The sequence below is a fragment of the Impatiens glandulifera genome, chromosome 7 (assembly GCF_907164915.1).
Source record: "Impatiens glandulifera chromosome 7, dImpGla2.1, whole genome shotgun sequence".
Classification (NCBI taxonomy): Eukaryota; Viridiplantae; Streptophyta; class Magnoliopsida; order Ericales; family Balsaminaceae; genus Impatiens; species Impatiens glandulifera.
Window position 1 is genome coordinate 25,576,492 of NC_061868.1, and position 70,946 is coordinate 25,647,437.

At 33.7% G+C, this 70,946-nt stretch overlaps 8 protein-coding genes across 11 annotated transcripts; 4 read left to right on the forward strand and 4 right to left on the reverse strand.

Moving 5' to 3' along the window:
- The first annotated feature begins 3,276 nt into the window (after positions 1-3,276).
- Positions 3,277-4,637, forward strand: LOC124945335. Its single transcript, XM_047485753.1, has 5 exons — positions 3,277-3,606; positions 3,683-3,760; positions 3,838-3,937; positions 4,143-4,285; positions 4,359-4,637. Exons 1-5 carry the CDS (start codon positions 3,334-3,336, stop codon positions 4,569-4,571), a joined length of 807 nt encoding a protein of 268 aa, XP_047341709.1. The 5' UTR covers positions 3,277-3,333; the 3' UTR covers positions 4,572-4,637.
- A 4,466-nt stretch (positions 4,638-9,103) lies between these two features.
- Positions 9,104-16,655, forward strand: LOC124945333 (DEAD-box ATP-dependent RNA helicase 8-like). 3 transcript variants are annotated; one of them, XR_007099979.1, is made up of 10 exons: positions 9,104-9,764; positions 10,260-10,320; positions 11,020-11,254; positions 11,858-12,096; positions 15,326-15,577; positions 15,669-15,849; positions 15,923-16,011; positions 16,096-16,169; positions 16,250-16,379; positions 16,461-16,655. XR_007099979.1 is itself a non-coding variant. In XM_047485751.1 (9 exons), the coding sequence occupies exons 1-9, from the start codon at positions 9,409-9,411 to the stop codon at positions 16,326-16,328; spliced, it is 1,566 nt and encodes a 521-aa protein (XP_047341707.1). In that variant the 5' UTR covers positions 9,104-9,408; the 3' UTR covers positions 16,329-16,655. The 3 variants fall into 3 exon arrangements, 1 of the variants encoding a protein (XP_047341707.1); XR_007099978.1 differs by having other exon boundaries at positions 16,466-16,655; XM_047485751.1 differs by having other exon boundaries at positions 16,250-16,655.
- Positions 16,656-19,213: 2,558 nt separating this feature from the next.
- Positions 19,214-22,479, forward strand: LOC124945097 (O-glucosyltransferase rumi homolog). The gene is made up of 4 exons (XM_047485469.1): positions 19,214-19,399; positions 20,662-21,470; positions 21,579-21,789; positions 21,933-22,479. Exons 1-4 carry the CDS (start codon positions 19,214-19,216, stop codon positions 22,287-22,289), a joined length of 1,563 nt encoding a protein of 520 aa, XP_047341425.1. The 3' UTR covers positions 22,290-22,479.
- Positions 22,480-22,523: 44 nt separating this feature from the next.
- On the forward strand, positions 22,524-23,139 carry LOC124945098 (putative ripening-related protein 1). Its single transcript, XM_047485470.1, has one exon. The coding sequence runs from the start codon at positions 22,547-22,549 to the stop codon at positions 23,108-23,110; it is 564 nt and encodes a 187-aa protein (XP_047341426.1). The 5' UTR covers positions 22,524-22,546; the 3' UTR covers positions 23,111-23,139.
- Positions 23,140-23,439: 300 nt separating this feature from the next.
- Positions 23,440-31,923, reverse strand: LOC124944669 (beta-amylase 7-like). Its single transcript, XM_047484984.1, has 11 exons — positions 31,534-31,923; positions 30,852-31,291; positions 30,376-30,660; positions 29,598-29,675; positions 28,855-29,058; positions 28,059-28,253; positions 27,628-27,792; positions 26,658-26,918; positions 26,128-26,346; positions 24,914-25,133; positions 23,440-24,016 (listed from the first exon to the last, which is right to left on the reverse strand). Exons 2-11 carry the CDS (start codon positions 31,278-31,280, stop codon positions 23,991-23,993), a joined length of 2,082 nt encoding a protein of 693 aa, XP_047340940.1. The 5' UTR covers positions 31,281-31,291; positions 31,534-31,923; the 3' UTR covers positions 23,440-23,990.
- Positions 31,924-33,291: 1,368 nt separating this feature from the next.
- On the reverse strand, positions 33,292-39,824 carry LOC124945986 (beta-amylase 2, chloroplastic). Of its 2 annotated transcripts, XM_047486530.1 has the most exons (9): positions 39,420-39,824; positions 38,786-38,863; positions 38,403-38,606; positions 37,428-37,622; positions 36,929-37,093; positions 35,347-35,607; positions 35,028-35,246; positions 34,130-34,349; positions 33,292-33,597 (listed from the first exon to the last, which is right to left on the reverse strand). In XM_047486530.1, the coding sequence occupies exons 1-9, from the start codon at positions 39,615-39,617 to the stop codon at positions 33,557-33,559; spliced, it is 1,581 nt and encodes a 526-aa protein (XP_047342486.1). In that variant the 5' UTR covers positions 39,618-39,824; the 3' UTR covers positions 33,292-33,556. The 2 variants fall into 2 exon arrangements, with proteins under 2 accessions (XP_047342486.1, XP_047342487.1); XM_047486531.1 differs by lacking the exon at positions 39,420-39,824 and having other exon boundaries at positions 38,403-38,610; positions 38,786-38,859.
- Positions 39,825-40,532: 708 nt separating this feature from the next.
- Positions 40,533-42,500, reverse strand: LOC124945395 (tRNA (adenine(58)-N(1))-methyltransferase catalytic subunit TRMT61A). The gene is made up of 4 exons (XM_047485823.1): positions 42,190-42,500; positions 41,604-42,072; positions 41,129-41,373; positions 40,533-41,039 (listed from the first exon to the last, which is right to left on the reverse strand). Exons 2-4 carry the CDS (start codon positions 42,050-42,052, stop codon positions 40,792-40,794), a joined length of 942 nt encoding a protein of 313 aa, XP_047341779.1. The 5' UTR covers positions 42,053-42,072; positions 42,190-42,500; the 3' UTR covers positions 40,533-40,791.
- A 15,764-nt stretch (positions 42,501-58,264) lies between these two features.
- On the reverse strand, positions 58,265-59,239 carry LOC124909645 (8-hydroxygeraniol dehydrogenase-like). The gene is made up of 3 exons (XM_047450305.1): positions 59,174-59,239; positions 58,533-58,929; positions 58,265-58,473 (listed from the first exon to the last, which is right to left on the reverse strand). Exons 1-3 carry the CDS (start codon positions 59,237-59,239, stop codon positions 58,265-58,267), a joined length of 672 nt encoding a protein of 223 aa, XP_047306261.1.
- Positions 59,240-70,946: the final 11,707 nt, after the last annotated feature.

The following is a 70,946-nucleotide window of genomic DNA, read 5'->3' on the forward strand; positions in this document are numbered from 1 at the left end:
TCTTAGTAGTAGAAGTGTAGATAAAAGTCTCAATTAATTCTTTTGAAGTATTCATGACTGCACCATACAATCAGCATTTTCCCTTTCTTGAATCAGTACTAGATTGTCAATAGGTTCATGTTACAACTAAAATCTGTAACGGGGTTAAGAGTTCTTGATTTCAAGGATCGAGTGGGAAATCTATGAGTAAAGTGCAGCGGAAGAATTAAGAGAAGAAGATTTTAAGATTATAAGAGCAGAAGAAACAAAGATGAGAAAAAAGTATTTCTAGTATATACCAAACCGTCCAAGACAAAGAGCCAAATCAAAAAATATAATTGGTATTAAGAACTTTCACAAAGTTTTTCATTCATGCCCCATTGGGAAAGTGAGTTCAGCATATATAACTGTTGAATTCCCCTAAAATATCCAGTTACAACTGCTCAAAGTGGGAAAAAGGATTTAACAAGAAGTGGTTTGCAAATAATAGAAATTAAAACAAACATATAACCAACATTAATTGTCCAGTATTGTAGCATTATCCCCTTCTTCAAATATTCGTCGTCCTCGACGAAGAGACCTTGGTATGGTCAGCCTCTAATGCCCATACTTCAATCTCTAAAGAGATCTTTTTTCTCTTGGTGTCTCGTTGCAAATGATGAAATAGGGGTCCATTACAACACCTTATCTTTTTTTACCTTATCCCAAAGTATCTTAGCAGTAGGAGTGTAGATAAAAGTCTCAATTAATTCTTTTAAAAGAGAGTTTAGTATTCATGACTGCACCATACAATCAGCATTTTCCCTTTCTTAAATCAGTACTAGATTTTCAATAGGTTCGTGTTACAACTTAAATCTGTAACTGGGGTTAGGAATTATTGATCTCAAGGACCGAGTGGGAAATCTATGATTAAAGTGCAGCGGAAGAATTAAGAGAAGAAGATTTTAAGATTATAGGAGAAGAAGAAACAAAGATGAGAAAAAAATATTTCTAGTATATACCTAACAGTCCAAGACAAATAGCCAAATCAGAAAATATAATTAGGATTAAGAACTTTCACAAAAATTTTCATTCATACCCCATTGGGGAATTGAGTTCAGCATATATAACAGTTGAATTACCCTAGAATATTCAGTTACAACTGCTCAAAGTGGGAAAAGGAATTTAATAAGAAGTGGTTTGCAAATAACAAAAATTGAAACAAACATATAACCAACACTAATTGTCCAAGATTGTAGCATTATCCCCTTTCCAAATATTCGTCGTTCTCGACCAAGAGACATTGGTATGGTCAGCCTCCAATGTCCATCCTTCAATCTCTAAAGAGATGTTTTTTCTCTTGTTGTCTCGTTGCAAATGATGCAATAGGGGTCTATTACAACCCCTTATCTTTCTTTTACATTATCCCAAAGTATCTTAGAAGTAGGAGTATTGATAAAAGTCTTAATTAATTCTTTTGAAAGAGAGTTTAGTATTCATGACTGCACCATACAATCAGCATTTTCTCTTTCTTGAATCAGTACTAGATTGTCAACAGGTTTGTGTTGCAACTTAAATCTGTAACAGGGGTTAAGAGTTCTTGATCTCAAAGACCGAGTGGGAAATCTATGATTAAAGTGCAACGGAAGTATTAAGAGAATAAGATTTCAAGATTATAGGAGAAGAAGAAACAAAGATGAGAAAAATATATTTCTAGTATATACCTAACAGTCCAAGACAAATAGCCAAATCAAAAAATATAATTGGGATTAAGAATTTTCACAAAATTTTTCATTTATGCCCCCATTGAGAAAGTAAGTTCAGCATATATAACAGTTGAATTCCCCTAGAATATTTAGTTACAACTGCTCAAAGTGGGAAAAGGAATTTAACAAAAAGTGGTTTGCAAATAACAGAAACTGAAACAAACATATAACCAACACTAACTATCCAAAATTGTAGCATTATCCCTCTCATCAAATATTAGTCGTCCTCGACGAAGAGACCTTGTTATGGTCAGCCTCCAATGCCCATACTTCAATCTCTAAAGAGATCTCTTTTCTCTTGTTGTTCTACAACTCTTTAATACGATTCTGAGATATTTTCAGCAGGGCCATAAAGGGACGGACTATGGAATCGTAGCCTTTGACAAACCTTTGATAACATCTTTTTAATTATTTTACTGGTTGCGGAATTCGTCATTTCCTCATTATCTTTAGTTTTTCCATTTGTTTGCACCCTAAGCTAAATTTTCTTTTGTTGATTGTCAGGATTTGGTGTAGATTAAAAAAAAATACTTCCAGCTTCGACTATACACTAGAGTGTCATCAAAAATTCATGACAATTTTTTCTTTTAGATCAGCACTACTGGGGCAACAAAAGAGTCATGGCTTCTAATTACTCCTTGTCCAGCAAATCATTGACTAATTGCTCAACTTTTCTTTCGCCAAGCAGGATACCAGTATGAGCAAATGCACACAAATTATGTGTCTTCTTTTAAAGAGTTTCGATGATGTTGTTCCCTGACTAGTGGTAGCCTGGTAGACCTTCGAGTTATTAGAATAGAGTGTTGAAGTATTCGAGCAGTCATTGGAGATTCTCAAAAATCCCTTCTAATATCGTTGTAGTAAGTGAAACAAATTGGCCTTCCTGCTTAGTTCTTATTTGCAACTGGTATTTATATACATCACATGGGACTAATATTATATTTAAATAAAGGAATCTAACATAGAAAAATTTAGAAAGGAATATGTACGGCTAGTGACTATGTGTAATTAAAGATGGCAATTTAAAACCGCCCCGCAAAAACCGAATTGAATTACTCCGTTTGGGATGGTTTTTCCCCGAAACCGAACGAGAATGAGGCGGGGATGATAATTGTGTCCCCCGACCCGTCCGATTTCACCCCGATTTTGCCCCAAATACCATAAACATAATTAAATATATTAAATCACCAATATATTTATTTATTTATTATATTTTATAAGAGTATTAAAATTATTTCTTTATAATAATATAAAATTTTAATATATTACCATATATATTATATTTAAAAAATTAGTTTATATAATTTTATTGTATAATATTTATTTATTTATTTAAATAAAAATTATTTACGGTGCCCCGCGGGATTCCCCGAAACCAAAAAAACCGAACGGGACGGGGATGGTATTAAAACGGGACAGTGATGATAATTGCATTCCCCGCTCCGAACCGTCCCATTACCGTGCCTATGTTTAATGTACTTATGAATACGACTAGCTCTTCCGAGTCAAAACGACAACGTTCATTATAACAAGTAGCCACAATTATTGATGTGATGATCATTCAAAATATCTCATCATCATCTCTATCATCCATCCACCTCGTTTACGAATGACAATGGTTCTCTTCGCTCCACTTTCAGCATCTCCTCTTTCGCTCTCCGTCTCAATCTCTCGCCCTTCTCACTCTCGACGCCGCCCATTGCTACTGCTTTCATCTCTGCCTTCCGAATCCTCATCGTCTTCCACAACAGGAAGCGTTTTGTCATCGGATCATTCAACCAAACCGCTTATTGAATCAAGCACCTTGAAATACTCTCTTCCCAACCCTAGTAGCAACGCAGTTGCACGTTTTGTCCAATCCGCCGAATCTTCAGTCGAAAGGGTAAATTAACATTTTCTATTCTTCAATTCAATCCCTTTGCATAACTTTTCAAATCTCTATTTTGTGTCACATACAGGTAATCTTTGATTTCCGGTTTTTTGCACTTCTGGCTGTAGGCGGTTCTTTAGCCGGCTCCTTACTCTGTTTTCTAAATGTAAGTTTTCATTCCTCAATTGGTTGTATAATCTATGAACAAGATCTTTGATCATAGTTTTTTTTTCGATTTGTCAGGGCTGCGTTTACATTGCGGATGCATACAAAGTATATTGGACAAGCTGTTCAAGAGGAATTCACACAGGACAAATGGTTCTGCGCTTGGTTGAAGCAATTGGTGAGTGATTTTGAGATACCTATGAATGCCATATTCTTGCAAGTTTTAATTAATGGGTAATTCATAGTTTTATGGAACTCTGACTATTTCAGATGTATATCTTGCTGGGACTGTGATGTTAAGATTTTGAGATAACTATGAATGCTAAATGCACTGCAAATTATAATGGGTAATTGATAGTTTTATGGATCTGTCACTATTTCAGATGTATATCTTGCTGGGACTGTGATGTTAATATTTGGGATGGGATTATATGGACTATTCATTAGTAATGTGCCTAACAATGCTCCTCCAAGTGCTGATCGTGCTGTTACGGGTTCTTCGTTGTTTGGGATGTTTGCTTTGAAGGTATGAAAAAACTTGGCAGATTGTTGGTGTGAAGGAGCAATGATTTGATTTTGTGTTTGGTGATGAAATGCAGGAGAGGCCGAAATGGATGAAGATTTGTTCACTTGATGAGCTTAAGACTAAAGTGGGTCATGTTATTGTTATGATCCTTCTTGTAAAGATGTTTGAGAGAAGCAAGATGGTGAACATTACAACTGGTGTGGATCTACTTTGTTACTCCATTTGTATTTTCTTGTCTTCTGCATCTTTGTACATTCTTCACAATTTGCACAAGGGAGAAGACTAGATAGATGTACACTAGAACCCTCTCTTCATTACTACTCTTAATAAACATCTTGTTTATTGCTTCTTATTGTTATAAAGTCTTACACAGTATTATATCAACGTAAACTCACTTAAATAAAATTGTTCTTAATTAGAATCGAGAATGAGACCAAAGTTTGTTAGAGCATCTCCAACCGATCCTCAAACCACATTTTTCTTTCAACCGACACCCAAATCACATTTTTCTTCCAACCGACACCCAAACCACATTTTTCCTCTAACTGACACTCAAACCACATTTTTTTCCCTCTAATCGACACTCAAAATGGATTTTTTACCATTTTCTCTCTTGGAAACTCACACGCACTGTTCATCAAACTCAAAAGTTCTTTTATTATAATTCAACCCTAAACTTAATTTAGGTTTATTTTATATACTAAACTTATTTATATAATTTAATTATTTAGTTTTATTCATTATATAATAATTTTTATATAACATAAATTTATAATAATGTTCAAAAAAATTATAATAATGTTTAAAAAAATTATAATAATGTTAAAAAAATATTTTTTAGTTTGTGTATTGTAATTTTTGAATATTAATAAAAAAATTTAATTAATTTATAAAAAAAATTAAAATAATAGGGTGATATTAAAATATTCTAGTATAATTTATAACATTGTAAAATATATGGGGTGACATTAAAAAGTTATAAAATTTATATAAAAAAAATATCATAAGAATATATTTTTGGGATTTAAAAATGAGTTTTTTCAGTTGGAGAAGAATTACTATTTGATGAGACATTTATACCAAAAATGAGTTTGAAAATGAGTTTTTCAATTAGAAATTGTCTTACATCAATCATTATTAAATTCATTATTAAATTCAGAGTAATAGTCATACACCTATATCTCTTGGTGTGGCAGAATCTCATATCATTAAAGGATTTTGTTTGTAAACATGAGAAATGGTTCTAAAAATTAATTGGGACTTCAGAATTCTTGGTTTATCCAACATTTAAGAGAAAATGAAAGTTCATGAAATCACAAGTCACAACACATTCATCTATAACATGGAACGAAGATATTATTAGACAACTTTTTAATAAGGACATCTCATTAGAAATTTTATTTTATAAAGTCGTTAATTTTGCCATACACAGAGGATGATAATTTCAGTATCAAATCAACTACCCGAAAAACTTTAAAAAAATTAATATTGATGTAGCATTTGATCAAACAATCGGACAAACAGTAATTGTAATGATCCGTATAAACAATCATGGTCTATTTTTGTTTTAAAATGAAAGTATTGGGAGATTTGTGGAAAAATCCAATTATGAACAATGTTATTATTTAAAATTTTAAATAGACTATGAGAAGAACTTTCTATATTTGCTCAATTTTTGAAATGAATGTAAGGATGTAGGGTCATGTTAAGATCGTTCAAAAAATTACTTGCTCATTTATTAATCTTAAGTTGTATTACAACATTTAATTAATGAATTAAGTCAATTTAATCATCTACTTTGCCCAATTTATAAGGATTAAATTGTCGATTTGGGTCCTTATTGGGCCAATTGGAATTTTACTCTTTTATCAAACCTCACAATTTGAAACTCTGTTTTAACGGTTTTAAATATCGTTAACTTATTATCTACGTGATATTTTTAAATAAACAAAAAATTAATGTCACTAATTTAATTGTCAACGAATTGATAATTTTGACTACCGAATTTTAGAGAATCGGTAGTCAAAACTCTCAATTCGTTGAAATTCGGTAATTATATTAGTGAAATAAATCTTTTATATATTTATTTATAAATGTCACGGATATAATAAGTTAATTGTGTTTGAAACCATTAAGGGTGTGTTTGATGAGTGAGAATTGAAATTGAAATTAGCATTAAAATTTTAATTCCAATTCCATGAAAATTGGCATTAAATTACAATTCAATTTCAATTCCTATGTTTGAGAAAATGATAGAATTGTAATTCAATTCCAATTTCTATGTTTGTAAAATAAAATATCGGTTTAAAATGTTAACTTCTTAAATATGTTTTCACGTTTTTGACATGTTTAACACAATTAATAAGTTTTTGAAATGTTTAACACATTTTTAACACATTTTGGCACGTTTAACACGTTTTTGACACGTTTAAACACGTTTTTGACATGTTTAACACGTTTTCACACGTTTAACATGTTTTTCACGTTTTTGGTGTGTTTAACACATTTTTGACATTTTTAATACGTTTAACATGTTTTTCACACGTTTTGACAAGTTTAACACGTTTTTCACGTTTTTGGCACGTTTTTGACATGTTTAACACGTTTTTCACACGTTTAACATGTTTTCACATTTTTAGCACGTTAAACACGTTTTTTGGCAAGCATGGAGCTGATCAGTTTTCCGAGCGAATGGAATGAAATCAAAGAAACAACACTACTCAAAGCCAAGTGAAATAGATTTGTAACAAGCGTGTTCAAGTGCGGTTTTGAAGCAATGATGTATAACATTTGGCAAGAACGGAATGCAAGGGTATATGGTAGAACCCGTAAGACCGTTGAAGAGTTATGGAAAGATATTGTATCGGATTGCAGCGCCCTCGCAGGAATGTGGAGAAGAATTCCAAGTACGGAGCAAAACTGGAATATTTGTAAGAACTAGAATTTATTGTTTTTTAAACTCACTAGAATTAAAAGCATTGTAATTAGATAATTCATTTACGTTTTTAGCTTTTTAGTTTTTATTCACAATGTTACGACTTCAAAATCATTCTAGGCCTGTCTAAAATAATCTCTTAAACTCGTGTTTTTTTTTCCCAATTTTGAGAATTTTTAATAAAATGACGCTAGGTCGTTTCCCCCCCCAAAAAAAACACGTTTTGACATGTTTAACACGTTTTCACACATTTTTGACACGTTTAACACGTTTTGACACGTTTAATACATTTTTCACACGTTTAACACGTTTTTCATATTTTTGGCACAGTTAACACGTTTTTGACATTTTTAATACGTTTAACATATTTTTCACATGTTTTGATAAGTTTAACACATTTTTCACATTTTTGGCCCGTTTAACACGTTTTTGACATGTTTAACACATTTAACATGTTTTTCACATGTTTGACACGTTTAACACGTTTTACACATTTTGGCACGTTTAACATGTTTTTAACATGTTTAACACGTTTTTGGTACGTTTAACACATTTTGACAAGTTTAACACATTTTTGACACATTTAACATATTTTTCACATTTTTGGCATGTTTAACATATTTTTGACATATTTAACACATTTTAATAATGTCATAAGTGTGTTAAACGGACCAAAATGTATTAAAGATGTCAAATATGGTAAATGTGCCAAAATTTATCAAATGTGTTAAACGTGCCAAAAATATGTTCAACATACCAAAACGTGTTAAACGTGCCAAAAATATGAAAAACGTGTTTAACGTGCCAAAAACATGATAAACGTGTTTAATGTGTTAAAAACGTAAAAACATGTTAAAAATGTAAAAACGTGTTAAATGTATCAAAATTGTGTTAAACGTGCTAAATAAGTGAAAAACGTGTGAAACGTGTCAAAACGTGAAAACGTGTTAAATGTGTTCAAAACGTGTGAAACATGTCAAAAACGTGTTAAATGTGTTAAAATGTGTCAAACGTGTAAAAAACATAAAAAAAAACATGTGAAACGTGTCAACAACGTGTTAAACGTGTTTAATGTGTTAAGAACGTTTTAAACGTGTTAAAAATATGAAAACGTGTTAAACGTGCCAAATATGTGAAAAACTTATTAAACGTGCTAAAACATGAAAAACGTGTTAAACATGTCAAAAATGTGGTAAACGTGTTAAAAACGTAAAAAAATGTGTTAAACATGTTAAACGTGCCAAAAACATGATAAACATGTTTAATGTGTTAAATATGTAAAAAAAACGTGTTAAATGTGTCAAAAACGTGTTAAACGTGTCAAAAACGTGTCAAAAACGTGTTAAACGTGCCAAAAACATGAAACGTGTAAGCGTATTTAGTATGTGAAAACGTGTTAAAAATGTCAAAAACGTGAAAAATGTGTTAATTTGGAATTACAATTACGACCTAAAAGATTGGAATTGAGAACTATCAAATTACACTATATTGAATTTTAATTCCAATTTCAATTCTTAATATTAAAGTGTCTAATAAACTTAAGAATTGAAATTGATTCTTCAATTTTAATTTCAATTTCAATTTCAATTTCAATTTTAATACCAATTCCAGGGTTACCAAACACACCCTAAGAGAAAACATTGTTTTTAATAATAAAATTGTAAGATTTGAAATAAAAGATAGGAAAACTCAATTGACTCAACAAGGAACACAATTTAATTTGACAATAATTGGTAAAGATGAACAATTTGACAAAGTTTAATGATGAAAATAAGATAGAAGGGCAGAAAAGATGGAGTATGAAAAGTTGAAGGATAAGTTGGGGTTAATTCCTTAAAAAGAATTTGATAACAAGTTAGAAACGGACGCCCTAAGTTTTTGTTGTTGTTCTAACCTCCCTCCCCTCCCGACAAAAATCGACAAGTCATATATTGGTTTCCCATTTGATCCCCGACTCCCTTCCCTCTCTCGCTTGAATATAGCCTGAAAGCTCGTTGTTTGAATAGCAATCTCTTTTCAATTCAATTACATCATCATTGTCGATACAAAATTGCTCTACTTCTCTTGCATCATTACGATTCATCATCCCCAATTCCATACCGCCACTTTTCAAGGTCCTGTAAATTCCTCCTCCATTTCTCTTTCTTAATCCAACTAACATTTTTAGGGTTTTAGTTCGCACGTTCTCATGAATAACAATAATAATAATAATACTCGAGGACGCTATCCACCTGGGATCGGCGCTGGGACTGGTCGTGGGGGTTCGAATGCAAACCCTAATCTCCAACCGAGACATTATCATCAGCAGCAGCAACACCACCACCAACAACACCAACAACAACACCAACAGCAGCAGTATGCACAGAGGGGTCCAATGCAGAACCATCAACATTATCAGAGTCAACAACAGCAGCACCAGCAGCACCAGCAGCAGAATCAGAATCAGAATCAGAATCATCAGTGGATGAGGAGGAACCAACTAGGGACAGATTCTGGCGCCGTTGAAGTTGAAAAGACCGTGCAATCAGAGGCTGTCAATTCGAGGTATGTTATCCCTATGTCCTTTTCATTTCGGCTTTGATAAATTTTTGGAGGGATTGGGTGATGGGCCACACAACATTTCCATCCAACATAATTTGTTGAAGAATTGTTATTGGTAGTCTTGTTTCCACTTTTTTATTTGGTAATGGTTTTTGTTGACTTCTGGGATTCTTTAATTTTGTAAAGAAATTTGCATTTACTTAGAAAAGAACTGTAGTAAACTACCCATTTCAGAAAACCATCTTACATAAATAAAGAAATAGAAATGTAGTAGGAAATTTGGTGTTGGGTACTTTGGGGCTTAGAAGTTTACTGTGCATTTTTCAGCAATATATTTTTTGAGTCTCTGCAGTGTGTGATTTCTTAAATTTGGTACCATTTATGTTGTTATGTGGTTTACTCTATGTAGAATGTTACTAGTAGAGCATTATTAAGGCGTATATCATTGATTCTTGAATCTTGATCCCATTAAGGATACCATTTTACTGTCCTTTTCAGTTCTCAAGATTGGAAGACATCACTAAAGATTCCTCCTGCTGATACTAGGTTTAAGACAGAGGTACACACTATTCTCTGCACATATTGAGTTGACATGGTTTAATCTAACTAAATATTGCTGTAATTGGCTGCAATTCCACATTTGACATTGAGCTTTATTTAAACATTGTTATCTGGTTTGCAGATTCTTGTATGTTGGAATATGGAACCAATTACACATTAGACACAAATTTTTATTCTGAATGATTGTTTGGTCACCTTACTCAAGTAAACCTTGTAAAGATGAGTTAAAGGTCCTTTAATAAGAAGTATATTAATTCTTATAGCATTGTGGCTATGAGTTTGGACACCTATGAATGTCTTTTCTTGCCAATAAAACTTGTGTCTTCATTTGCGACTTCTAAGTTTCATTCACTCTGGAGATAGAATAACTACTTTGTCTTTCAAGAAGAGTGAAAGGAGACACACCAGTGCATCTCCCAAATTTACTTGGTATGGAAGTTAGAAGTGTCATTTTCTGGAGTGTAAAGTTTATGCCTGCATATTCACTTTACTATATTTACATGGTTTAGTGGCATATGCAAGTTGCAAACCAGGTTACCCTTTTCGAGAGTCAGCTATACCTGATACAACCTAAGTCAATGAATTTAAGTTCTTAATTCGTATTTAGGAGCCCCTTTTTCTGACAGTGTGGCCCTTTGTTTCTTTGCTAGTCTTAGTTGAACTTAGTGTTGTGTAACCTGTTCTTTTTTCTTTCCAGGATGTCACTGCTACGAAAGGAAATGAATTTGAAGACTACTTTCTGAAGCGTGAGCTACTGATGGGTATATATGAGAAGGGTTTTGAAAGGCCATCGCCTATTCAGGAGGAAAGCATTCCCATTGCACTAACTGGAATTGATATCCTTGCTAGAGCTAAAAATGGAACTGGAAAAACTGCTGCCTTTTGCATTCCTGCCTTGGAGAGGATTGATCAAGAGACCAACGCCATACAAGGTTCTAATTACTGAGATTTTGGTAGTAAAGACTGATGTAGCATGTAATGACCTATGATTTACCTTTGAGGGTTTCATCAGGATATGTCTTGATCGTTCATTTATGTCTTTCTTATTATCTTTACCAACTTGCCTTGATTTTATTAGGCGGCCAAGTCTCTAATCCTAAAAATTTACTGATAGGATATCTGATATTTGATTTGGAGTAAGTTGAGGCCATGTTATGACTTTTCTTCTTAGATTTGGTTGGCGACTTGGTACGTGATGCTTCCTTCATGATTAGACTAGATGAAAAACTTGTAAATGTTTAATTTGAATAAAGTTGATATTAAAGTTAGGTCATTAATGGTAAGAGGCAGAATATCACATGCTGCAGTGCAGTAGCAGGAGCTGTTCAATAAGTATTAGTAAACAGAGAAAACCATCAGTAATAGGTTTCTTGATTGCCTTTTAATTTAATGATTTTGTAAGCCATTCTGAGTTCATATTTTAATTTTATACTGCCTGTTGTCCTTCCATTCTTGGCATGCTTGGGTTTTTCTCTATGCTCTGTTCTATAATCTTGTTTTCTTGGCTATTGTCTAATGTTTATCTTGTTGTGCAGCTGTTATACTTGTTCCAACAAGAGAATTGGCCTTGCAGACATCTCAAGTATGTAAGGAGCTTGGAAAACACTTGGAAATTCAAGTCATGGTTAGCACTGGTGGAACCAGTCTAAGGGATGATATTATGCGCTTGTATCAACCAGTTCATTTGCTTGTTGGGACTCCTGGAAGGATTCTGGATCTCTCAAAAAGGGGCATCTGTGTTTTGAAAGATTGCTCAATGCTCATCATGGATGAGGTACATGTTACTTCCCTTTACCGTTTCATTTAAAACTTTATATGCTGTTATTGAAAACATTATCTAGTACTATTCACACATTTAAGATAATTACAAGCTCAAACTACAGAACAATATGATTATCTCTCTGTACTTTGGTATGCACGTTTTGGATAATGGATGGCGACATTCTGATATGAAGAATTTCGAAAATAACCTAGATTTTAAATGAATTTGTAAGAACCAGAAGTATACGAGAATGTAGTGGAAAACAACATACAAGAACCCATCCAACTTTATTCACACATTTACAATACTGTTCTTTTAATATTTTTACTAATATTATCTAACTATCTTCTTGACTCTCTTGGACTAGACCCATAAACAGTCCAATTGCAGTTTTCAATCCACTAAAATATTAAAAATACCCTAACATTGTATCATTTCTCCCCCACAAAAACTTCATTTCCCTCAATCAAGGAAACTCATTAACTGTACAAAAAAAATTCAAACACAAACAAAACAAAAAAATTATTTTCTCTTCAAACTGAACTCTTTTCATTCTACTTTCATTCATTAAAGTTTTGGACTTCTTTGATCTCTACCTTCCCAAGACTATTTTGGCCCATTACTAAATCATTTTCCAGCCCTTCCACTTGCCTCATTTACTGCCGTTGCAGAAAAAAACAACAAGCTTTCCCTTCCATTAGCCATTGGATTGAAAATCCTTAGTTATGTTGAAGGTGGTCTATGCAACTAACAGAAGCTGTGGTTGTAGGTATTGAAGAGAACTAAAAGACAAAAAACAACTCACAACATCGACTACTTCTCATCTCCGGTTTATTGATCTTTATTTTTTCAATAGATATTTCATCCTCTTTTTCTTAAAAAAAAAATGTCAACTTTTTATTAAAAATAGCGCAAGATGCGTTCAAACGTTACAAAGGGAAAAAAGCAAAGCAAAGCAGAAATAAAAAACAACCTAAAAATTTTAAATGCTTAGTAAGATCGAAAATTCCCATCCCGTACAAGCCTTCCTTTTCCATAACTTTTCCCTTCGAAGACTCTTCTATTTCTTTCTTTCCATATTGTCCATCACATGATGAGGGGAATTGGTTTCCAGTCGTCCGCAATGTTGTTGCTAGAGCTCCTGTTAATTCATTTGACCCAAAAGTCAGCGACATTTGTTGGTATCCCATTGAAAATGAAGAAAGTTCTGTAGAAGAGTCCACATGCTCTTCGCAAGGTCACAATAAAGAAAAATATGATCAATGAATTTTTCACCCTTCAAACAAATGTTGCACCTACTAGCCAGATGAAATCTGTTCTTTTTCAGTATCTTAGATGTAAGACTCCTCCGTTCATAGCTTCCGAGGCAAAAAAACGAGATTTTTGACAGAATTTTTGCTTTACACACCTCTTTCCAAGGAAATTAGGATGGAGTCTTTGGAATGGACGCATGGTAAATGTAGATAGTCTTGAAATCGGGAGAGCCGGTCAGAGAAAACTTGCCGTTGGTCTCCAACTGAATCGAAACATGGGTTAGAGCATCCACGAGAAGAGTCAGTCTCCTCTTCGATGGAGAGTCGTCTATTTAGAGGGATTCTTCTCCAAACAATTTGATTAGATGTGAGACGAAAAACAGTCGGCTACTTTAGCCTCCAATAAATATTTCAATATTTCATCCTTAATTCCTCTTTATTTGCTTAGGGATTCCGTCTACATTCACCCCTCCTTAAAAATTGTTTGTCCTTAAACAAACATTAGATTATGAAAAAAAATACAGTAACTTCATTTCCAGATGTCATTTGTTTGTGTTGATTGAACTTATAAAAATTGACTATCAGAAACCTTGTTACATCCAGAGGCTTTGTGGGGGTTCTAGGTTCATATCCATCATTGTGCAAATGCGGCTAAAAAATGCGCACCTCCTACATTCCCCAAAAGACAGAGACCAAAATTTTGCAACTTTTCACCACTTTCTTTTTTTGAATTCATAAATGGGTCTGTTTGTAACCAATGAATAACACATGGCTTTGGTTGCTCTAAGGGAATCTGTTCTTGAACAAGTGTTGTGTGAGTTTCTGCTAAAGGCCTCACTTATAAAATATTCTTGCACTCCTATTGAACATTTTCTTGGAAATATTGCTTTAGAGAAAAATCTGAAATTACAAACATGGTACTGTTGCTCATACTGATTTTCTTTTGATCACTCTTCTTTGGCAGTTCTTGATCATCTTCTTGAATTATTGTCGGTTACAAGATTTCAGATTTTTTTATAAGATCGAGTCCAATCCACTCTTTCTTTGGCCTCTTCATTATTTGAACATCTCCGCAAAATCTTTCAAAACATTTTCAATAGCTGCTCTCCCGTCTCAGGTTTAGAGATCTTGCAATGGGAACCTCCGGTTGAATCAAACAAAATTGACTTATAATTGCTCCATTAGTTCCATCCATGTTAGAGCTTTTGATGGATTTCTAGAAAAAATAAAAGAAGAATACCAATTTCCAACTGATTCCTTTATATTCCTGTTGCAACTAGTATTTTTCTTCTATTGTCATATTCTCCAGTCCAGAGAACTTATCGGCTTCCAAGATCCATTGTTCATGTCGAATCTGGGGAGACATTGGCTTTTCTCCCAATAGTAGATATCCATTTCTCTTTGATGCAACAACTATCACTCAAGAAAAAATAATAATTTGATGGAAACTGGCATTGGCTGAACAAAATGTGAAAAAAGAAAAGAAAAAGAATTGGTGCTGATTTGATTTTTTTTTTTAAAGTAACCTTAGAATATTATACTAATATTATCTAACTATCTTCTTGACTTTCTTTGACGAGGCTGTAACCAGCCCAATTATAATTTTCAGTCACTAAAACATTTTAAAAGTACCCTAACATTGTATCACATTCATGTAGAGAGTGGGTTGCCACACCATGTTCTTAGTGAAAGTTTCAGCAGTGTCTTATATAATAGTAGAACTGTTTTACATTTTACTAGTATTGCTAAATAAAGTGAAACACATATTGCAACATGATACAAACTACTGGATATCTTTAAGGTGAAGATTTATTTTTAAAGTTATTCAATATTTCTATGGGAGATATAGCTTGTACCTTATGGAAAGTATAATTTTTATTTGAGATATTGCATGTATGTAACTTTTAGATACTCATGGACTGGGTTCAGTTGCATTAATTATTTTGGTTGGAATTGAAGAGGTTGATTCAGTTAGATGAATTTTTCAGGCTGATAAGCTCTTATCACCAGAGTTCCAGCCCTCGATAGAGCATCTGATTAGTTTCCTACCAGCGAATCGTCAAATTTTGATGTTTTCAGCTACATTTCCTGTAACCGTGAAGGATTTCAAAGATAGATATCTTAGGAAGCCCTATGTTATCAACCTCATGGATCAGCTGACTCTAAAGGGTATAACACAGTTTTATGCTTTTGTTGAAGAGCGACAGAAGGTTCATTGTCTAAATACACTGTTCTCAAAGGTTTGAGCTTAACCTGGAGTTGAGTTTTTTTTTCATTCCACAAACATTTTTTTGCTTACACCTGAGTCTTGATGATGGATTCTTCTTACAGCTTCAAATAAACCAATCCATCATTTTTTGTAATTCGGTGAACCGGGTTGAGTTGCTGGCTAAGAAAATTACAGAACTTGGCTATTCTTGTTTCTATATCCATGCCAAGATGCTTCAGGATCATCGTAACAGAGTGTTCCATGATTTCCGTAATGGTGCATGCAGAAATCTAGTTTGCACAGGTATGAGATTTGATTTTTTTTTCTTCTTGTTTTTGTTTGTTTGTTTCTCATCCTTAATGAATTTGAGCTGCAGATCTCTTTACTAGGGGGATAGACATTCAAGCAGTCAATGTTGTGATTAATTTTGATTTCCCTAAGAACTCAGAAACATATCTCCACAGGGTAAGCTTTTATTTTATTTTATTTTATTTTTTAAGTTTGTCGGTAGAATGCTTGGTTAATGGTTGTTCTGGCTGTCACTTTCAGGTTGGACGATCTGGAAGGTTTGGACATCTAGGACTAGCGGTTAATTTGATCACATATGAGGATCGTTTCAATTTGTATGTGCAATTGCATTTTAGTTATTATATATTTTAGCGGTTGCATATGATCTTGACTGATTAATTTGAGATGGATGCAGGTATAGGATTGAACAAGAACTTGGAACTGAAATTAAGCAAATCCCTCCTCACATAGACCAAGCTATATATTGCCTGTGACTTTTGTGTTGTTTGAACCAACTTATGAGAGAATGAATAACGGAAAATCTGGTGAGTTTTTGTTTGTTTTTTTGTACTTGTGTGAATCGATGGACATGTCGATGTTCAATGGATGGATTCATTGGTGCCTAGGTCAGGTGGTAGTGATGTTGATGAATCAAACAAAGATAAACAAACATGAGCATGACGCTTTCTTTCGATGATAATATCTGTAGGACTTTTATTATTAGATAGTTGTCCTGTAAACCAGATTGTTGCGGGTTCGATTAGACTTTGGAATATTAAGTTACATTTCCTTCTATGTCCAGATTCAATCTCTCAACTCTAGTATTATCTTTTGTACTTTCATGTTTGGATTCTTTTTCTCCTTACATTTCATGTGTAGAAGAAGAAGAACTATCTTTTCTTCTTGCAAATTTAAGGGAATAATTGCTTTTTCATCTTTTGTTACATTTGGGATCTTTCTTTATATTGTTTTTGTATCTAATTTTAAAGAACTTTATTTTATTTTAATTAAATAAAATTAATTCTAAAAAATTATCAAACATAATAAAATTTTTAAATAAAATAAATAATTTTACTTATAATAAAATAACTTTAGTTAATATAATTTGAGTGTATATTATTTTAATATTCATATAAGCATTGTAATATATTACTTTTTGGTTCAATTGCTATTTGAATATTGTATTTGGATTGTTTATTTTTTCTAATTAATTTATCATGTTATTTTAAGATTTTATGGCGTATTTTATTAAATTTCTGAGATTGACGTATTTTTATTTGTTGAATTCGTTTTTAAGTTACTAAAAAAATTGTTATATAAATAAAGATTTGAGAAAATTTAATCAAATTTGATATTTATTAATTTTATTTTATTTTTTTTAACGTATAAAATATTTGTAATGTTTGGTAAATTTTAAAAATAGTTTATTATTTATAAATTAGTTCAGATAAAAAAAAAGTAATAATATGTAACTAGTACTTATAATCCAATTCAAAATTGGATTCATATTTATATAATCAACTAAATTTCAAGAGGATTAGTTAATTTGGCTGTTAATATTAATAGCCTATGATCTAGTTAATTTAGCTGTTAATATTAATTGCTTATGATCTTGACAGCAATAGACTACAGACTTTTTCTTTTTTTTTTTTTTTTTTTGTCAACCCATGTTTTCAAATCTCAAAGAGAGTAGTGAAGATTTGTGCAACCCTAATTACACGTTTTTCTTTTCAAATCAGTTTTCTACACCTCTTTTTTTCATTTTGAATAAAAACTTTAACTATTTGTCTTTTCAATTTTATTAAAATTAGTATATTTTATTTTATTTTATTACTTTTGTTTCATACATTGTTTCTAACTTTGAGGATTCTTTATAATAGTTTCAGTTAAAAGAGAGGACTTATTGAAGGTAGGATTGTGGTTATCTGATTTAAAAAAACCTTAAAAAATGAGGGAAACCATAAATAAGTTTTAAAAAGTATTTTCTAAATATGATTTTAACACTTTGAAACAAGTAGATTTCAAAGTTTTAAGGATTTTATTTATATCAACAAATGAAAATGGTTTAATCTATAAATAATTTTCTATCAAAATTATTAAAAATCATTCCTGACCCTTGATACATTCTTGCCCTTGAAATCAATGGCTCTCTTTTTTTTTTCCTTTTTATTTTGGGTAGAATTATTCTATAGTTGACTGTTAGGTAAGTTAAGAGTGTGTGATAAGTTCTAGTATATCTTTTTTTTCTTCTTTTTTTTAGAATGGTAGGTACCTTTTATTATTCTTAAATTGTTATTGAATTTTATATTTCTTATGTAATTTAATTATTTATATTTATTTATCTAGTTATTATTTATTTTAATTTTTTTTATTTAAAACTATTATTATTTATAGATTTAAATTTAATATTTATGTTTATATTTAATACTTTTGTTTTAAAATTATTATTTTATTAGTGTTTTCTTTAAAAGATAATTGAGGATGATGAAAGAACATAATTAAATAAATCTAAAAGATAACTTTTTCTATAATAAAATAATAATTTTTTTATAGAAATTATAATATAATATATTAAAAATATATATTATTATACAGAAATAAAAATTAAACTTTTTATAAAATAAAGAATAAATAAATATATTAATAATTTTATATATTTAATTGAATTTAATGAATCAAATTTGGGACAATTCATAATCTGTTGTGCAAATTATAATTGGCAATTTTTTACACATGATTTTGATAAAACAATACAAATAAAATTTAACTCTTAATTTTTTTTGTTTATAAAATAGACTAACAAATCAAAATTAGGTAACTCTCAAGACTATAAATTATTTAAAATTTGATTTTATAAAACCAAATTAATTTTTTATATTTAAAATTTTAAAAATAAATTATTATATATTTAAATAAATATATATACAAATAATAATAGTTAACTAATATATATTTTTAAAAATTCTCAATAAATTTTCTATTTGATTAGTATGTAAACAGTTAACTATTTTTTTTTTGAAGTAAATTCTGAATTTTGAAGTAAATAAAATATGCTATGAAAACAAACTGAACCTAGATGACGATATAATGGGAAAATATCTTAACCGATTACAGGAAAAAAGGGAAAAGGATTGAATAGAATTAAAAAAAAGCATTTATATATAATAAATAAATTAAAAGTACTTTGACTTAAAAATAAAATAATATAGAGTTAGGTTAATTTTAGCATCTATTTTTTAAAATATTTTATTTTTATTTTCTTAAGGAATAAAGAAAAGTATTAATTAGAATTATAGAAAGTAAATAATTAATTATATTAGTCAAATAGGTTATATATATCCTTCAAGCCTTCTTCTCTCAAGAGATCATCAAGAGAGATATGGAGAAAGTTGATAATGAAATAGATAATCAACCAAACACGACCTTAGACGAAGCACGAAGATTATTGCCGCCATGGGAATCGTCGAAGACAACCAAGACTCCATTAATGAATACTACTATGGTTGCCTTCATCATCTGCTTCCTTTTCTTCGGAGCTTTTGCGTTTTTTCATTTCAAAAACGACGTAAGTTTTCGTTCTTTTCAAAATACTTGACTTTGTAACGAATTATTGTTCGTTACAAATAATTTTGTTTCAATTGATTAGATTAATTGTATAAGGTTTTGAATATGAATCACAATTAATAACTTTATAAATTTGTATTTCTCAAATTTTTAATATCTGATTAATTATAATAAATTATATTTTATTGTCAACCCTTAGATAAAGATTGGAAAATATTCAAAAATATGATCGATATCTATTATGATTTGAATTTGAATTTAATAATAGATATTTATAATGAATTATTAATTTAGTATCAATTTTTTCTATAAGGATAATGCGATTTGAAGATGATGGGTGTTTAGTGGAATTATAATTGATTAGATGTAGACTTTTTATTATTTTTTCTTTAATTTTAATCTCATAAAATTAATATTTTTTATTATCAAATAATAGTTGCTTTTGTTTTTTTTTTTCAAATATTTTGAAACGTTAAACTTCTTCAGATCTCTACAAAGATGATATTTTTTTTTAAAAAACAATGAGAGACTCTTAAACAAAATTTTTGATTGTTTTTTCAGAAATGGAAAACAACAAACCTTCTATTAATTAAAACATCATAATTTAAGCCTTAATTTAAATCAATGATATATTCTTCCAAGAATAAATCCTATTTGTAATGTTAAAATAGAATAAAATAAAATAAAATAAAATAAAATAAAATAAAAATCATCTTAGTCTAGTTAACTAACATTGGGTAATTAAATCAAAGTCAACTAACTTTGTTTTCTTACCAAACAAATTCCATTATTGTGGCAAATTTGTAATTATACCTAAATTGATATACAATTATTTACTAGGATATTGAAAAAGTAGACCCTCACCAATAAAGATTAGAAAATTTTATTTATTCAGTTTTCTATTTTATTTTTAATTTTTTTTAATTTGATATTAGTTGCAATGATATTTGTGTATACGATTCTGATTTGGATATTATTTCAAATACTAATAAATTTAATTAAATATATATCATCACTATATATTTATTTATTTATTATAATATGAATTTATAATATATATATATATATATTAGAAATTAAGATATTAAAAGGTAAAATTTTCAAAGTCGGTCAAGGTAGGATGAGAATGATAAATTCATTTTTCTATTGTCATTCCTAATTTTTTATTATCTATTTAAATTATTAAATATTCAATAAATTAATAATAAAAAAATATTATATTAAATTTCTAATTTAGTTGGTTTTGAAATATGTGTGGTGCAGTCAAATTTCTTAGGTTATTACTCCCGGAAATCAAGTCCAAGTAATCTTTCACCAGAGTATGAAGTTACATATTTACCCTCACTGAATTGCACAAGAAGTGAAGATGATAAAAAAGATTACATATCAGTTAAAAGGGCAAATCGGACATACGAGATTCCATCAAATATGACGTGTCCAAATTACTTCCGTTGGATTCACGAAGATCTACGGCACTGGAAGAAGAGTGGAATCACAAAGGAGATGTTAAACAAAGCCAAAGAAAAAGCAAACTTCAGGGTAATAATCATCCGCGGGCGTCTCTACATAGAAACATACAGCAAAGCATTTCAAAGCAGAGATGTTTTCACAATATGGGGATTTATCCAATTACTAAGATGGTATCCTGGTAGAATTCCTGATCTTGATCTGATGTTCAATTGTGATGATCCTCCAGCCGTTGGATCATCATCTATGGAGTACCATAATAATGGTGGTCCTCCTCCTCTGTTTAAATATTGTTCTGATAAAATGAGTCTTGATATTGTGTTCCCTGATTGGTCATTTTGGGGATGGGCTGAAGTTAATATTAAGCCATGGAAGAGTTTGATAAAGGAAATGAAACAAGGGAATAAGGTTAGGAATTGGGAAGATAGATTTCCAGTTTCTTATTGGAAAGGAAATTCTTATGTGGCTACAACTAGGAGAGATCTTTTCAATTGCAATATTTCAAATATTCATAATTCTCATGCTCTTCTTTATCAACAAGATTGGATTAAGGAATCCCAACAAGGGTTTAAGGAATCTAATCTTGCCAATCAGTGCATTCATAGGTATGTATTATGTAACATCATTTGTTATGTTCCTTTAGCCACGGTTTTGAAGAACCGTCGCTAATATGTTGTGTTGTTTGATGATTAAATGTTTGTTTATGTTTGAAGATACAAGATATATATAGAAGGAAGGGCATGGTCTGTGAGTGAGAAATATATAATGGCGTGTGATTCACCGACTTTGTATGTTGATTCGAGTTATTACGAGTTTTTCTCGAGGAGTATGTTTCCGATGGAACATTATTGGCCTATAAATTCTAATGATAAATGTAAATCTCTCAAGTTTGCTGTGGAATGGGGCAATAATCACACTTCAAAGGTATGTATTTTATTTTCAGTCTTTATCTAACTCTTATTATAATATTAAGACAAATGTATATTAACTCATGAACTCAATATGAGTTCATTCTTTAAATATGAAATTCTAGAAAGTAATCTATGTATATGATAATGATGATGCAGGCAAAAGAGATAGGGAAAGAAGGAAGCAATTACGTAATGGATCAAGTAAAGATGGAATATGTGTACGATTACATGTACCATTTATTAAAGGAATACGCTAATCTCTTGAAGTTTAAACCGGAGGTGTCCGTAAACGCGACAGAGATGTTCCCGGAATCCATGGCGTGCACCGCAGACGGTGTCTGGAAGGAATTTATGATGGAATCGTGGGAGACGGATCCCAGTGAGAGATCGCCTTGTTCTTTATCTCCGCGTTTCAGTAAGAAAGAGCTTAAATCTCTCCGTCTCAAGAGAGAAAGATCGATTAAGAATGTTGAATCAATGAAAAACGATTATTGGAAGAATCGGAAATGGTAACTAATACTCAATAGTCACCATTGTCTAATGTATTAACAAATTTTTGTCTTTTTTTTTGTTTGTTAATGTAAGACTTATAAAACAATGGTCAAAACAATATAGAACTTACATCTTAGAATTACCCATATAGTAATAATTAATAGATCGTGGCAGAAACGTTGGATTCAATTATACCTTTTTTTCTTCTCAATCTCTCCCTTCCCTTCATATATAAACAGGTTTTCCTACACACCAAGTTTCTCTTATCACAAGTGAGGATGAAGAACATCATCAATATACAAACCGCTATTATTATGCTATTGATTTTCTCTATGGAAGTTAACAGTTGCATGCCAAGTGGGCGAATAAGAGCCAAAAAACACCCTCCAAACTACTGTAATCTTGTTGGCGATGACATCTGTTGCATTCAAGGAAGAATCTACACCACTTACAACTGTTCGCCTCCTTCGATTACTCATAATTCAGGTAGTTATAACGCGCTTCTCACACTCAACACCTTTGAAGGTGGCGGTTACGGGCCAAGCCAATGCGATCATCATTACCACTCCGATAAATTGCTGGTGGTGGCTTTATCGTCGGGTTGGTTTGATCACGGAAATAGGTGCCTAACAAATATTACTATCAATAATGAGGCTAATGGAAGAAGTGTGAAGGCTATGGTGGTGAATGAGTGTGATTCCACCTCCGGTTGCGATAAAGAAAGTAGTTACTTGCCTCCGTGTGGAAACAATATTGTCGATGCATCTGAAGCTGTGTGGAGAGCTCTCGAAATTCCTATTAATGATTGGGGCGAGCTTAATGTGACGTGGAGTGATGCTTAGTTAATGTTTTAATGAAATAAACAAACAAATTTGTCTTATAGACATCCTATGAAACTAGAAAACCTTCCGTGTATTTCGCCAAGTTGACCTAACTCCAATCCACAAATATTTTGCCAAGTTGCCATAACTTCAATCCTGCAATCAAGCCTTGTTAATAAGATAAAACTAAATACAAAACAAAATTAAAAGCCTCGTCGAGCAAGATTTCAGCTGAAATCAAAAGATCTTTGTTGCTTTGTTCATTGACAACTTAATGAAGCTTATTAGGATGATAAAAATAACCCATCTTAAGAGGATAAAACAACATTTTAAGAATTTGGTGTTACTAAGAGTATTGAAGCATATAAATTGTACTAACTAAAAGATCAAGAGTTAGAGATATACATATATTTACTTAAAAGATAGACAAAAGAGAAAGGAAAAGAAAGATGGCTAGCATTCTACTTCAATACATAGTGAAGGTTTTGAGTTCCTAATTCAACTTACTCTTTCCTCACCCCCATTGCAATGCTTCATACAAAATTAATCAGGACAAAGAAATGAAATGCTTTTAACTAAATGGGGTCAAGTTCTTCTGTTATATATATGGCAACAGTAGTTCCATCTGTTTTTCCCAATTTAACCAAAACCATAAGTTACTCGACAAACTTTCATCGCCATTGAAAAATGTGATTTCTTGGATTACTACTGAGAATTCTTTTCCAGCTTCATCCATACATACGAGGATCTCCAATAAATTCTTCCCTACATACAAACCATGACAACAACCCAGGATGAACAGTTGGTATATATGCTGCAGATCAGAGACATCTTGATTGGTTAAAGGGGTAGTAGTAGAAGAGCCTGACAATCATTTTCACAAGTTCCTTCATTTGCATAGTCACTGAAGATCAAGAACTGCTTCCCCTGTAGTGCAAATCAAATGGGGTTGTAAGTAATTTAATCCTAAGTGAAATAAAAAAAAGGGTTAAAGGGTTTCAGATTTTCAGATTTTCATTTTTCTATTGAGACCATGATTTTATTTTCCCCGAAACTATACTACAACATCCCACTTCCACGACTCCCACTTCAATCAAGGTACTTTGAGTGGAAATCGAATTCGAGACCTCATCCTCTTAGTTCAATACTCTTACTACAGTCTTACCATTTAAGCTACTATGGGTGAACAATTACAATGTATTGTCTTTCAACATTATGTTAGCTACATACCCATTTCCAGTTAATCAGCAACATATACAGATATAAATTGGAAACAACTAGTCTAGCAATTTTAGGAACACAAATTGGTCAAGACCTGGAATGAAACAAAATTCTACTAACCAAGTTATACAAGGACCCTATACTATATCAAACTCTAAACAAAATTCTACTAAACAACTAGTGTAGCATTCCTTCTCCTATGATGTTTGTTTCATTTTTTTTTTCTTTCCAGTTTGTCAAGGTAGGGTGCCTGTCAGCAATGCAGTCCCATCCTCTTCAAACTATATCAAATAACTAGATCATAACAGGGGATAAAGAAATACAATTTCTGGCAGACACCACAATAGCATGCTAAGATTTCTAACATATTCCTAATTCAGATTGAGGAAGAGTGTATTTAGTATTTCAATCTTATATTCAAATCAAGAAAACAAATCAATTTTGTCTTGTGGTCTCTAACTCTCTATCATCAGCACATGCAATGAGCTTAGAAAGCAAAAGGTTGCAGCATGAAGTTTTAGCTTTAAATTACAATCCAACTAAAATAAAAAGAATTTGCATTGAGTTGTATAACAATCATAAGGGTAGAGATTCAGTTCTTACCATGCATTCTCTTGACAAATCTTTCAAACTCTACGAAATTGTGCCGTTCCATGAGAAGGGGGCTCAGTCTAAGATAAGTAAAAGCAAATAAATGTCTCCCATCTGGATCATTGAATGGTTTAGCTCTTTCAAGTATGTTGTTGTAGCTTTCTCTATCATGACAGGGAAGAATGTTTTCACTAGCAACTGGTATACAATCATCCCATGCTGCATTCAATACCTGAAAATGAAAATTGGCTATCAAAAGGCAAAAAGCTGTGGATGATAAAAGTATATTTGGCAAAAATGAAGAATTAAAATCATTTCAACAGACATGAACTTGTAAGAAGCAAATCAGGAATTTTCTTAGAAATATGTTGTAATCATGATTGATGATACGAGGAAGAATTAGGGTTAGGTTACCTAACCCTAGACTAAGCTGGCAGGGCATTATGCTGAGTTGGCAAACAAATAAGCTGGATTAATTCAGCAAGTTTTTATACATTGGTTCATTACAGCTATTAAATAGTTAATTAGCTTTTAATAAATGACGGGAGAGTGACATATAAAAGGAAAGGGGAGAAGAAGGCTGCTGGCAAGGGCAACTAAACAACTAAATACATTTGTGAATTGCTGACTTCTTTCTCAAGGTCCAACTCTCTTTCCCTTTCTAATCTCTTTACATATCGCACCTATTATTCTAGCTCCTCTCATCTTCAATCTTATGCCATCTTCTACAGTTGTAATCCTTATTCTTCCTAATCTAATAATCTACACTTCTCAACTAAATAAAGGTACTATTCTAATTCTCAAAGCTAGGTTTAGCTCAATTCTAATACCTAGCATAAAAGTTAGTTACAATCTTATTTATCTTTTTCTAGGAATGAATTTGTGATGTTTTTATGAGTAATGAGCTCATACATAAGAGGTTTAGGCCTTGTTTGATTAAGGGTTATTTGTATTAAATCCAAATAACCCCTTATCCATCATCAATTGTTTCATCATTCAAATCATCAACTAATAACCTTACTTATTTTTTATAATATTTTAAATATTAAATTAAAGGATATTTTAATCATTTAACCCAAATAATAAACTGTTTCATCAACAAGATTTTTTTCAAAAGTCAGATTATTTCAAACAAGCTCAACCACCCCCAAAAAGGAAAATGATCAGGCTAAATTGCAACTTGGCTACAATTAACACTTTTCTCATAGAAATTAACTTGTTCTTACTTGCCAAGATAGCCCATCAGGATCCGCAAATCCGTCAGAGTAGTCAATATGCTGCTCTAGCATGCCCAGTTCTGCACACCTAAAGTTTACGGAAACCTCGTGCTTCTTAAACATTGACATAATTGCGGGATAACCATCACGATTTGATGGGTTATAAAATCCAGCAGTTAATTCAGCAGCATGGCTCGCTGTCTTATACCACCAGTGAATACCTGATAGCTGCCCATATATTATAGAGAAGAAATGATTTAGTCATATAATATTCATATCGTAAGCACATATTATATATACACATGATTTTGCAAATCCATGACTAAACTCAAAGGGACATGTATTCATACCTAAACATGATTTTATAAGCTTTACCCTTAAAATAGTTGTGTAATTCCTTTATTACATATTAACATCTTCATCCATAACCTAATTGGACGAAGAATTTTGAGACTAAAGAACTTAGTAGCCATCTCAATGCATGCTTCAAGCCTAAGAACTCTTTGTGAGACAAAGAAAGAGTATCACAGCTGACTTACTTTTGAAGCAATGCGTGTGTCTTCGAAAGCCAACTTTGCTAGAGAAAGTACGCGGTCACAATGGTCTACTAGAACCTGAGAGTACCAATTGAGGAAGAATCTGCCGTAATAACCATCATAATCACCACCATCACAGAAAAAACCAGTCTCATGTGGCCGCGAAATATAGGAACCTGCATTATCTGGTCCTCGTGCCCAAAAAGAGTGCCCTCTTGCTTCTGCTGCCTTCCTCAGGCTTTTTAACAAGTACTGATCATAGCACTGCAATGAAGCTTTTATTATTCTACCAATACTACTTTGATCAGTAATTTCACATCATACAAGTGTAGTATATTCCAGGAGAAAGTTTGGGAAAGTTTGAAGCAATATGATTCTATAATAAAGCTACTAACACTAAAAGCTATGCCCATCAGACTGACATAAGCTATCATATTCTGCTAGAGAGGTCTCATCATTGACCAGAATTCAAGTATTCAATGGAAGGGGAAAGTCAGTATAATAAGAAATGGAACAATACCAAGAAAAAGGATAAGTGGTTTCCCACCGCTACTTAAGAAACAAATTACTACTTTTTGATATATGAAGGAAAGAGAAAGGAAGAACATTATAAAGCTAATACAGTGAAAACCCAGTCATATATGAAGATCAACCCCTATTCATCCTTCATTCTGGTTTGTCTTGCTCCTTCCTAAATGGAATTAACCATGGTACTACAAACTAATTACAGTGAAACCCAGTCACATTAGCTTTAATTTACAAAAAATTTACATTGAAGCCTACCCACCCTCATTTATATGCACATAAATATACCTTATAGCAGGAGGAAATGGGATAGAAGAATGTGGAATTTAAGAATAAAGTTCTCCATTTAGGGAATGTCATCTCTAAATACGGGGAACAAAGAAAAGCAGAAAAAATAAAGCACCCAACTTTATATTTTAGCTCTGGAAAATAGAATTCATACAAATACCTGAAATTCACCAATGCCAGGATATCCCCAACCATGCTTGACAGGATTAGATGGGTATCGTAATTCTCCACAAGGACCCATCCCTATCTCTATCATGGAAATGACATCTTCCTCAAAGAATTCATCAAATTCCACCCGGAAGCTTCTCATGTAGTCAAAATAAACCTAAACCATTTTTACACAAATTCGTAAGTTGCCAAACTCCTGCTCACAAAGATACAAGGGACAATTAAGTGAAAAACTGATTCACGTAGAAGCCTATTGAATTGATATAGCTAGGTCTATAAAAAGCCTAGAAGGTTCAGTTGTAGGTCAAGGAGAAAAATCATCAGTAAAAGTAGCAAAATGTGGTGATAACGCATATTCTCAAGATATGTTTCAGCAATATCATTTTTCTTATACATCATAGGGAACATTAATGACTCAAAAACCTCGATAGCAGTTCTGCCTCTTAAAACACGTTCCTTGTCAACTCCCCATGAAAGACACTCATGGTTGCGTCTTCCTTCTCGATCTGTGAAAAATATGTCAGGATTGCATCTACCGATCTCAGCCACCCAATGGGGAAGTGGAATACAAACATCATCACCGACGTTGCCTCCACATTCATGAAATGACATTACAACCTAAACACATTTCCGTGAACACCATTATTAGCATAACACAGGCAGAAGTATAAAGCAGAAATGAAGGACAATTTGATGAATACAACTTATTCCCACATTTTTACAGTCAACCTGCATACCCGAGAAATCTAATGCATACAATTGATCAGGGATCGAAGCCACAATTCTGTCTTGTTTTGAAATTATTTTGTGTATCTCATCAATATGTATGTTATTGCTTCTCATTCCTACATCTCATGTGTTCAATGCATGTGCTTTGTGTTTCTCATCAATATACATGCTACTATTTCTCAAAGCTATATCTCAGGAAGAACCCCCAACATTTGAGTGAAGATGTGAAAGCCGCAGAAATGAAGGACAATTTGTTAATATAAATCTAAAATTTGGTCGTCCACTATGGTAATCAAGATACAGTAGATATATGCAGAGACAAACATTCCACAAAGTACAGTAATTTTGTTATCCAATTTTCTAAAGATCCAAGAACAGAGAAATCTCCAACTATAAAAAATACAAAAAAAAAGAGGCAGTGCTCAGAAACGGTAAAAAGCAGGGGCAGCGAAACTATGAAACTAAACCAGTAAGCAAATATTCAATTTACCTGCAATTTCATCTTAAGCTCACGTATGATTTGAAATAATCTTTTATACCCATTCCACTTATACTCTAGGGGATTAATTGCTTCCACTATGCCCCACCAACAATTAACCATAACGCCATCGATGTTAATAGATTTTAGCAATCTTAGCTGCTTTACAAGAGCATCTGTATCAACAAGCTCACATTTCATATTGATGATGCCCAACTGCCACGCAAAAGAAACCCATTAGAGTTGCATACTAACTGAACAGATTTCAAGCTTCCAACTTAGGAAAGCTGGAAAGGGAGTGCAAAGAAATATGAAACATCTGAAAATGGGCAATGTTAAACATAGTTTTTTTTCTCTCAGCTAATGGGAAAGGAGAGCGGGGTTAGTAACAAGCTACTCCTTCTAGACATAACTATAGATGCACTTAACCACTACAAAGTACTCAAATTCACCGATAGCTCCTCCACTAATAAGGGAACAAGTTTGCACTTCTTAATCCTTGAGGAAAATAGATTGAACTCGTAACCTTAAAGAGAATTTGCAAGCCTTTCAACTAGACAAGCGGTTTTCAGTAATTATAAAAGCCCACAACAAATAATGAACAGAAACTGGTAAAATATCATGAAATCCTACATATAAATGGAACTTATGGTCATAGGGTAAAACAAAAAAGAGCATACAAATTTAGGTTAGTGTTGGGATGCAATGTAGTCCAAATCAACATAATAAATAATCAGGAACTGAAGCAAACTTACAGGTAACATCACATAAACAGGGACATAGGAAGTTCCGGCAAAATCACGCTCTTGTAACTTTGAAGGTATATCAATAGCCTGAAAAAGTCAACATACCTCAAAAGCAGTCAACTAATTGATATGTACTATTTACAATATGAAAGGAAAATATTCACTATCCTATCAAAATAACTAAATGTAGCCATGGGAGCAGAACATTTTGAAGATTAACATCTGCCCTAATTCCATAATATTTCTTTTTTTGAAAAATGTAATAGTATTATTTACAAGCCCTAATTCCTTGATATTGTTCGTGTTACCTAACAAGAATTCCATAATTATCATGATGTTCAGTTTGTGTTAAGAAAGAATTTGTAGATGAAAAGTAGGGCATACAAAAATAATGTTTTTTATTATCTATACTTTTCTTTTAAGTTTTAAGTCACGTCCATGATTGGATCATTATGGAACAAGCAATACTGAATGGAAAGTACAATTCTATACTTTCTTCATGTAATTTACTTTTTCAAAGGTTTGGAATGCATTTAAGTGCATGAGTAAGAAAGTAGAATAGAGAAGATACACATTGAAGGTTAAGAAACTATCTGCAGTTGGAGTTTTGTTATGAGTATGCAGTATACTTGATTTCTATATAGGATGGATAAAGAGAAGCAAATAAAAAAATGGGAAGTAGGTAATCTATCCTTAGAAGCCATACTATTTTTAAGAATAAACAGAGACGGCAACCAATAATGTGCTAAACAGAAACTATCGAGACACTTGAGCAATTCAGAAAGACCTGTTTGTCATCAACAGTATCCATGGAGCCTCCAGTAAGAGCATGGTTTTCATATCTCTCTCCATCTCCTACCATAACAGAATTCTGGGACAAAGCACTTGAACATAGTTCATAAGGTGATGAACTGGGTATGAAAGGACTTCTTGCTTGGCATGTGTCATGTGCCAGAGAACTCTGGTGGCCAGATGAGGTTCCTCTTGAGGAAATGGGTGGAGTCTGTTGCATTTGCATCTGTGAGGTAGTTGTGGAATCAGTGGGTGCTCCACCAGCAGCAGGTCTTGTGCTCTGTAACATTTTATTGGAGAAGGGATACACATTTTTCTATTTAGTGAAGTGTGTCTAATATATTGACAATCTCGTACCCAAAAGTGGAGATGAGAATTGCAGGTAAAACAATGAGGCAAAGTACAGACACTACTACTATTATTGTGTCTGTTAATACAAGCAAACTAATTCCATTTAATATGGTACAGTACCTGAGATCTGGAAGGAAAGGTGGTGCCATCAGGAAGAACCACCCAACCAGCTTCCCTGGCCAAAGCAGCAATGACATCATTAATGTCTGCCCTAACTCTAAGGTTGTAGTTCCCATGTCTCCGTAGCCCTGCCAAGATTTTTGCAGTGACTGCCCTCCGTTGCCTCTCCCTTATCTTTGTCCTCTCCTTCTCCTCCAACCGTCTGCACCTCCGGCCACCTCCTTGAGGTGTGAACTCCTGATATTGCTGGTGCTGCTGAAACCGATTGTTGTTGTTGCTGGTTGACGGGATACCACCGTCGACATTTATCATGGGAGGAATGGTATTGTTTTTGTCATCGTCTTCATCATCTTCTTCTTTGACATCCATTCCCATTTCATCATCATCCTCTTCACTTAATCCAAATTTCTGCATCTCTGCCGCCATCATTTTTTCCACCTATAGGATTATTTTACAGAAAATGAAAACCATTTTAAGGACGGTACACATGAAGAATAAAAAAAAACTATAAATTGGGAGATGGGAAAGAAGTAACTAGTAATAAGCACCAACCAACCAACCAACCAACTAACCAGCCTAGAGAGAATTGCATTACCACATTGACACAATCTTTTTCCTGGATTATTATAAATTACAGCTAACTGAGTGAGAATTGAAACACTTTTCAAGTTGTCTTACTTACCACCAACTTCAAGAAATGATATACAATTGATGTCTCCTAGGAATTCGGTATCATGAAGAAGGAGGTGACCATTATTTCTGCAACTTAAAGAGCTCTTTCTCAAACAACCATCATATAATTATAATAATAATAATAATAATAAGCTCCAACATGGTACAAGTCCCTCGACGGGCAAAAAGCCATTAAACGAGGAATGGTCGAGTCGGCGGCAACCGGAGGAGAGAGCTGATGAGTATAAGATCTGTGGACGGAATGGAGTTGTAGATGAAGAACCGGCCGAAGACGAATCTGGCCGTTTTCCGGCAAATATTCCGGCGAGAGGAGGAGAGTGATCAGAGGAGATAAGGATTGGTAAGTGTGCGAGGGCTAGGGCTGGTCACGCGTGCGAGTTTTAGGACCTGAAAGGAATTCTTGACTTGACACGGGTGAGCCCTCTTGTGGGCCCCGCAAGATTCATCAATTAAATGCCACTTCCTCTTTCTCTGCCTATTCTATTTATTATTTTGTCTAAGTAAATTATAATAATAACTACCATATTCCTATTTTTGTTTTTCTGTACAATGTAAGTATATATCAAATTTATAAACTACTTCTTGCAATGATTTATTAGAATAATTTTAAAAAATATTAATATTGATTTTTTTTAATATTCTAGTTAAAAAATTGAATGATATGATTAATGTGAGGGGATGAAATTAATTATAATTTTGTTTTTCTTAAAGTATTAATATAAGAAGTAGAAAATTAATTCTTAATAACTTATAAATTCAAATAAATAAATAAATCAAATAGTTGGCTTAGAGACTAAAGGTCTCTCATTTCTACTAAAAAGCTTGTAAATTATAGTGAAAATAATTTGAATGTGTTTTTTTAAGATAAGGTGAAAAATAATGAGAATATTAGATGTACTAACTTATTTCAGAAAATAAATTTTAATTTAAATAATAAAAAACTCAAATAAATAAACCCTTTGTCCAAATATATTTTAAAAGTAAAATCTACTTAAGAAGAGTAATAAATCTGTTCATGTGTTCTTTTTATATGATAATATAATTAAACAAAGAAGGTTAAATAATTGACAAATAATATTAACTTTCCTTTTATAAAAAAAAAAAGAAAACCATTGCTAATTAGATGTACTTAGACCCAATTTTTAATAAAAATAAAATTTAAACATTTGATTTTTTTTTTCCTTCAAATATGAGCCCTCAAACTTATGGGGTTCAAAGTCATGATCCAAAAATATAGTAAGATAAGATTCTTACAACTTAAACTAATCCAATAAATTATAAACATTTGATGGTCCAATGCTCTACTAACTTAACCTCTATTTTCTTAATAAGCATTCATGCTAATTTGAGAAATAAATCACCTAAATATCTCGAAAAATATACGTTTTCTATATAAAGTGGGGAACTATTATGGAGGATATATAATATGGGAATCGTGTGAGGGACCATAAGGCATGAGATTGTGTCCTGGTTTTGGGCACAGATCATGTGGGTGCACTATTGATGTGAATAAAGAACATCCTATAACCTGTGCCTTGTTTGGATAACATTTTTCCTTTAGCTCCTAACAAGTACCAACTTGCAAATAAAATAGGTTCCAAAATAAATAATTCTATGATAGGAAGAGAATACGTGCTATGTTTACTTCACTCACAACATACATTGTGTGATGTTTATTGTTTCTCCTGTAATTTGAAGTGACTAAAAATGGTAAGAGTTAGTTCAATTTGTTATATAATTCATCATCAATAATTGGTCCATTTCTATAACCAACATTCTATAGTAGTAACAAACTGCCACCAGTAGAGATTGTTCTGTGTTTTAGTCATTGAATCTAAAGATAGATAAAGTATGATAATGTTACAATGTCCTTGAGCGAATCAACATGATAGCGCCGCAATAAGACAGGCGTACATATTCTTATTAGGCGTCATTTTGTTTTGTTTTGTTTTCAATATGAACCAAAAATAACAACATCTTCTGAACCTGGAAGGAAACATAACAGTGTGTTCTCAGAATTCACTCAGAGCCTGCACATTTTCGGATGATTGGCCTGAAAACAGTAAAGAGATAATTTCAAATAATCATTGGGATGAGAAAATGTTGATAAATTTCCATAGAAATATATTTTTGTCCACTATCTCGATATTGATTTAGATAGATAATATTCTAAATCATAATTTAATAAGACATAATATTCATAAATTTCTTTAGTTTTTCTCAACCAACCCCATAGCCAAACTCAGATCCATAAAGTGTTTCAAAATTGTTTTATACTCTTATATTATTCATAGAAATTTTGAAAGGAAAAAAATGATTACTTAAAATAATCATCTTGGATAATATTCCCATTTGAAAACATACTCTCTGGCGTTGGGTCTGAATTTGGACGAGAAAATGTTGATAAATTTTCTTATAAATATATTTTGGATGAGAGAATGTTCAGAAACATAACTTAATACGTTTTCTCATCCAAACTCAGATCCAGAAAGTGTTTCAAAATTGTTCATACTCCTCTTGTATTATTCATAGAAATTTTGAAAGGAAAAAAACAATTACTTATATTATTCATTGAATTGTCTTACCATGCATCCTCTTGACAAATCGTGCAAACTCGGAGAAATTGTTTATCTCCATAAGAGTTGGATTAAGCCTGAGGTAAGTGAAAGCAGATAAATGTTTCCCATCAGGATCACTAGGAGGCTTTGCATTTTGTAATATCTTATTGTAGCCTTCTCTATCATAGCAAGGGAGTGCATTCTCACTTGCCACCTTTATTCCAACATCCCAAGCAGCATTTAACACCTGAAAATTACAACATATAAATGGTTAACAACGATTAAAAACTTAGCACTTGTAATGTGAAATCCAGTAAACTACGTAACCTTGTTTGAAACCCAAGATCTAATCTCCAAAGTTAGGCAACATATACTTCATCAGATAAGAGGAGACACCAATGGTGGGAGGTAAATAATTTAAAACTACCAAACTGCCACTATTATACTTGATTTTGTATTGCTCCAAATAATAGATGTAATTGTATCAAATGAAAAACCATACAACTGATTATCTACTACTTCCATGTTTTTTTCACAAGAATTTTCAGCTTTTGGTAACATAAAAATGTTGAATTTCCTTTGTTTTAGTCATCTTGTATTAAGAAGATAATCAGTTGTAAAAATGTTCACACATGGCGTTCATAATTCTATTTTATAAACTAGAAGCAAATTCTATATGTTGGAGCTTGTTTGATCTAGGGTTATTTGAATTATCAAGTGGTTATTTGGTTGATGATTTGAATGACGGTGATTGATAATGATATTGTTGATTGTAACGGGTTATCTCAATAACCCACATCGAAAAGGCCTTAAATCATCTTTTGGGACATTTCCGGATGGGATTGAAAAGATTGTCAGATCAAAAGAAGAAGTAAATTCTATATATGTAAGAAAAAGTGAAGCAAAGTAGAGATGTTCCACATACTTGCCAAACTAACCCCTCAGGGTCTGCCAAAGCCTCTGGAAAGCCTTCATGTTGGTCTAACGTTCGCAGCTCCACACATGTGAAATTTAAAGCAGTTTCATGCTTCTTCAACATTGCAGCAATGGGAGCATATCCATCACGATTACATGGGTTGTAAAATCCAGCTGTCAATTCAGCAGCATGGCTTGCTGTTTTATACCACCAGTGTATACCTGATAGCTGTTATCAATTCAAAAACACATGAAGAAATAAAAATTGAAGGATATTTAAGTTCCAAACTTTTTTATTGCTAAGAGAACACTAATCTGAGTTGGTTCACCTTTGCAGCAACGTCAGTGCCTTCAAAAGCCAAATTCGCAAGAGAGAGAACCCTTTCACCGTGATCAATAAGAAATTGAGAATACCAAGTAAGGAAGAATCTTCCTCGATAGTCATCATAGTCACCTCCATCACAAAAGAATTTAGTCTCATGTGGGTGGGAATTATAGGAACCTGCATTATCTGGTCCATCTTTCCAATGTGAGTGACCTCTTAACTCTGCAGCCTTTGTGAGATTCTTCTTCAAATACTTGTCATAGCACTGGAAGAACAAAAAGGAAAGTATTCTCTTACATGTTACTGGACATATAGCTTAGGACCGAAAAATGGTATATAAGCAATAGCAAAGCATTTTAGTGATATCTGACAGGCAATGGCAAACAAAATACTAGTCCGTTGGCGTAGTTATTAAATAATTATGTTTTATGTTTTATACTTGACCATTCACAAAATTTGTTGTCTTGGCCCAACAAAAGATTTTAACAAATAAAAAAAAAAGATTTTAACCAATCATCTGAAAGTTAAATTTTGGGAAGGTTGTATTTGAAGAAAAGAAAATGTCAATCGCCATAACTTTTCCTTGCACGTTGTAGAAAATTCCATGAGAGATTGAGAAATAACTGTCCAATTTGTATAACTTGATATATTTGTACAATGAATGATAAGGATGTATAGAAGTACACCCAAAAGTCTCCTTAGAAGAAACAATGTAAACTATAAAAAGTTAAGTAGGGTGGCATGTAGGCATGCCATGATAATTATCTACAAAAAAAATATGAAATTGCAATCTAGGTAGGTTAGGTTAATTCGGTCAAAAGAAACTAGTAATATTGACTTAAACGACTTCAAAAGGTTGTAGGTTAAGTAGGAAATTCAATTGCCAACATTAATTGTGGAGGGTGTTTTAGGCATGAAATCCTCTATGTTTGGTGGTTCCAGCTGAATTGGAATTGGGGGTCCAATTCCAATAATTTGTTTGTTTGATGGCTAAAAATAAGAAATTGGAAATCTAATTTTAATTTTAATGGAATTTTAGGCTCAATTTCACCATTCCCACTTCTGCATTGCAATTCTATGATATCTTAAGGATTAAATTGTAATTCAATTCCAACTCTTATAAAATTGGAGTTTTGATCCTATTTCCAATTATACACAATTGCACATCCAAACATAACCTGAACCTATTTTACTATTAATCTCAACAGGATGTAATGGTCAAATTGTTTATTGTTAGATGACCATTGCTTATATTACTACACGTTATAGAAAATTCTGGCGAAACCTCTAAAAGAACGACAATATTCCTCCACCACAAGCATTAATCTTATCCTTACCCTTTCTTGATAACCCAGTTAGAAGCTGCCAAATCCTTTCTAAGATCCATTTCTTCTATTTGGAATAAGAAAGTTTTATCTGGCAATTAAGACCTGAAGCTGTAGAAAAATAACAAAGTTCTAGGCTTCTAGCAATACAAAGATGTAGATGCTAAGATGAACAAGAATCTAGGAAAATGTCAGTTTTTTTTGAAATGACTGTTAGCATCCACCAGCTTAATGATACAAAGCCATAAACAAAATATTTACCTGAAATTCACCAATACCAGGGTACTTCCAGCCAAAACTTGCAGGATAAGAGGGGTAACGCAATTCCCCACATGGACCAAGTCCGATTTCAATCTCAGAGATGGTTTTATTCTCAAAGAACTCATCACATTCCACACGGAAACTTCTCATGAAGTCAAAGTAAACCTACATGAGTTACACAACAAAAGGGTACATCAGGAAAGGTGTAACATATTTACATTAAGAAAATGTAATCCACTCGAGAGGTCCCTAGTAAAGTTATGTAAAAGAGGACAATTATTATTAAATTTTTACGCATTATTAGTTTAAATTAAAGGGTAAGGAAGTTGGATTATGTGGGATATGCTTTATTCTCTAGCAGAAATAACCATTACTGTGGCTGTAGCAAGAAGTAACTTTATTAATAGGTCCTGATAAATAGCATACAGATGCAGGCATCACATAAAGCTTTCCTCAATGGTGGATACTAGCACAAATGAAATAAAACGCAATGCATCACCTCAACAGCAGTCCGGCCTTTTAAAACTCTTTCCTTGTCTATCCCCCATGTAAGGCATTCGTGATTACGTCGTCCTTCTCTGTCTGTGAAATAAATATCAGGGTTACTCTGCCCAATCTCCGTCACCCACTGAGGAAGTGGAGTGTCAACGTCGTCTCCAACATTGCCTCCACATTCATGAAAGGACATAACCACCTGATCATTTTTTGTACAAGTAAAATAGGAAACAAAAAGGGCAGGTTATATTACTTTACATACTGTAGATCTCCCAGTCCTATTCATTTGAAAATATTCGTTGAAGACAATAATTGCCTTTTCTTTCTACATTCTATATACAACAGGTCCTCTCTCATGAATATTGTAACTTGGACAAATATTAACACATTTTTTGTTGTTGCAAGAATATGCTCTTCCATCCATTGCTTAGTACAGCTGTTACTAATATTCGATATCTCTTATCTACTTGACCATATTGTTAAGGTTGCATTAACTTTACCCTGGAAATGTGTGAATTTGAGATCATACAGAATGAAAACCCTTAAAGATAATAAATTATAAGTCGTAACACTTTTCTTTTTTTGGCATTCACCAACTAATTGTTAAACTTAAGTCATCAATGAAATGAACTGAGTCTAACATCATTCTTGCAAATGCTTCAATATACATCTATAGCAATTTCCTCAAGAAAAATACAATAGCATAGCTGAAAATCTTAGCAGCCCGTGTTAAACATGCATTACGAACAAGTTGATGGAACTAAGGAGAAGCTCTTTTTCTATTTCTAATTATCGGAATTCTAGTTATCTAAATAATCTACCTAAGAGTGGAGATCCCGACTATGATTGTGACATGTATAATAATCAATATTGTTGGAATAATCACATTCATAATTGCATTGGTATAATCATATAAATGCACAGTTTTAGAAGTAAAAGTAGCAGATGTTGAAAGGAATGTGACATATGCACTTGTTACCTGTAACTTGAGCCCAATACTATGCACAATCTGGAAGAGTTCTTTGTAGCCGTTCCAATTATAATGTTGTGGTGCATGCCTCTCTACTATACCCCACCAACAATCAACCATGACACCATCAACATTTATAGACTTCAAGATCCTCAGCTGGTCGATCAGAATATCCTGATCAACCAGCTCCCCATCCATATTCATGACTCCCAACTGCCTCCAATAAGCAATTGCAAGATGTCAATACATTTTGCCATTTCTATGCAATATAGTGAAACAGTACCAAAAGAAAGAATTATAGAAGAACTAGTGCTACCTAGATATACGTTAACAATAGACCAAGGACAGTAAATGACATTAACAAAGATGCAGAGTTTGCAGAAGAAACTTACAGGCAACATTACGTAAACAGGAATATAAGGTGTTCCTGTGTAATCAATCTCATTAATCGGCTTAGTCGGATGTGCAACCTGGTACAATAGAAAATAAATATAGGAAATGAGTGGCAATAAAAAGAGAAACATAATGCAGGAACATACTATGGAAGACATGAATAATGAATTGGATAACTTTTGTTTTGCTAAAAACCAAGAACGTTAGTTGAAACTGAATATAATGAGTATCAGATTTCACATAGTATACATGAAACGCCCTTGTTCAAAAATGTATCTGTGTCACTCCAAGTATCTTCAGATATCAATTCGCACACGCATGCATGTATCCGGCTAGATGGTAATCGTGATCGAATACCTTAAATTCATTCAATTATCGATCCTTGATTCGAATTAAAATTTCATGAGTATGGATTTAGGGCATGGATTGAAGTTGGCAATACAACAACTTCGAAGAGAAAATGAAAATCTATACTGAAACATGTAAACATACAAACACGGAACCGGAAGTAGAATTTCAGTGTAGCTTAATGAAAAGTAGAATAGCTACTGAGACATGATTATTAAGTGGAAAAAATGTAACTGAAGGCATAAACAAGATACAATTGTAAATAATATAAGGCAGAGTAATTACTGTCTGTGGATCATCGCCAGAACCATCTGTCAGGTCAGCAAACACGGCTGAAATCCGTGTACGAGCTGTGGAATTCAAGCGAGCACCGCCGAGCCGACGCGAGAAGTAGCAGAATGAGCGTCGGGAGTTGGAACTGTCGCTAGACAAAGGGGATATAGTTGGCAGTACGGTAACCAGAAACGGCGAAGAGAGAGCCATTAGTGAAGAAGAAGAAAGAATAGCGAGATCCGGTCTGATCGCCTACCATAACCGAGGTTGAGCAAATGCCACCGCCATGAGATAGTTCTTGAAGCTTAGAAGCTAATTGTAGAACGTAGTTTTCGGAGCAGTTGGGGAGAGGGAACGAGATAGAGTTAACGAGCGATCCGAGACGGTTAAGAGGAGCTCCCATACCAATACCATAAAGCGTAATCCCACGGGAAGCAAGCAGAACTTTATAGGTGAGTCAGAGATTTCAATTAAACAAATGAGGCTCATTGACATCTGTCACGGAAAATTTGACAGAAAAAATGGGACTTTTGTCCTACAAAATGTCTGCCTTTCCTCGAGCCCGCTTACCGCTCATTAACGCGTATTACGACATCCACGTTTCAAGTAAAACGCGTGAGTTATTATACTGAAACGCCCTCTCTCTCGCCCCACTTACCGCTCATTAACGCGTATTACCACATCCGTGTTTCAAGTAAAACGCGTGAGTTATTATACTGAAACGCGTGAATTGTTATATGCGTATTACATGAAACACGGATATTATAAAATGTGTATGAACAACGCACTGAAGAAGATGAGAAGTGCGTATAATGTGACGGAGGCTGCCATGGTTGGTTGAATTGAGATTGCGATTGAAAGCTTTGAACGGATGCCAAAACTGCCGACGAGGAAAGAAGATGACAGTGTTGTAGACGCTATGACATCGGTGCCAATACTGGAACTGTCCGGAGCCTACAGTTGCTCCTTTGACGTTAATGGTGTTTCTTCCATTGCTTTGAGTGAAGATGCTTCAAAGGTCATTTTTGTAAAAATTATTAGGCCTATTTTTTCAGATCATTTTATCAAATTTCCCCAGAAAACACAACCATCTTAAGCTTTACACACAATGCATTTAAAGATAGAAGGAATGAGGTGCCAAGCAATGCAATCAAGTGAAAACAAGAGTTGTCGATATAATGTCGTTAAAGTATTTCTCTCAATTCAGGTAACCTAGCCAACTACCATTAACTCAATATTCCCAAGATATTTAGATCTAACTTCCTAAGAAGCTTGAATTAAAAATATTAAATTATTTCCAATGGTGAAAAACTATAAAACAACAATTTATGTTATCTTATGCCAACCAAAGCAAAAATGTTTTTCATTTGCTTTTTTCCGGTCTTCAAACGCATCTGAGTCTTGCAAAAGTCAAGTAGCCAGTATGACCTCTGGTTTCACCTGTTGGCTTAGCAATGATTGTGGAAGAAGGAGCAGCATTGGACATCTCTTGTCCATCGCCACTTTCACTTAACCTTTGCCTCCTTTTGCAAGGAGGTAAAGCAGGTGAATTGTCCCCATCAGCTTTCCTGCACTCAGTTTTCACTTCTCGAACTTCATATGCTCGCATGAGTATCTCAAATGTTCTTATATCTATAATTTAAGAACAAAACCATGCAAAATCATTAGTTTTTTCTAGTACTCAACAATAAAAATAAACCCAAATTAGGTTTCCATTCTACCTGTAAAATTAGCTTTCAAGATTTCACAAGAACGCTGAACTTGTTCAATGCAGGGTGAAAAGGAGCACAAAGTCCCATCTTGTTTCAACATTTTTGCAGCAGAAGGAATTGCTAGCCAAGGTTGGGGTAGGTCTAGGAAAACCGAATCAACCAGACCAGAAAACTCATCTGGAAACCCTTCTCCTTGAATATCTCGAACTCGGACAGTTACTAAGCTACTCAATCCTGTCTTCACAAAATCCTCCCTGCCCCCAATAACAAAATCAGTTCTTCTGACTAAAAGAATAAAGATATTAAGGCTTTGTTCGATCTTGGTTATTTTAATTTAATCTCAAATAACCCAACCCACTATCTCATCACCAATCTTATCATTCAAATCATAAAGTTCTTTGAATTGAGAGGTGGAATGGGTTATTTGAAAAAAACCATTTGTAACAATCCCTTTGAACTAAGTGAAGTCCTATAAGAAGCTTACCTGGCAGAGGCAGCCCTTTGATCATGGAAATCAAATGTGTTAACATGTCCAGTAGGAGCTACAGCCCTTGCGAGTGATGTGGTTAAAGATCCACTTCCAGTACCAGATTCAAGAACAACACAACCAGGAACTATTTCCAAATACATAATGAGAAAGCTAATATCTGCAATATATAAAATCTGTGTTCTGTGGCTAAGAACCATTGTCCAAAGTTCAGGAGTTGGAGCTAAAAGGTGGACAAATCCACCTTTATTGCTAAACACCTTCGAACCAAAGGGCTTTCCTATCCAGTCTGCATGTTTGAAGACGCCAAAGCGATTCTGAAGAACTGAACTCTCGCTGACTTTTACAGCCTTCATGCTATCATGTCTCTCGTAGACAATAACTAAATCTCCTTCAGCAATGCATCTACTGAATGATAGCTTGTTTTCAGGTTGAATAGACAACATTATTTTTATATTTTCCAAACCTGAGCGAATTCAAGAGAAATATTCACCACATATTTGTGTTATAAAAATGCAAACTTTCAGCTAAATGGTAGGAATGTTAGTCTTTAAAACATTACCCTTTAATTATTTCTTCTTACCTGTCGGTTGCCGGGAGAAGTTTTAAGGGATGGTAGAGATTGGATTTGGCGTGAAGAATTGCGGGCTGACCGGTGGATTGAGGATCTGTGGCGTTGCTGGTTGCTTGCTGATTCTGAAGAAGAAGAAGAAGGATGGAGAAAGCGGGGTTGTACTAATGAGTTTCGTCAGCTATGGAGAATGGAGAAGAGAGAATCCGCCGGGGAGTTAGAGAGCCGAAACCGCCGTTAGCTGCTGAAAAAATTAAGGAAGATGGTTAGGGTTTTGGGGCGCGGGTCGGGCGAACTGCGGATGAAGAAAGGATGCCCCATTTGGCGGCACATTTGGGCCTGATTTGGTTTGGGTTATATATATATATATATATATAATAAAATTTAATCTAATATTAAAAAATGTACTACACTACATCTATAATTCATTTAATTTCTCTCTCGTAATTAATTTATTATTTTATTTTTTATCATCGTATATATTTAAATATTATATATTTTTTTTCATAAAACAATTTTTTATTTTATAAATATATTATCTTTTATTATAAATTTTATATAAATATTTTATTCTATAATTATATATATATATAAACTAATATTTATTTAAATAAATGTATTTAAAACAAAATAAAATTAATAACTCCAAATTTATTTACAACAATCTATATATAATTAATTTATATATATATAATTATAAAATGCTTAATCAAATATTTTGAAATGTGCTACACAATTATTTTGAATCCATTTAATTTCTTTCTCATTACAATCATTATGTTTATCTCTCCTAATTAATTTATTATTTTATCTCTTACCATCATATATCATATATCATATATCATATATATATATATATATATATATATATATATATATATATATATATATATATATATATATATATATATATATATATATATATATATATATATATATATATCATCTTTTATTAATAATTTTATATAAATATTTTATTCTATAATTATATATATATATATATAAAGTGAAAGTAAATATAAAAAGGTCTTTAAGAAATTAGATATTATTGGTTAAAAATATATAAATGAGATGTTGATTGACCCGATGTTGTTCAATTGAGATTGGTTGTTAATTTATTGAAGTGAGGGTAAGAAGTCGACTATGATTGATGGTGGTTTGATGACAAGATAAAGAGTCATATGAAAAAGTATAAATCACAAAAGGTCTCTCGATAAGATTGATGATTGGTTTGCCGAGTGATAAAAAGACATGTGAAAAAGTGTGAGCCACAAAAATATGGTCGATTGGAGGGATTGGTGGTTGGTTGGATAAAAGGTGTGTGAAAATTTGTGATGTCAAAAGATGAAATGTGGATGAGGGTAAATATAATAGTGTAAATCACGTCTAACATTAGTTTAGATAAGAGAAAAATGTATGACACAACTTTAAGTAAAATCTCCAATTTAGTAACTCTACATGACTTGATTCTTATTAAAAAGAAATCTAAATTTTTTTAATTGTTCTTTTTATTTTATTTTTAATTTTTTAATGAATTTTAAAATATATGTAAAAACTAAATCTAATTTTAAATTAATTAAATTTAAATAATATTAATTTTATCTAAAATATTTATAAATTATTAATATTTTGTTTATATTATTACCCGACCGCAAGGGATTAATACTAGTTAAAATAATAAATTAAAAAAGAAGATATAATAAATTAGACACAATATGATTTGGATTCTCTGTTTTAAAATTTTATAAAATATAATGAGAAAAAATAAATAAATAAATAGCGAAAATAAAAGATTTTATCCATTTTATTGTAATTAAATTTTTAAAAAATTAATAAATATTTTTAAATATATAAACTAAAATATATAGGTATAAAATATATATTAATTTGAACCTAATTTATTTAAATTATATATATATATATATATATGATAACAAAATTCGTAAAATTATGTTAAAAAATAAAAAGAATAAATCAAAGAAATAAAATATATATTTTTGTTGATAAATAAACAATTAATATGGGAAAGTTAAAAAATAAAAAGAATAAATCAAAGAAATAAAATATATATTTTGTGGATAAATAAACAATTAATATGGGAAACCATCGGAACAAAAATCTTAATATCAAGAATTCTAGTCTATTCCAACTATCTTTGACCTCATATCTTCATCTTCCTTTTGATTTTTATTTTTGTAGGGTTAAGGCAATAGTCTTGTAAAATATTCATTCAAATATAAATTATAAATGTGAAGATTAATACTTAAATTAACTTTAAAGCCTATTGCAATCTAAATAACAAAATGTGCACACTTTGATGCAATCTAAAGTCTTAACCATGATATATAAGAGTTGCAAGATACTTTTTTTTTTATTACTAGGGGTGTAAACTGGTCGACGAAAAGAATATGGCGAAGATGATCTCTTCTCCAAAGAAATGTTATGGGTATGTTGCTCCTCTCAGCATGTTTCTTTGATATCTTCTTTCAAAAGTTGGACATGGCATCCACTTCAAACCCTCTAGAGTCCTGAACAACTAAAAAGTTCTTGACTACGTTCTCAGGGTAGGAAGGCTTATGTTGAAGAGAAGAAATCGGGCAACCTATTTGGCTGAAATAGCTTATTAGGAATCTATCGCTCCCGATGATGTTAAAAAGGGGGGAAAAAGTGGCCTTAGGCCCAGGGAGAATTAAGGATAGAAAGGGATAGGAAAGATCCAATCTTTTGCAGTTTTTGGGAAATTTTTGTTTAAGTTGTTTGACTTCTTAAGTCCCTTTAAAAATATGAATATATGATCTTTTGTTGTCTTACTGATTGACGTTTTGCTGTTTATCAATTGGATCTATTTGTCTTAATCTTTTAATTAAGTGTTAACATCATCAAAAATGGGGAAATTGTCGGGTCAAATTATTTTGACTAAAATAAACTAAAGAATAAGATTATTCTATGTCAACCATATTTTGATGATTTGTGATTAAAACTTAGTTGTGAATAAAACTAAGTTGTCTATTTGTTTTTGTGTAGGTGCATTAGACTATGCTAACTTAGACGTGGTCTAAGCAGGCTAATTAAACATAGCTAGACGTGGTAGTCTAACTCATTTAGATTGGTCTAAAGGGTAACGTAGTTAGACGTGGTAGTCTAACTCCTTTAGACTTGGTCTAAAGGGTAACGTAGTTAGACGAGGACATTTAACTCTTTTAGACTTGGTCTAAAGGGTAACATAGTTAGACGTGGTAGTCTAACTCCTTTAGACTAGGTCTAAAGAGTAACGTTGTTAGACGAGGACGTCTAACTCCTTTAAACTTGGTCTAAAGGGTAACGTAGTTAGACGAGAACGTCTAAATCCTTTAGACTTAGTCTAAAGGGATGCGTAGTTAGACGACGAAGTCTAACTTCTTTAGACTTGGTCTAAAGGGATGCATAGTTAGACGGGACGTCTAACTCCTTTAGACTTGGTCTAAAGGGATGCGTAGTTAGACGAGGACGTCTAACTTCTTTAGACTTGATCTAAAGGGACGCGCAGTTAGACGAGGACGTCTAACTCCTTTAGACTTGGTCTAACGGAGCACGTCTAATGCCTTGCTTTAGCAGCTGTCTGAAGAAAGCATACGTCTAACCACGATCAACTAGTTGTCTGTTACTCCTTCTCCACTCACTTCTGTGCAGTCTGACAAGCCAGCTAATTGTATGAAATGAACGAACGCCACATACGCAAATATCCTTCCACCTGCCTGTATAGTACAAGACAACTTCAGATGATATTCGGTGCACTACAAGTTTGGTACGGCCACGATTCATTTACTCAGAGTCTACTGTATTCTGATATTATGGGAGGCCTTCCAACGGACACTTTCCACGTGTCCATGAAGAAGATTCGACCGTTGGTGTCCTTCTACTACAAATAGATGCTCAAGGACAATAGACGAATCACTGGCTCAATCTTACCAATTACTGAATTCACAAGTTTTACTCTTGCTCTTACTGATGTCTATCATCATTCAAACTCAAGGAAGAAAATCAATTACTGTCTAACTGTGAGAATATTGTTGAGAATATTGTAAGTTGAACAAAGATTGTTCTGTTCAAAAAAGTGTTAGCTAGCTTAGTAAGTTGTATTTAATTCAAAATATTTAATGGATATCCTTCCATTTGTGGAAGAAAGGGTGACGTAGGAGGGTTTACTTCGAACATCCATAAACAACTCTCTATGTTCTTTATTTTCTGCCAATTATCTTCCATTGGTTCAAAACTTCAAATCCGACGAACACTTCCGCACTTGAATCCGTTTCAAGAGTTCGAAGGATTTGTGAAGAATAGAAACAAATACTAATCCCTCATAGTATTATTATCGAATCAAGTTCGAAGGATTTGTGAAGAATAGAAACAAATACTAATCCCTCACAGGATTATTATTGAATTGTTTATCATAAGCCGTTCACAATAGTCAGACCCTAGTCTCTATTGTTAACACCGATCCTAACACAATTACAAAATCCAATTGAAGAATTAAGACTTTAATACATGTTATAGTTATAGTTATAATAAACTTACCACCATCATTTCAAAAACTTTGTTGCAGTAGGTGTAGGAGGAATCCTTGGCAAGAAAGGACTTGGAGATTATGTCATTGAGTAAGGCAAACTCAACTTTCATACAAGAACTCTTCTCGTGAGATTCAATAAGGAAGAGATGCCCTTCGAAAGATTGGTCTGAGAAGACGAGTTTCATCTCAGATAGAATTTCATCGGAGGAGGAAGGGAACTCAGATATCCCTTCCGATGGAAGCCTGAAGAAAAGAGTGAATATTTCCTCGCTGAAACAAACACGTTTACCAAGAATGGTCGCATGGATGTACTTGTTGTGGTAGAATTCGACAATTTCGAAAAATTCACGAACCACATGTTCGTGAAAGATGCAATGAACACGCAAAAACTTCTTCAACCCAGAAGTTTATAGAGATTTAAACATAGTGATCATTTCTGGAATCACTAGGGAGGAGACTGATGCAAAATCTATTTGGAGAGATTTTTCAGCGATAGAATCCATTTCGATGAACTATTTGAGAACTGGAGATTCATAATACTAAGAGACACAAATAGATTTCTTAGAGAGAGAATGCGAAGATGCACATGAAAGATATTAATTTTTTTTGAATATCACCATTACTTTTATAGATAGAGACTGTCTTATGACCATTAAAGTCATAGAGAAAATAAACCGTCAAAAATATAGAAACTTGTTCCCAAGAGACTCATCATTTAAAGATGCAACATTTAAAGATAATCATGAAAGTCTATCATTAATGTAATGCGTGAAGTAGAGGTACATTAGAAATTTTAGTTATATTTTTAACATTGAAAGACACATTTCTTCAAGTTATTAGATAAACGACTGTTCAATTTTTGACGGGAAGAGTACATAGACAGATAATGTAACAGTGAACAGCTGTCCCACTCGCCTGAAGATGAAAAGTCTAAGGACATACGTAGTTAGACGTCTAACTTACCGTCCACATTCTTTACCTCTTAGTTGGATAGGCGTCTATTAGACGCAGGCGTCTAATAGCGCTTGTCTTATAGACATATATTAGACGTAAACGTCTAATTACACTTGAACACTACGTGTTATACGAGTGTCTAGTTAGACATGAGCATCTAACTACGCTTAACCTTCAGACGTTTAACCTGTGTAGGTTTAAAACCAAGACGTTTATCTAACTCGGAAGCACAGACTACTTAGTCAAATACACGTCTAATTATTCGTTTTCTTTAAACGACTGATCTATTAGACCGATTGATACCTCTGTCTACACACGTTTGTCTAGTCTATTTTAAACAACAGACTCCCCCTCAATTTGTGCATGATTAGTTCAAATAAATTAGTCAAGATCAACAAGTCCTAAACTATTTATAAAATGAGAAAACTTAATCTCGATTAATGGCTTCGTGAAGATGTCTTCTACTTGTTGATCTGTTGAGACATATTCAAGACGAATGTGCTTCTAACTAACATGCTCTTGGATGAAATAATGTCTGATTTCGATATGCTTTGTCCGAGAGTGCAGAACTAGATTATAGGTGATTGCAATTGCACTTGTGTTGTCGCAGAAAATAGGAGATTCTTCTGCTTCAATTCCATAATCCCTCAGTTGTTGTTGAACCCACAAGAGCTGAGAACAACAACTTCCTACTTCCAAATATTCTGATTCAGCTGTAGACGTGGAAACCAACGTTTTCTTCTTGCTGAACCAAGAGATCAAACGATCACCAAGGAACTGACAAGTTCTACTGGTATTTTTCGATCAATCTTGCACCATGCATAATCTATATATGAGAAACTCGTTAGATTGAAACTGGAATCCTTCGGATACCACAGTCCCACATTTTGAGTTCCCTTTAAATATTTCAAAATTCTCTTAGCAACAATATAGTGAGACTGTTTATGATTAGCCTAGAATCCCCCACAGACGCCGATAACAAACAAGATGTTTGACCGACTAGTAGTAAGATAGAGCAAAGAGCCGATGAGTCCTCTATAGCCAGTGATGTCAACACTTTGTCCATCTTCATCTTTGTTTAGCTTAATGGAAGAACTCATTGGAGTGACTGCAGCCGAGCAACTCTCCATTCTAAACTTCTTTAACAGCTCCTTAGTGTATTTAGATTGGTTGATGAAAGTTCTTTTTTCAATTTAACGAACTTAAAGGCCAAGGAAGAAAGTTAATTCTCCTATCACACTCATCTCGAATTTGTCCTACATCAGCTTGACAAATTTGTCACATAATTTGGGGTTAGTTGACCCAAATATGATATCATCAACATAGACTTGAACAAGCAGAATATGAGAGTCTTTAATGAATCTAAACAGTGTTTTGTTAATTGAGCCAATAATGAAGCCATGATCAAACAAAAATTTAGTCAAGGTGTCATACCAAGCTCTTAGAACTTGTTTCAAACCATATAAAGCTTTATCAAGTTTAAAAACATGATTTAGTAAAGAATGATCTAGAAAACTAGAAGGTTGTTCAACATATACATCTTCTTTTAAAGTACCATTAAAAAATGCACTTTTCACATTCATTTGAAAAAATTTGAAATTCTTAAAAGATGCATAAGCTAGGAAGATTCTGATTGTCTCAAGTCTAGCTACAGGTGCAAATGACTCCTCAAAGTCAATTCCTTCATCCTATTTATATCCTTGAGCAACTAACTGGGCTTTATTTCTCACAACTAAGCCATCTTCACTAAGCTTGTTTCGAAAAACCCATCTTGTTCCAATGATCGATTAATTAGTCGGCCTTGGAGTTAGATGCCACACTTTATTGATCACAAATTGGTTTAAATCCTCTTGTATGGCATTGATCCAATTTGGATCAAGCACTGCTTCACCAATTTTCTTAGGCTCAATTTGAGAAATAAAGGCGGAGTTAGCCATTTCATCCAATAATTAACGTTTTGTCCTACGAGGAGAGTTAGGATTACCAATTATCAATTCTGGTGGATGATTTCTGTTCCATTAGAAGTTTGATTCTAAAGGATTAGATATCTGATCAGATGGCCCCGCGACGTCCGAACTATTAACAACTTGTTCAACAGAAGTTTGGACGTCTAGCTGATTCTCAACTAGATCACCCACTTGATCAGACAAATACTTCCTTTTGACAGGAGCTTCATCTTCACTATCAGATTCAAGACTTGTCACTTCTAATTTTTTAGCAAGGTTAATGAGATTGATAGAATTGTTTTCAACAAATTCATCATAAACAACATGGAAGGATTCTTCAACAGTTTGTGTTATATTATTGTACACTCTGAAAATCTTACTAATTGAAGAGTAACTTAACATGATTTCAGCATCAGCTTTAGCATAAAAAACGGTCAAATAATCTTTCCCATTGTTATGAATGAAACACTTACACCCAAATACTCGAAAGTAAGAAATTGTAGGAATTCTTCCATAGAACAATTCATAAGGTGTTTTGTCAAAGCATTTATTGATTATTGACCGATTTTGTGTATAGCATGTTGTGTTAATGGCTTCTTCCCAGAACTTCTGAGGAACACTTGAGTTAGAAAGCATAGATCTCGCTGCTTCCTTTAGTGTCCTGACTCTTCTCTCAGTAATACCATTTTAATGTGGAGTTATGGCACTAGACAACTCGTGTCTAATACCAGACTCATTGAGATAGGAAGTTAGGTGTCTGTTGGTGAGCTCGGTTCCCCGATCACTTCTAATCTTAATAATGCTTAAAGATTTTTGGTTTTGAAGTCTTCTAAGGATCTTAATGAGATTCTCAGCCGTCTGATCCTTAGATTGCAAAAATATAATCCTTGTGAATCATGAAAAATCATCAATAATGACTAGGGTGAATCTCATTCCTCCCAAGCTCTTTACAGGAATTGGACCAAAAAGATTCATATGTAAAAGTTCCAAGCACCGGTTTGACTGAGATTTCCCTTTACTTTTGAACGATGATTTGCTCTGCTTGCCTAACTGACAAGCATGACAAACCTTGTCCTTTAAAAACTTCAAATTAGGTAATCCGAAAACCAACTTATGCGAACAAATGTTGTTAATGGTTTTAAAACTAAGATGATTTAATCTCTTATGCCATAGCCAATTTTGGTTATTTTTGGTAATCATGCATATGAGATTATATATATTATTTTTCCAGTTCATTTTGTAAGAGTTTCATACCCTACTTTCGGTCAATAGAGTGTTACCCTGTTGATCCTTAACCAGACATGCATGAGTTTAAAAATCAACAGAAAATCCATTATCACATAATTGACTAATGTTGATCAGGTTATAACACAAGTTTTCAACAAGTAGCACATTGTTGATGGTTAGATTACCATGGATAATCTTACCATTACCCATGGTCTTACCCTTATTGTTATCACCAAACGTGATCTTAGGACCTGATCAATCTATTATTTCAGTTAGAAGTCGTCTATCCTTAGTCATGTGTTTGGAACATCCACTGTCTAGATACCAAACTAAATCCTTCAGGCAATTGATCTGATGTACCTACCCAAAATATATTTACAATCTTTTGGTACCCACATTTACTTGGGTCCTCGATCAATCAGTCCTTTAGGAATCCATATTTGAGTTATTCTGATGGACTTCCCTTTTTGTATTGTGATAAGTGCGTATGATTTAGGCTTAGCAGACGTCTTCCTGCTAGTAGTTGATCCCTTAACTTTAGAGGATGGTTTTTGTTTAAAATTCCTTGACTTCTTGTCAAGTTTTAGTTTGCCAGACTTACTGGATGTTTTCTTCCTAGGTTTCAGCCAGCTTATAGTTGGCGGAACGTAAGTAATCTCATCCTTTAAGATTAGATCCTTACAGCTTAAGTCAGTTCCATTATCAGTTAAACTCCCTCTGACAAAGTTTGTTGGCTTAAACTTGTCTATTGTTGAGTTTAATTCTTTACAGGACTTGTCTGAGTTATCATAGTCAAATCCTAAACCGAATTTGCATCTAGAAGGCCTCAGCATATAAATTTGTTGTCTGACAACATCTCTAGACTTTGTCCATGAACTGACTATATATGTTAAATGTTGATTTTTAAATGAAAAAGTTTGAATCTTTTTTTTGAGCGTCTCATTCTCGAATGAAAGCTCATCCACTCTGTTTTAAGAAACATTTGGTTCAGAAACTTGAGATGAAATGTAGTTATTGGTTTCATATTTTAATTTCATTTCATTAAATGAGTCTCATAACTTCTTGTACTCAATGACCATGTCATTGAGTGCGCCAGTTAAATCATCTCTAGTAAAGTCTTTCGAGGAGAAGTCGAATACCTTAGATTGGTCGTCTGCCATCAAGCATGTGACGACTTTGTTCTCAAAATCGCTAGGTGAGTCATCTGAGTCGCTATCGACCCACTTTGACTTGCGTTCAATGCTCTTAAGAGCCTTTTGCTCTTTTTGGTTCTCTTTTACTTGAGTTTTACAGCCATATATTTGAATCAGTTTCTCTCAGATTTCTTTAGCGGAGGAGCATGGCTTGATCTCATTGAATATGTTCATGTTGATCGACTTTTACAATATATCCTTGGCGACGTTGTCCAGGTTGTTCATCATCTTATCTTCAGTCCTCCAATTACATTTTGACTTTTCAATCTTTATAGGACAATTAGTGATGACATACCACATATCGCAATCGAGGGCTGCCAAATGCGCTTGCATTCTCATCATCCAATAATCGTAGTTTTCTTTTGAGAGCAAATGAATGTGGTTGACAAAAGACATGATTCAGCTTCTTTTGGTGCTTGAGAATAGAAAATGAGGCTCTGATACCACTTGTTAGGATCGGTGATAACAATAGAGACTATGGTCTGACTATTGTGAACAACTTATGATAAACGATTCGATAATAATCCTATGAGGGATAAGTATCTGTTTCTATTCTTCACAAACCCTTCAAACTCTTGAAACAGATTCAAGTGCGGAAGTCTTCGTCGGATTTGAAGCTTTGAACCGATCGAAGATAAATGACAAAAATTAAAAAACAGGGAGTTGTTTATGGATGTTCGGAGTAAACTCTTCTACATCACCCATTCTTCCACAATCAGAAAGATATCCACTAAATACTTTGAATCAAATACAACTTACTTAGCTAGCTTACATTCTGCTGAATCAAATACACTAATTCTCACAACTAGACAGTAATTGATTTTCTCCCTTGAGCCTGAAGAGATAAGTAAGAACAAATTAATAAAATTAATAATTCTAAATTTATTTAAAACAATTTATATAAAATTAATATATATATATATATATATATATATATATATATAATAATGGTTAGTTAAATATTTTGAAGGTATACTACTTATCATCTACGATTTTTTCTTCTTACCATTATTATGTTTCACTCTCTTAAACAATTTACTATTTTATTTCTTATCTTCGTATATATTTATATATTATATATTTTCTCTTGATCGTATAAATATATTATCTTTTATTATTAATTTTATATAAATATTTTATCCTCTAATCTATTTAATAATGCTTAATCAAATATTTTGGATCTCCATTTATCTCTCCTTACATTTATTAAGTTTCTCTCTCCTAATTAATTTATTATTTTATTTTTTATCATTATATATATTTATATATTCTCTTCATAAAATAATTTTTTATTTTATTTTTTTATCTTATAGATATATTATTTTTCATTATTAATATTATATAAATATTTAATTCTATAATTATATATATATATATATATATAAACCAATGTTTATTTAAATCAATAAATATATTTAAAACAAAATAAAATTAATAATTCTTGTATATCTAATAATGCTTAATCAAATATTTTGGAAGAGTACTGTATGCTCCATCTATAATTCATTTTATTTCATTCTCTTTACAATTATTATGTTTCTCTATCCTAATTAATTTATTATTTTATCTCTTATCATCATATATATATTTATATATTATATATCTTTTTTTTAATAAAATAATTTTTTATTTTATTTTTTCATTTTATAAATATATTATCTTTTATAATTAATTTTATATAAATATTTTATTCTAAAATTATATATATATATATATATATATATATATATAAACCATGTTTATTTAAATCAATAAATATATTTAAAACAAAATAAAATTAATAATTTCAAATTTATTTATAAGAATATATATATATATATGATAATGCTTAATCTAATAGTTTGAAGGTGTACTAGTAGTGCTTCGTTTCTGTAGCGCATTACGCACCGGGTGCTTCGGGGTGCGGTTGAGAGTGCATACGGGGTGTGCCACGTGGCGTATCCCAGAATCGAAGGTGATGGTTGCGGGGGGTGCGGGAATAGTATATTCAGTAAATATGAGTTCCAAAATATTAAAAAAACCCCAAATTAAAAAACCCCCCAAATATTAAATATGATTATGAGCCCCCAGCCCCCAAATTAAAAAACCTAATCTCTACGGTGCTTCTCTCTCGGCTGCCTGTCTTCCACTACCATTCTTCCACTATCAGGTTAGTTCTTCTTCTTCTTCTGTGTGAGAGAGAGAGAGATTATAGCAGATGGAATCAATGACTTCCTCTAACTCAGCTTCAAATACGATAGCCACTCCAAGCCAACAAAGTTCAGTAGATAAGGACCCGCTGTGGAAACATGTGGCAAAATTAGTGAAAATGAAAGAGAGAGGTGGAAATGCGAAAATTAAATGCAACTTCTGTAATCTGGAATTTACGGGTTCGTATTCAAGGGTTAAAGCACACCTGTTGCAGATAAAGGGAGAAGGAGTTTCAGTGTGTCCCAGAGTCACTGCTGATATTTTGTTGCAACTTCGAAGGGAGATGGCAGATGCAGAAGAAAGAAAAAGGCAGGTTGTGATTCCACTCCCACCATTGAGTTATGCTTCATCAGATTCTGCCTGGGGAGGAGCTGAAATGCTGCCAAAACAAGATTCCAAAAGAAGAGCAGTTGACAAGAACAGTCCTATAAATAAAGCTTTTAATCAGGAGGTGAGAGCACAAGTGGATGGCAAAATTGCAAGAGCATTTTATTCAGGGGGTTACCTTTCCATTTTGCTAGAAATCCCCACTACATCAAGTCGTATACACTTGCTGCCAACAACAACATTCCGAGCTATGTTCCTCCTTGTTATAATGCACTACGAACTACGTTATTAGAAAAGGAGAGGGCACATATTGAAAGATTATTGGAACCAATCAAGACGACTTGGAAAGAGAAAGGGGTGACCATAGTATCAGATGGTTGGACTGACAGTCAGAGAAGACCGTTAATCTTAGGCTTCTTTCAAGAACGAATGAACATTACAAGCAAGGGCAATCAAGGTTGTGGGATGTAGGAGGTGACCGATTTGATCCGCTTGATGGTGCCGAAGAACTTGAAATATCTAGCCTTTCACTAGATGAGCCGGAGTTTGAAGCAATGTTTTTACAAGATGATTAAGACTGTTGACAATATGGAAGTCAGATTGTAACTTTGTGTACTTATAGTTTATATAATTATATTTTATATGACGTATCCCCGCACCAGAATCCTTGTTTTTTAAATTTTGCCGAATCGGCATATCCCCGCACTGCGCACCCGCACTCACGCACCCGTATCCGTGCTTCTTAGTGTACTACTAACTCCATAGAATCGATTTGATCTCTTTCTCTTAATTAATTTATTAATTTATCTTTTATCATTATATATATATATATAAATAAATAATATATATGTATAAGAGATTTAATAATTATATAAATATAAAAATAAATGTTAATATATATATATAGATATATAATATAATATAAGCGATTTAATAATTATTTATATAAATATAAAAAATAAGATTAAAGATAATATATAAAAAATAATATTTTAAGCTTAAGCATGTTTGAACAAAAAGTTGACGGAAGGGTCAGTAGTGACCTTTTTAAAAGTTAAAAGGCCAATTTGTTTCAAAAATTAATTTAAGAGCAAAAAATGAGCAACCGAAATAACTAGAGGGCCGCCCAAATAATTTGCCCTATATATATATTATTTTCATAAAATAATTTATATAAATTATATGTATTCTTTTCATATATATATATATAAACTAATGTTTATTTATATCAAAATATATTAAAAACAAAATAAAAATAATAATTCTAAATTTATTTAAAACAATATATATATATCTTAATCAAATATTTTGGAAAGATTTGTCGATCCTTATTATTATTATTATTATTATTATTATTATTATTATTATTATTATTATTATTATTATTATTATTATTATGTTTCTCTCTCCTAATTATTTTATTATTTTATCTCTTATTATTATATATATTTCTATATTATATATATTCTCTCCGTAACATATTTTTTTTATCATATAAATATATTATATTTTATTATTAATTTTATATAAATATTCACTTAATTATTTTAATAAATACTTACTAAATATTTTTATTGTGTAGTCTAGTTTAATTATTTTTATTAGGTATTATTTTCATAAAAAAATAAAATTTATTATTGTATAATATATATATATATATATATATTATTGAGTTAATGTAATGATTAAGATATTTTAAATTTGTTAATAATTACTCATTATTTATAAAGACGATAAATGCATATTTATTATTATATAAAAAATAATTTAAATGTGTAACTATATATATATATATTATACAAATTATTAAATTTATAAAATTAATAATTTAAATAGTAATATTAATATATATAATCAAAATTCTAAAAATAATAATAATTTAAATTTATAATAATAATAATTTAAATTGATATATTAAAATATAAATAATTAAGTTTATAAAAATAATAATTTAAATAGATATAATATAATTTTAAAATATATTTAATAATGAGTTACAAAAATTAAAATAAAAAAAATTAAAAACAGAATTTAAATGAGAAATTTGACGAAATGACCCCACGGATGCCTTTATTTGCATCCGTGGTCAACGCATAATTTTTATTGCGTTGATGACTACTTTATTTATTTTTTGACAAAAATACCCCATCGCGTAACGATGAGTCTTCACGTTTTGCGAAGTGAAAAATTCTTTATATAAATACTCAAATTTTTTTTCATTTCGTTATTTTCCTTTCTCTCTCTTCTCTCTCTACTCCTCGTTCTCTCTTAGACGACGACGGCGTCGGACATTATACAGATCGACGACCAAAACGAACACATTATATAGATCGACATTTTTTTGGTTGTACTTGTTGCTGAGATGATTGTTTGTTCGTCATCCTATCTCGTTCCATTTATTTTTGTTTTGTTACGTTGGAAGGTCAACGACGCCATTGATATGGTGGGAAGGTGATAAGATACTAGGTGGAAGAGATAATCTCGCTAGAGGTACGCGATTGGCTTGTTCTAGAGGTTGGAGAATTACTTTTGTTACAAATGTCAGGGAAATTCAGAAGCTACCAAAAGCTATGAGCAAGGTTCTCTCCTAGTTACCTTCCTTGAGGTGAAATTCCACTTTTGAGCATATTACTTGTTTGTTAAAATGTATGTTCAGTTATAAGATTAAGAACTAGATATCTAGGTCAATTTCCATTATATTTATTCATTTGAATGTGTATTTTTATTTAAAGTTTCTAGGGTTTGAATTGACATAAATTAGAAATAGTCTACCTATCCTGAATTAAGCTTGGAGATAGAACAACCATGGATTAATCACAATTTAGCGAGTAATTGGCTTATGTGATTTATTCTTTTTCTTATTACTGTCTGGTATAGAGCAAGAAGGATCTAAAGGAATTTGCAGAGGAACTGATGAATAAAATAGATAATTATAACGGGTTTAACCTAATCATAGTTGATATTTCTTCCATAGTAATGGTTTACATAACTAACATATCTAAAGAAGCTAGTTACCCGACAATGGAGGTTGTTCAACCAAGTATTCATGTATTGTCAAATGCAAGTCTCGACTCAACATGGCCTAAGGTATGATAACTTTGCCTCATCATGAATCATGATTGATTATTAATAGGTTTTGATCGACAATTATGTCTCAATCTTTGATTGATGTAGGGTGAACAACTGAGAAGCAGTTTCGCGAAGGGATGAAGAAGAAAACTCATCATGAAGAAGAAGAGATGAATTTGAACTTCATTATGGATTGCCAAGAAGAATAACTCCATGGTTCCGTTGGGCAAAGTGTCTATGCTAATTGATTCATTGATTGATATATGTAACTATGTATTTGTGATCAGATCCATCCATTACACATAAAAGTTATATATATATATATATATATAAATATATGTTCTTCTACTTGATTAATTTCAATGGTTAGACAAAAATGTGTTATTTTATTGGTAGTATACCTTATCATTAGTATACCTTAACAAAAAATGAACAACTTTGAGATATTATTATAATACATGCTTTAATTAATTATTACATAGTAAGGTGCCTTGCCCTACCCAAAAGTTGAACAAATCCAAACTACCAACAACACACATAATAAGAACATACATAAACAACATACATAATAAGAACACATCAACATACACATTTATTAACTAATTTCCCATCATCCTTAAATCAATGAAGAACAATTATGACTTGTTTTTCAGAGTATTAACAATATCAATTACAAAACGGTATCTGACATCCCCCTTAACCAATCGTTCCATCGCAATGTTCACATCATCGATCGAAACAACCTCAATATATGTAGTTATACCATGTTTCGCAGCAAAATAAATCACCTCTTGAGTCTCCTTTATTCCCCAAATATTACTCCCAGCAACTATCTTCCTTCTTGCACAACAATCATCCAAATTCAACAATAACCAAACCAAATAATCAAATTTATCTTACCCATGATTAATGAGAACGAATGTAAATCAAGAGGCTTTTCAGGCGCCCCAAGAAGAATAATCTTTCCATAAATCTTCATCTGATCAGTATCACTACTAATTAAGAATGAATCAGCACAGAGCCTCTCAATCGCCTCATTCATCTTGCTAATCGAAATACTAATAATAGTCACATTAACACCAAAAGCCTTGGTAAACTTAACCGCACAATGACCTAACCTACCAAGAACCACCACACCTAAATTGGTTCTTGGCTTATCCAAACCAAAGTACCTTAAAGGACTATAAGTTGCAATTTTAGTGTAAAGAAGAGGAGCAACTGCATCAAGAGGAAGATTGTCAGGTATTTTGATAATGAAATGTCCATCTGATACAATAATGTCTGAAAATCGTCTAGAATACTTCAGCCGCAATAGAAAACATGAATGGATAAATAATAATATTGAAGTCATGCAATTATTCATTAAATATGTGAAAAGAGAAGGCCATTTGCGAAAAGCAAAGGCCCTTCGCGAAATGGGAAGGCCCTTCGCGAAACGGGAAGGCCCATCTGAAACAGAACCTAATCAAAGCATCATGGTGGCGGTAATTCAGAATCGAATCAGAATTGGATGTCCCATTTAAATAAAAAATAAAAAAACAAACGTACCAGTTGCCACAGTGCTCGTGCTCGTCGTGCTCATTGTGGTGTCTGTCGAAGATCGCCGCCATCGCTGTTCGTCGATGGCCGCCGACGTTTAGGGTTAGAGAGAAGGAGGAGAAGAGCGGGAAGAGAGAGAAGGAGAAAAAGAGAGATGAAAAAAGATGCCGAAGTTATATTAAATAGTAAGGATATTCTAGACTTTTCACAATTTTCCATGTCGCGAAACGTGAAGGCCCTTCGCGTTACGCGATGAGGGTATTTTCGTAAAAAATAAAGTGGTCACTAGAGCAATAAAAATTATGGGGTGACCACAGATGCAAATAAGGGAATATTTAGGGTCATTTCGTCAAATTTCCCATTTAATTAGTAAACTAATTTAACTTTGGAATAAATGTACAAATTTGGCAACTAACCTGAACAAGCCAATTAACTCTTATATTCAATTTCTTTGTTTTAGCTTATTCCCATTAATAGTATTAAACTTATTTTAGTGGCTAACTCTTGATAAGTTTAATTAGTCCTTAACATTAATTTTTTCTTTTTTAAGTGAAAATGAAACTGATAAATAATTAATATATAGTGTTAGCATCGGGATCAACGATAGAGACGGGGTCTAACTATGTTGAACGCTTACACACACTTCGTTTGATATTAACACTGTTAGAAGTTAATATCCGTTTCTATTCTTCACAAGTCGTCACAAACTCTTGAACCGAGTTCAAGTGCAGAATAATTTGTTTAGAATTGAAACAATATGTGAATGTTATTGAAAGAAATGAACACACGAGACAAGAGATTTTTTGGATGTTCGGAGTACAAAGCTCTATGTCACCCATTCTTCTCAATCTTGAGAAGGATATTCACTAGAATATTTAGTTTAAATACTACACTTGTACAAACTCAGTCGAACAACTAGGAATTAGTTACTTCCTATTTTCAAACTCCTAGCACACTCACTCTGTTGAACAGAAACAAATTCTATCAACTTACAATACTTACCAACTCACACAGAATAGGCTATCTAATACAACTTTAATACTCTAGCAAACTTGAAAGCTTTTAGGACTTTTAGAGCTTGAGGGAGTAGTGAGAATAGTCTGTGTTTTTACTTGTAGAAATTGATGATAAAGTTGATAAAGCGTAATGAACACTTGTGAAACAAATTGTCCTCTGTCTTCTTAAGTATGCAAAATTGCAACGGACATGTAACAATCATATTTGCTTCATAAGACACTAGTCCTTGTTTGATTGACTGAGTTTCAGAATGGTACATCAAGGAGGATCTTCTTTGATCTTGTTTGTACTTGGATGATAATGAGCAAAAATATTCATTAATGGGATTGCAATATACGAGGAGTCTTGCATGAATATAATTCTGCTGCGTTGTCAGACTGTTCACAATGAAAGCTTATTCGGGAATTAGGATTTAAGAAAGTGCTTATCCAAAATGCTAAACTTATAAGCGCCTTGTATCACTAAAGTAGTAAACTACTGGGTACGCTTAAATATAAAGCTGGATTGATGAATTACCAAAACCATTTGTTGTAATGCTGAATTGATAAAATACCGATTATGTTTATCCAAAAACCGATTTGGATAAACTACCAGACACGCTCTTTTAAAAATACTGAATATGCCTAAATATAAAACTGATGTTGTAAACTACCGGATACGTGTTTACACAAAACCGACCTTACAAACTACTAGAGGCGAGTTTGTAAAATACCGGGTGCACTTCATTGCAAAACCTAAATCATATATATAACCGGACGCTTGTTAGCATAAAATCGATCTTGTATAAAATACTGGATGCTTGCAAACTACCGGATATGTGTTTGTAAAATGCCGATTTCACAAACTATCGGATACGTGTTTGTTAAATGCCGATTTCACAAACTACCAGATACGTTTAATATAATACCGAACTTACAAATTACCGGAAGCATATAATACCGAATATGTCTTCTTTATAAAATCGAACTAGCAAATTACCGGACGCGAGCTTCTGATATAATATCGAAGATAAAATACCGAAGTATAAAATAACGATTTGGAGATAAAACCGAAAGCGCCTCTTTGCATAATACCGGACTTGATTATAAACCGATTTTGATCAACTGCCGGACAACTTTTCTTTCCGGTTTTCTTCAATCTGCCTAAGATTAATTTAACACAATTCAATTCTTATTTATACTAAGAATTGATTAACTATTTATTCTAACAAATATTATAGATATATTATTTATTTTTAAATATTCACCAATTCAATTTTTGTAATAGTTATATATATATATATAAATAAATCAACAATAATAAATAATACACTATTCAATTACAAATTTATATATTTAATTCCACCAAGGTAGCCCAGTGTTGAAAGTCGGCTTAAGTGACCAAAATGTCACGGGTTCGATTCAATCTGAAAGTGCTTTGAGTTTAAGCGGGGATCATGACTGTGGGGTGTCATGCTAGTTCTCCATTATTTAAAAATAAAAAAATAACTTCAATATTTTTACTTAAAACTAATTTGAATTTTTTAATTAACTTAATTTAGATATTAATAAATTACTTTAAAACAATTCAAAATCTTAATTTTAAGTTTTTCAAACAAAATATTATATAAAATGAGAGAAATTAAAATTTATTTTTTAAAACAAAATTAAATAATTTGAATTCTAATATTAATCACTTGAAACTCAATCTATTAAGGAACTGGTAATATACTTAATAAACCAAATTCAATTCTCACTTAAACCGACTTAAACTAAGGTGAGCATTAAAAAAACTAACTCACTGTCCTTTCGAATCTCGTAAAAAGAGATTATGAAAAAATATAAGAATAATTTAACAAAATTAGACTAACTTTGAAAAAACTCGCCACCCATTTTCTTAGGAAATTTGATCAAATGACCCTCAAAAGAGGGTCATTCCTAAAACTAACCTCAATACATTCAGTTTTTATTTTTAACTTTTTTTTAAAATTTGGACACTTTTACCTTTTTTTTTTCTTTCCCTCTTCACAGATGGTCCCCCCTCACATTTCCCAAACCCAATCCCCTTCTTCTCTTCCCCTTTTCCTTTCTCCCGCGACCCCACCACTCCTCTTCTCCCAACTGCCAGCCACCGACCACCAACTACCACCGCCTCTCATCTCCAACGCCGACGACGACGAGACCAATCTGCAATGCTGGACACCCAGTTGCATCTCCGTGTAGACCCGGTCGACCAACATCAAAATGGGTATGATCATTTCTTTCATTCCCATTTCATTCCCATTTGAAATGCTATGTCAAAATGGGTACGTTTGAAATGTTGTGTCAAAATGGGTACGGTTGAAATGCTGTGTCAAAATGAGTATGTTACTCACTACCTCGCTGTTGCGTCCCACAATCCACGTCCCACGCCCCACGCCCCACGCCCCACGCCCCACGCCCAAGCCCACGCCCCACGCACCACCCACGCCCAAAACGACGATCTATGCCCCATCCACGCCCCACCCCCACGCTCCACGCCAACCACACGTCCCACCCCCCACGATCCATGCCCCACCCCACACCAACCCCACGCCCCACGCCCAAGGCCACAACCTATGCCCCACGACTCACGCCCCACCCCACGCCAACCCCACGCCCCACCCCCACGATCCACGCCCCACCCACACCCCACTCCAATGCTCCACGCCAACCCCATGCCCCATGCACCACCCACGCACCACCCACGCCCAAGACCCCACGCCCCACGCACCACGTTGTTTAATGAATTTCCCAAGTTTTGTTTACTACACTAACATTTAAATTTGTATCAATTGCAGATCCCAATTTAATTGTTAACTGTTTTGTCTTTATATGATGGAGAGTGGAGGAAAGATGATGATGGTGTTAGTTTTTTTGACTAAAGTTCATTAGTAGGTGTGCCTCTATCCCTAAACACTACATACGACGAATTAAATGACATTGTCTATCGTGCTATTGGTGTGGACAAATTGAGATATGATTTAGTGTTTAAAGTGAAGTATAATTTGGCTTTTAAAAGAGCTTCTCCTACTGATATTCGATATGATAGTTATGTGATATTATATGTAAAAGAAATTTCGACTTCACCACACGAGCTTCGCACTCCTTTGTGTGTCTCTTTAGTAGAAAAGTCACTACCTTCACACCCAACTGATGAAATACAAAGAGAGGAGATTCCTGATTTCCCTATATTTGAGCAGGATGTCTTACAAAGTCAAAATGACATAAACCGTGTAGAAGATGAAGAACAACAAGTCCCATGTTTGCGTCCGAGTGAATTGGTTGCTAGTACCCCTACTTTTGCACCCCGACCAGCCATCATCAGTTCCCCTATGAGGAAAACATCCAGCCATATTGAGTTGCTTGATTCATTTGAACCAATCCAGGTTTAAACACATGCTCAATTAATCCTTGAAAACGGATTGGAAGTGGGTACGTTTTTTGAGAACAAAAAAGAACTTCAATTGAGGGTGCATAAATATGCGATGACTAATTATTTTGAATTCAAAGTCGAAAAGTCAACAAAAGATCTTTGGTTTGTGAAATGTGTGAATGAGGACTGCAAGTGGAGATTGTGTACTATGAAAGGAAAATTCCAAGAGATGTTTGAGATTCGAAAATTAGTAAATGAACACGCATGCTCAATTTTGACGAGATAAGAGAATGTGAGGCAAGCACCAGCATGGGTAATTGCGGAGTGCATCAAACGTAAGTACATGGACCATCACCATGACCACATGCCTAAGAAAATAATTGAAGACATGCAGACAAATTATGGGTTTAAACTGACCTATAATAAGGCTTGGAGGTCCAGGGAAATGACCTTAATGGCGGTGCGAGTAACAGTGGAGGAATCTTATGGAAAATTGCCATCATACCTGTTTATATTGGCGAAGAATAACCCAGGTACCATAACTGACATTCAGACGGATGAGCATGGCCACTTCAGGTATATGTTCATGTCCCTAGGCTGCTCAATCAGAGGTTTTAGGTATTGTCGTCTAGTATTGTGCGTCGATGCCAGTTTTCTTAAACACAAGATTGGAGGTCAACTATTGGTTACGATTGCATTGGACGTGAATGAACAACTATATCCCGTTGCTTTTGGCGTCGTTGATTTAGAGAATAATAACTCTTGGACATATTTCATGCAACAATTAAGAGTGGAAATTGGAGTAGTCCTGGATCTCGTCTTCGTATCTGATAGATACCCAAGTATTTCCAATGCCTTATCCGATGTTTTTCCAAAATCACATCACGCTACATGCACATACCACATCAAAATGAATATTATGGCCAAATTTAAAACCGATAACTGCCACGATGAGTTTGATATGGCTTCACGCGCATACATAGTGTCACAGTTCCATCACTATTTTGACAAGATCAAGATTAAGGACCCTCGGATTCCTGTCTATCTGGAATAAATAGGAGTGGAGAGATGGAGTCGTGCCTTTTTCCCCAGTTCGCGATACAATCAAATGACAAGCAATTACGCTAAGAGCTTTAATAGTCAATGTAGGGATGCTAGGAAATATCCCATATCGACATTGGCTGAGTATTTACGATTAACACTACATGAATGGTTTCATGATAGAAGAGAAAAAGCTTCTAAACACACATAACGTCTATCTACATACTATGAAATGTTCTTACGTGAACAAGCCGAGAAAGCCAGATTCTACAACGTTAATCCGCTTAACAGATACGAGTTTCATGTGAACGACGGTGAACATGATTTTCAAGTTGACTTCCAAACTCGTACTTGTACTTGTAGGGTATTTAATATATTCATCCTTCCTTGTAAACTAGCCCTTGCTGCTGCCCGTTCCCGGAAAATTATTCCCTATGAATACTACTCAAGGTTAGAGAATGATTGAATGTTTAATTCTAAGATTGAATTTATACGACTTAAATATTATTTTTCAGGTTTTTCACAACTCAAGCGTGGTGCGTGGCATATGAGGAGATAATTTATCTAGTTTGCAATGAAGGTTATAGGGATATTCCAGAATATATCAAGGAACGAGTTTGCCTAAAACCCCCTGTCAAGGTTAAGAAGGGTCGGAAAACAATAAAAGGTAGGCCATCATAAGGTGAGCCTCTTAAGGAACATAGACGTTGCAACTCATGTTGCGGTCGAGGCCATAACAGGGCAACATGCAAAGAAGTGATGCCTGCACCATCTACTTCAAAACAAGAAGTGTCACAACCTTCACAACCGTCGCAGTTGGCCCAACCTTCACCATCTTCATCTTTGCCACATTCTCTAGACAACATTTCTTTTGGTTAAATTGTATCTTTTGGTTAAATTATATATTTTGGCACTTGTAGGTGGTGGGATTTTCATATATTTTGTGGGATTTTCATTAAAATGATGTTTTTTATATATATGTAGGTGGTGGTTTAATATATGTGCAGGTGTTTGTATTTTAATATCTGTCATGTATGTGCAGGTGTTGGTTTTATATATGTGCAGGTCTTGTCTTCATGTGTGCAGGTATTGGCATGGGCTTGGTCGTGGAGTTGGCGTGGGGCTTGGGCGTGGGGTGTGGGCTTAGGCGTGGGGCGCGGGGGTTGAGTGTGGGGCGTGGGCTTGGGCGTGGGTCGTGGGGTTATGCGTGGGGAGTGGGCTTGGGCGAGGGGCGTGGGTCGTGGCCTTGGGCGTGGGGCGTGGGGGTTGAGCGTGGGGTGTGGGGCTTGGGCGTGGGTGGTCTTGGGTGTGGGTCGTGGGCTTGGGCGTAGGGGTTGAGCATGGGGCGTGAGCTTGGGCGTGGGGGTTGAGCATGGGGCGTGAGCTTGGGCGTGGGTCGTGGGGTTGTACGTGGGGCATGGGCTTGGGCGAGGGGCGTGGGTTTAAGGTTTTAAGGTTTTGTTATTCTTGGAATTAATTTAAGGTTTTGTTATACATATTATTCTTGGAAAATCTCAGTCATTTGAAGCCAACAAAGACATCAATAATTAACTAATTTATGAATAAAACTTGAATCCAACAAAAATATATATCTATTCAATTTAGATTAGGGTCTACAATTTGGTGGAATAACCTTACTGCCCATTTCTTTTTCAAAAAAGTCATTTGTTTACAGATTTGATATATCCAATGAGGCAGTAAGGTATTCCAAATGCATAATAGTAAAAACACCACAGTCCCCAGTTTTGGATGTCTTTGGGACTGTTGGGTGTGGTATTATAGAATACGACATCTTCTCCAATTTGAACTGCGGAAACCTGTCCTTATCGGCAAGGGTGAACCCCTGTTCAAGCAAGTATGACATCATTTCACACATCGGTTTCATGAAGTCGTCATATACATTTTTTATGAAGATTTTCTATTCGCAGTCATATACGTATATGCACCAATCTTGTAGATGAATCTGGCACAGGACCCAATGCTTCTGGTTCAGGTTCATATGTGCATATATCATATCAACAAGTGATGTTCATCACCAAATACATAATCCATGAAATCGTCGAACTTATAGCCTGCAGGATTTTGGGCAAATGTATCATAGCGCTTCGCGAACTTCTGAGAGAGATGAGAGTCAACAATTGAGAAATTCTTTGGATATGTCTTAGGGAACACCGCAACCCTTCGTTTCATTATGTAAAAGATTGCATCTATCTCCTACGAAAAAGATTATTGATTAAGAAAGAGTAATCCGGGAATCTAGGCGTGGGGCTTGGGCGTGGGCTTGGGCTTGGACGTGGGGGTTGTGCGTGGTGCGTTGAGGTTGTGCGTGGGCTTGGGGCGTGGGGGTGAGGCATGGGGTGGTGCGTGGGGGTTGTGCGTGGAGCGTGGGGGTTGTGCGTGGGGCGTGGGGGTTGTGCGTGGTGGTATAAAAATAAAGAACAAAAATAAAGACAAAAATAAAGAACAAAAATACTTACTTGATCGTCTAACCATTTTTGAGGCGTGAGCAATCTGTTAAATAAAGAACGATCTGCTTTGGAAATAGTCAAATTCTTAAAGTCTTTATCATTACTCTTCAACCATTTCTTCAATTCCTTCATCTTTTCCTCGTCATCGTCAATTCGTAATAGAGTGATAGAAAAATTAAGAAGATTAATTTTGGAACCGGCCAGACAAACTAAACAGAAGTTAAATTTCATGTGCAGGTACTGAACAAACCGGAACCGGAAATCTTGCATCAATAATCGGTTGCTACCACTTCAAAGAAACCGGCTTCAAGTGATCAAGATCAATGATCACAGGAACCGGCTTCACTTTCTCAAGCAACCGGTTAGCAAAGAACAGAAGACTACACTTCAACCGGATCATAATGCACAAAGACACTTCAACCGGAAAGTACAGATCAAAAGTCAGAAGATTCAAATCTCAAGAGTGACGTACTGTGACGGAGGAAACGTGTCTCGAAAGAATAAAAGAAGATCGGATCCGATCAGAAGCATGGGAGGAAAGCAATGATGCCTTGGTGATCCGATGCTGACGACCGGAAGCGGATGTTCAACACGTGTATCAATCTGAAAACCGGTTATGTCATCATCTGCTCAGAGTCACCTGCATGAATGCCAGGTGTTGAGGAAGTTGAAGCGTGCAAGCAATCCTTCTGCAGATAGGCGTGCTAATGATCAACCAATCCGCAAGAGAGAGAAGAAAGTAGCCGTTAGCTACTTTCAGCTATAAAAGGAAGATCAAACGTCTTCATTTAATGCAGTTGTGAATACGAGCAGTTCGGGACTTGTAGTTGTGAGCATCATAAATTCAAGTCATAAAGCATTAAATTCTAGAGAGATAAAGTTCTATATTCTAAAGTCGGTTTGCCTAAAACCGGAAGTCACTTGTGTGATATTGTGTTGAGTTGTTATATTACATCAAAAGTGTGAGTTTGGTGTAACCGGCGAGTAGCGAAGTTGGGCTCGACCGGAAGTGTAAACTGTAACTTTAAAGAGTTAGTGGAGATCCTTCTCATAACCTGAGAAGAAGGGGTGACGTAGGAGGGTTTGCTCCGAACATCCATAAACAAATTTCCTTGTCTTGTGTTCTTTCATTTCGCTTTCATTTCCCGCTGTCTTACCGTAAACCGCAAACCAATTATACCTCCAAAACCGGTCACCCACTTTCGTTAAAACATCTTCCTCCTTAAACATCATCTAAAGTCGCAAACGTTGCTTCAACCTGAAACAGACACTTCCGCCCTTGAACACCGGTTCAAGAGTCTGTGACAGGCTGTGTAGTGCTGAGAACGGTTTTAGTCTCTAACCGGACTATCACCAAGTTGTGTGTGTTGTTGTAAGCAGTCACCCTTAACCGAAACCGGAAACACCCCCGGTCTTCCAAGGGCGCCCCCGATCCTAACAAGTGGTATCAGAGCGAGGTTCTTAGCACTCAAGCAACCAAAATGGTGGGAAGCATGACTCACAGCGACAAGCCGCCAATGCTAAACAGTGAAGCATTTAGCAGTTGGAAAAAGCAGATGTATTTACATCTGATAACGCTAGATGATGAGATGAGCCGAGTCCTGAAAGAAGGACCGATCAAGATCAACAAGGAGGAAAGCCAGTGGACAAGTGAAGATCGGAGAAGAAGCAACCTGGACAACCATTGCATGAGGCATATCTATAAGGCCATAGATAACAACACTTTGAACAAAATATCAGAGTGTGACAATGCAAAGGAAGCCTGGGAAACGATCATCCAGATTCACGAGGGAAACGAAAGAACCAAGGAGAATAAAATCTTGGTGGCTACGCAGAAGTATGAAAATATAAGGATGAAACCGGGAGAAAACATGAAAGAATTTAGCAACCGGTTCACCAGCGTAGTAAGCGAGCTTCAGACACTCGGAAAGAAGTATGACAACCGAGAAGTGATAATCAAAGCTCTAAGATCATTGCCAAGCACGTGGGATATCAAGACCATGGTGATGAGGGAATCCAGCACCCTTGGGCAGATGAAGTTGCATGATGTGTTTGAGGACTTGAAAGCCTACGAATTCGAGATTAATTCTCGGATCGAAGATGAAACATCAACATCAACCGCAACAAGAGCTCTGGTCACATCGGTGGAACCGGCGGCTCCAGTATCAACCGCACCGGCTCCAGTCAAAAATACTGATCAAATAACCGACGATGTGATGGCGATGCTAGCCCAGAAATTCGGAAAATTCATGAAGAAGAGCCAGCCACCATCTAATAATGACTTTAATTATAACTATGTAGATAAATCAAACAAAAGATGCTATAACTGTGATGGTTTTGGACATTTCAGGTCAGAGTGTAGAAAGCCAAGAAGAGACGATAGAAAACCGGAGGGTAACTATCAAGGAAATAACTATCAAGGGAACAATCATCAAGGCAACCGGTATCAGGGAAACAATTATCAAGGAAGCAATTATCGGGGAAACAACAATAACCAACGAAACGACTACCGAAGAAATGACGATCAACGTGCCGATGAAGGAAAGGAGATCCAAAAAGCTCTCATTGCATCAGACGGTGGAAGTGAATGGGCATATTCCGATAATGAAGATGGTGAAGAGAAAGTAACATGCTTCATGGCAAACGACGAAGAGGTATTCGATTTCTCTTCTGATGAATTTACTAAAGAAGATCTAGTATCTGCACTCAACCAAATGGTTGCTGAGTTCAGAAATATATCTGCGTATATGCCAACACCTGTAACCGAACAAGTAAATGATGAAAACAATAAAACACCTAAAACTGAAACATATGAATCGGATGAACTATTCTCAGATGATGAGGAGACAGTTCAACCGGTAACTGAAACAAATGAACGAGCTATGTATGTCACAGCTGCGTGGGAGAGATCACGTCAAGCAGTAAAACAAATGTGTAACTATAAACGACATCCGAAATGTAGATATGGTATCGGTTATGATCCAAGTAAACAAAATGAAGTAAAACAATCTAACGGGATGAAACTAACGAAAAATAATCTTCCGTTTATAAAATTTGTCAAAAGCTCACAAACAGAAAATGATCTAAAACCGGAAGAAACGCTTAAGTATGTAGGTCCCAACGAATCTGAAAAATGGTTTCATCCTGAGAGAAGGAAAGCCAACCGGAAACCAAATAAGAATAAAAATCGACATCAAAGAAGTCCATCACCACATAAGGCATTCTTGAGCAACGACCAAGAAGTTAAGCCAAACATTATCAAAACAATAACCGGGAAAGTGATCCGACTAATTCAAGTCTGGATCCCAAAGGGACTAATTAACCATGGACCCAACTAAATGTGGGTACCAAAAGGTTGTAAATAATTGTTTGTTGCAGGTTAGGAGGAGCAATCGGTTAAGGAATTCTGAATGGTACTTGGACAGTGGATGCTCAAGACATATGACCGGAAACAAAGAGCTACTGACCGACATCAAGTATGAAACCGGAGCATTCATCACATTTGGGGATAACTCAAAAGGTAAAACCGTGGGCAAGGGTAAGATTGTCCATGGTGAACTATCCATAAATAATGTGCTATTGGTAGAAAAGCTAAGTTTTAATTTACTAAGCATAAGCCAAATGTGTGATGTGGGCTACAAAGTTGAATTTCATAAAAACTCATGCTTAGTCAAGAATCAAAATGATGAAACTTTGTTAACCGGTAACCGGATAGGAAATATTTATAAAGTAAACTGGAAAACTGATTTTGAAAAACCTGTGTGTATGATAGCCGGAAATGATCCAAATTGGCTTTGGCATAAACGGTTGAATCACTTGAATTTCAAAACGATTAACTTTATCTGTTCCAAGGAACTGGTTTACGGTTTTCCAAATGTTA

Excerpts from the sequence above, each read along its gene's own strand:
- LOC124909645 (XM_047450305.1), bottom strand. The coding sequence starts at position 59,239 with ATGGCGGCGATCTTCGACAGACACCACAATGAGCACGACGAGCACGAG. Across the intron at positions 58,930-59,173 it reads AGCACTGTGGCAACTGGTAC|TATTCTAGACGATTTTCAGA; the intron begins GTTTGTTTTTTT and ends TTGCGGCTGAAG. Across the intron at positions 58,474-58,532 it reads ACATTCGTTCTCATTAATCA|CAAGAAGGAAGATAGTTGCT; the intron begins TGGGTAAGATAA and ends ATGATTGTTGTG.
- LOC124945098 (XM_047485470.1), top strand. The coding sequence starts at position 22,547 with ATGAAGAACATCATCAATATACAAACCGCTATTATTATGCTATTGATT.
- LOC124945395 (XM_047485823.1), bottom strand. The coding sequence starts at position 42,052 with ATGTTGTCTATTCAACCTGAAAACAAGCTATCATTCAGTAGATGCATT. Across the intron at positions 41,374-41,603 it reads CAAAGGGCTGCCTCTGCCAG|GGAGGATTTTGTGAAGACAG; the intron begins GTAAGCTTCTTA and ends TATTGGGGGCAG. Across the intron at positions 41,040-41,128 it reads CTTGAAAGCTAATTTTACAG|ATATAAGAACATTTGAGATA; the intron begins GTAGAATGGAAA and ends CTTAAATTATAG.
- LOC124945333 (XM_047485751.1), top strand. The coding sequence starts at position 9,409 with ATGAATAACAATAATAATAATAATACTCGAGGACGCTATCCACCTGGG. Across the intron at positions 12,097-15,325 it reads CAATGCTCATCATGGATGAG|GCTGATAAGCTCTTATCACC; the intron begins GTACATGTTACT and ends TGAATTTTTCAG. Across the intron at positions 15,578-15,668 it reads TAAATACACTGTTCTCAAAG|CTTCAAATAAACCAATCCAT; the intron begins GTTTGAGCTTAA and ends TTCTTCTTACAG.
- LOC124945097 (XM_047485469.1), top strand. The coding sequence starts at position 19,214 with ATGGAGAAAGTTGATAATGAAATAGATAATCAACCAAACACGACCTTA. Across the intron at positions 19,400-20,661 it reads TTTTTCATTTCAAAAACGAC|TCAAATTTCTTAGGTTATTA; the intron begins GTAAGTTTTCGT and ends TGTGTGGTGCAG. Across the intron at positions 21,471-21,578 it reads GCCAATCAGTGCATTCATAG|ATACAAGATATATATAGAAG; the intron begins GTATGTATTATG and ends TTATGTTTGAAG.
- LOC124945986 (XM_047486530.1), bottom strand. The coding sequence starts at position 39,617 with ATGGCTCTCTCTTCGCCGTTTCTGGTTACCGTACTGCCAACTATATCC. Across the intron at positions 38,864-39,419 it reads CTGGCGATGATCCACAGACA|GTTGCACATCCGACTAAGCC; the intron begins GTAATTACTCTG and ends CTATTGTACCAG. Across the intron at positions 35,247-35,346 it reads GCACTGACGTTGCTGCAAAG|CTATCAGGTATACACTGGTG; the intron begins GTGAACCAACTC and ends AATTGATAACAG.
- LOC124945335 (XM_047485753.1), top strand. The coding sequence starts at position 3,334 with ATGACAATGGTTCTCTTCGCTCCACTTTCAGCATCTCCTCTTTCGCTC. Across the intron at positions 3,761-3,837 it reads CCTTACTCTGTTTTCTAAAT|GGCTGCGTTTACATTGCGGA; the intron begins GTAAGTTTTCAT and ends TCGATTTGTCAG. Across the intron at positions 3,938-4,142 it reads GCGCTTGGTTGAAGCAATTG|ATGTATATCTTGCTGGGACT; the intron begins GTGAGTGATTTT and ends TCACTATTTCAG.
- LOC124944669 (XM_047484984.1), bottom strand. The coding sequence starts at position 31,280 with ATGATGGCGGCAGAGATGCAGAAATTTGGATTAAGTGAAGAGGATGAT. Across the intron at positions 30,661-30,851 it reads CCTTTCCTTCCAGATCTCAG|AGCACAAGACCTGCTGCTGG; the intron begins GTACTGTACCAT and ends AAAATGTTACAG. Across the intron at positions 27,793-28,058 it reads GAGGCAGAACTGCTATCGAG|GTTTATTTTGACTACATGAG; the intron begins GTTTTTGAGTCA and ends AAAATGGTTTAG.